This window comes from Adiantum capillus-veneris, chromosome 23, assembly GCF_014529385.1.
Source record: "Adiantum capillus-veneris isolate H3 chromosome 23, ASM1452938v2, whole genome shotgun sequence".
NCBI classification, from domain to species: domain Eukaryota; kingdom Viridiplantae; phylum Streptophyta; class Polypodiopsida; order Polypodiales; family Pteridaceae; genus Adiantum; species Adiantum capillus-veneris.
The window spans coordinates 144290163-144362251 of record NC_140953.1 but is presented as its reverse complement, the minus strand read 5'-3'; the positions used below and the strand labels follow the sequence as shown (position 1 = coordinate 144362251).

Below are 72089 nucleotides of genomic sequence, written 5' to 3'. Positions count from 1 at the left end.
CTCCAATAGGCATTTGTATTATGATTTCTCCCATCAAGAGAGACTTGTTACAATACAATATTTGTGTTCCTTGTGACCTAGGTGATGCAATGAAGATGGAAAGCTTCATGCATCACAAACATAACATAAACTTGAAGAAAGCTTTAACTATCCCAAGCCTTAGCCCCAAGACCTCAAACACCTTCGAAGGTGGAGAGAGATAGCAGGGAATGAGGGTAGGGAAGAGGAAGAAGAAACATTTCGTAGTAGAAAGAATTAGTTCCTCACTTATCATAACTCTTGTTGCTAGCATACATAATAGCATAGTAATGAAGAAGAAGGAGATGGCAAGCTTAAGCATTGAAGCATAGCTCTTGGTTGGATTTGCACTCCATATCCAAGAGTGTTGGTGTAGGCTCTCAACCTCTACTTGCTTGGAGAAGGAGAGGGAGCTCTTGCACTTTGCTTAGCACACAATGAGAGTGTTTGTGAGTGTGTGTGGGTGAGTATACCCCCTAAGCAACCCCCTAGCTTGCTTGGGTCGACCCCCCCCTTGTAGCTCATGCTTGAAGCTCATTGGACCCCTCTAGGCCTAGCCAATCACAAGCAGGAGGCATTACAAGCAGCAAGGGTAGCCTTGAGACAAGTGTCCCCCTTTCCCCTTTGAGAGAGAGGGATAGATAATTTCTAAATCATTTAATTAATTCTCCTAAATTATTATTGGACCCCTTGGGTGGCCAACCAATAGGTTTCAGGCACCCCATGAGGGCAACATGAGAAGGAACTTGACAAGTGTCCCTTTTGCTTTCTTTGTACCATGCATGCCTTGTGTGAGTGTGTGGGTGTTCTCTCTCATCCCCCCTCATGTAGGGCTCGCCCCCTCCTTGTAGGGATTGAATATTTGATTTTTTGACACCTCAAGCCCCTCATACATAGGTCCAGTTCCCACCACAAGCTTGGCCGTTAAGCACTTTAAGCTTGGGCTAGGTTCTCACCTTAAGTGCAACCCTGGCATCTCAAGCATGTCAAGCACCTCAAGCATCTCAATAATTAAGCACCTCAATCATGAAGCACCTCAAGCACCTTAGTCATCAAGCATGACAAGCAGGACAAGCACCTTGAGCTGGGTCGGGTTCCTGCGCCTCAAGCTCAGCCCTAGCTTACCTAAGGTCAAAGGCCTTTTACACACATTATTGGAGGTCTTCAATGAAGCTAACCCTAAGGTCTTATGATCCATTAGTTAGCCTTGCTCTTTGATAGACCATCTCTCATTCGGGCCCCTTTACCATTGGCCCTGTGTTGAGATAGATCTATAAGCACATGTCTATATCTTAACACTTGTTCCCGTTTATTCTCCCACATTAAGTGATCAATTTAATATGAGAAAATCATTTGGGTTGGTTATATATTAGATATTAGATATTAGATTTTATGACATTACCTCTCTCTTGAAATCATAGTCGTCCTCGACTATGAGGTAGAAGAGATAAAGCCTTAGTCATTAGTCAATTTTACTTAGCGGGTAGAGGATCCCTTTTTACCCTACGACATGTTTCCAAGATGGATGACTGATCCATTTGGTGCTTGGGAGACATAGCTTCCGCAAGCATGTCTGCTCTTTAGTCCATTTCATTCTCCGAAAGTAGAGTGACAAATTCTACTTGGTGTTTGAGAGACGTCATCATCACAAACATGATTCTAAGCATGCATACTAGTTAAATTCGTGCACAATTAAAAAGAGGACTAGTCCAATAAAACAAAAACATGAGTCATTTAAAAGAAATTTGTACATTTGCTTACTCTAATGTAGCATTGTAAGCATTGACAAGGTTCATACTATCCTTAAGTTGTATTCCTTGCATCCATCTAGCATCTTCAAAAGGATAATTTTTGAACTTAATAAGATACCGTCGGATAATCTTACCATGTCGTAGTACCTTGTCTTCATGCCAAAGAACAGCTTCGGGTTGTAGCACCTCTTCTTGGTCTTCAACTTCGGGAGGGTCTTCAATAATTGGTTCAGTTGGTGGCTCTCCTTTGTAGGGCTTAAGTAGGCTTACATGAAAGGCATTGTGTATGAGCCAATGGTTGGGCAACTTGAGTTGATAAGCCGTCTCATTGATGGGCTTCAAGATTTGAAAAGGACCATAGTATCTTTTTGCTAGTTTATCATAATACTTTTGATGGCCCGTAGGATTTTTGCCCGTCGTTTGCCTTAATCGAGCCTTAGGAAACTTGAGTAAGACCCAATCATTTTCTTTGAACATTAAGGCTCTTCTGTGCTTATCAGCAGCATCAGCTTTTTGCCTTTGTTGAGAGATGGATATAGCCTCCTTAATCTTTTGAAAAGATTCTTGTAGGTCACGGCTATACTCATCGGCGGCGAAGATCTTCCCATGTACTTTGAGTAGCAAGGGACTTTTAGGTCTTCCCTCAATGACCTCAAAAGGTGCTTTTCCCGTAGAAGTATGTACAGTATTATTGTAGACATACTCTACAAGAGGTAAGTACTTTTCCCATTGTGAGCGTTGATCTACTTCGGTAACATAAGTCTTGAGTAGATTGAGTATCGTAAGATTGGCTATCTCACTTTGGCCATCCGTTTGTGGGTGATAGGCTGAAGAGAAATTCAATCTTGTTCCTAGATTTTCAAAGAGACCTTTCCAGAAATTATTGGTCATTCTAGGATCTCTATCTGACACGATGGATGTGGGTAATCCATGGTGCTTGAAAATCTGAAATATGAAGAGAGTTGCCATTTGATGTGCCTTAATAGTCTTTTTAACAGGAATAAAATGTTCTTGCTTGCTAAACCTGTCAACTATTGTCCATATTCCTGTATTCCCATGGATAGACTTGGGTAATCCAAAGATGAAATCCATGGATATACTCTCCCATGGTGAATTTGGGATAGGCAATGCCTGTAGTAATCCAGGTTGCTTCCCTCTATCATACTTGGTCTTTTGGCATACTACACATTTTGAAACATACTCTTGTATGTCCACTTTCATGGTAGGCCAATAGAAGTACGTCTCTACTCCTCGGAGAGTAGGTTGAATACCTCTATGCCCCGCATATGGAGGAGCATGGGATTCATACATAACTTTCTCACGAAGAGAATGGGTAACACATAGCCTATTGCCGTGGAGAAGATAACCATCCTGCAAGGTGAATGGTTCCTCTTTCTTCCCCAAAGCAAGGGCTGACATTATGTCTCTAAAGTCAGGGTCAGTAGCATACTCATCTATCATAGAGGATAGATCATTGTGAGTAGCTATAGACACCGCATTAACTTTGGGTCATCGTGAAAGTGCATCGGCCACTTGATTGTGCTTACCAGCTATGTGAGCAATATGGAAATTAAATTGCGAAAGAAAATTTTCCCACCTCATTTGTTTGTCGGAAAGCTTGGTTTGCGTCATGAAATACTTGAGACTTTGGTGGTTGGTTCGTAGGATAAATGGAGTCCCCAATAGGTAGTGATTCCATGTGTCTAGGGCATGTAGAACAGCTAAAAGCTCTTTCTCATAAATGCCCAAGACTCGTTCATCAATATTGAGCCTTCGGCTCTCATATGCTATGGCATGCCCTTCTTGAAGAAAAATTGCTCCAAGGCAATCACCACAAGCATCACATTGGACCTCAAATGGCTTTGAGAGATCACGAAGCACGAGGACTGGTTGGGAAGTAAGCTTCTCTTTGAGCTTTTCAAAAGCATTTTGCTCCTTAGTAGTCCATACAAACTTAACGTTCTTCTTAGTTAAGTCATGTAGTGGTCCTGCTACTTGAGAGAATTTTGCTATGAAGCGTCTATAGTATGCGCACATACCAACAAAGCTTCTTAGCTCATGTAGATTTCTTGGGTTAGGCCATGCTTTTATTACCTCTAACTTTGATGGATCCATTCGGATACCATCTTTAGAGATAATATGACCTAGGTATTGAATCTCTTGAAGGAAGAATTCGCTTTTCTTTTGGTTGAGAAAAAGCTTGTTCTCCCTCAATGCTTGAAAAATCACTTGGAGATGTTGCTTATGTTCCTCCAAAGACTTGGAGTAGATGATGCTGTCATCAAAGAACACTCCAGTGAATTTGCGGTATGGTCTAAAATTTTCTCCATCAAACGATTGAACGTAGCTGGTGCATTAGTCAAGCCAAAAGGCATGACTAGATATTCATAAAGACCAAACGTTGTGCGAAACGCGGTCTTTAGGATATCTTCATCCACTATTCTTATTTGATGGTAGCACTTTTAAGGTCAATCCTACTGAAGTAGGTAGAGCCTTGTAGCTTATCAAATAGATCTTCTACTCGAGGCACGAGAAATCTGTTTTTGATAGTGATATGGTTTAGTGCTCGATAGTCCACACACATACAGTATGTACCATCTTTCTTTTGCACTAAAAGGACTGGAGAACAAAAGGGAGAGGAACTAGGCCTCACCATTTCTTTGTCTACAAATTCCTGTACTTGCCTCATGATCTCCTCTTGTTGAGCTTGTGAGACTCGATAAGGAGGCTTGTTAGGCGGTGAGCTTCCTGGAAGGAGCTCAATGCGATGGTCATCATCCCCTCGTTTTGGAGGTAAGTCCATAGGGATATCATCGATGAACACATATTGGAATCCTTTTAGAAAATTAGACAAGTCTAACTCTTCTTGATTCCTACCATTTACATTTGATGAAACATTAGTATCTTTTAGAGACTCTTTGACAAAAATCATGTACGCAGAAACTGAGCTCTTCATTGACTTATCAAAAGCAAGAGGATTTACAAGTGGGATAGTGCGACCGCGCTCACTAGCATCTATATGCATGTTCTTTCCCCTGTAGGTGAAGTAGATTCTCCTTTCAGGGAACTTCATGTTGGCATCCATGCGATCAAACCATGGTGCCCCTAGGATAACATCCTCATGTTGGAGAGGAGAGATGAAGAAGTCTTCTTTGTCGACATAGATTCGGACATGAAGCCTCAACTTCCCAATCAAAGGAGTAACGGAGGCTTGTTGTCCCTTGAAAGCTGCATCATCCACTACTATATCTCCCATCTCAAAAGCTCGAATGCCCAAGTTGGTGGCCAACTCCGTTGACATGAAGTTGAGAGTAGAGCCAGGGTCAAACAAGATGAAGGCATCATGCTCTCTTACCTTTCCCCAAGCATAGGAAAGTGATGATCCTTTGCAATGAGCATCCTCTTTTGGAGCTTCGATGGTGGAAGCCCTAGGACTCTCATTGCGAGTATTCTTCTTGGGGCAAGAACGATAGCCATGTCCTTGCTCCCCACACTTGAAACACTTATGGTCCTTGCGAAAATCCTCAAGCTCTTCAGGGGAGAGTTTGTTTTTACCTTTGTAAACTCCCTTCTCCTTGGTCCGATTGTTGTTGTTGTTGGAATTGACTTGGGAAGTATTTTGAACATTGGTTTTCCCCTTTGCATCATTTTTGTCTTTGTTTTCCATGGGCTTGACATTACGTCTAGCCCCTTGATGGAAATTGATGCGTGAATCTACCATGGTGTGATGGATTACTTCGCTAATAGTACCAAGCCGTTGAGAGTTGATGTATTCGGACATCTCTTCAGGTAATCCCGCACAGAATTGTTGCCTTTGCTCGGCAAAGTCTATCTTTTGAAAGACAGTAGCCTTGATATGTAAATCCCAAAACTTGTCTACATATTTGTGGATAGACTCATGGGAGAGGAGCTTCAAGCTGCGCCATTCAGTAAGCACTTTGTCCTTTGCATCGCTTGCAAGGAATTGCTTCATGATGGAAACTCGTAGAGTTTTTCATGTCTTTGGGGCTTCACCATGTCCACGAAGGCTAGCCCACCATTGACGAGCTGATTTTTGGAAGTGCATAGCTACATGGCGTAACTTAGAGGACTCTGTGAAGCCCTCATCTCCAAAGGCCGCATCAAATTGCTGGATGAAGGCCAACACTTTGTCGGTAGCATCGAAGGTGCTATCATAGGTGAGAAAAGAGATACTCTTTCCTCCCTCAATGAACTTCTTTAGCTTTTGTGACCTTCGCCATGCAGGAAATGATTTGCGATGTCCTCCCCTCTTGTATTCTCTAGGAGAATAACCATAACTTTCATCAGAAGAGGAGGAAGGTGAAGAAGAAGGAGAAGAGGGTGACCTCTTCCTAGCCCTTTTCTTCCTTTGTTTCCTCTCTTGCCTTTCAGAGTGATGAGGAGAAGGACTATATGTTGATATTTTCCTATTGGGAGGAGTGGGCGATCGTCTAGACCGCCGTCTTCATGGAGCCACATCTTCAGAGGAACTTAAACTTTCATTGCTTTCTTGCTCTTTGGATTCCTCCTCTCGAATGGGAGAGAGTCTTCTTTTGGGGGTCTCTTCAAGAGGCCTCCTAAGCTCTCTCTCCTCTTGGAGAGGAAGGGAAATTCCATAAGCACGAAGTTGTTGAGTAACTTCGGCTTGCAAAGCAGGGTTGCCCATAGCTTGCTGCAACCTAGTGACGAGATAATTCACAAACATGGGAGCATCATCATTAGCACCTTCATGTGCAAAACCAAAGCTATCAATGTTCATTCTACTCTCTTGATTATTGTCGGCCATGTTAACAAAATTTATGTATGTACTTAGTGTATGCTTTGGCAATTCAAAACCTTAGTTGCCACTCCTCTTAGCCTTTGAAAATTGGCCCTTAAGTATCTACACCCACGGCTCGAAGTGGTTAATTATAGAGAGTAGAGGAGTAGGTCTAACATAGCAGAGTTGCCGAGGGCTAGCTCCTTTCGGACTTCTTATGGCTCAATAATGGTAAAGCCGTAGGCAAGTCTAAAAAGACTCCATTATTAATTCCAAAGCTCCCGAGGTGTGCACCATCCCCCACATAATGGGCTCAACAAAACCGATAATAGATCCCTGTTCCACTTACCCTAATATAATTAACAACATCAACCATTTATAGGCTACTTCAGGACCTCTCTTCTTAAGCAAGAAAAGAGAAACCAAATGCTCTGATACCAATGTAATGTAATTGGCCTATTTAATTTGAGAGTAGCGGAAATTAATGAGAGTACTTTTGAGAAATGACTTTGTGAGCATAGCGGGTGAACATAATTAAAGATAGCAACATAATCATAGCAATAATTTAGAGAACATGACAACAATTGAGGACCGGACTTATGAGGAGCCAGTCCCCCCTCCAATAGGCATTTGTATTATGATTTCTCCCATCAAGAGAGACTTGTTACAATACAATCTTTGTGTTCCTTGTGACCTAGGTGATGCAATGAAGATGGAAAGCTTCATGCATCACAAACATAACATAAACTTGAAGAAAGCTTTAACTATCCCAAGCCTCAGCCCCAAGACCTCAAACACCTTCGAAGGTGGAGAGAGATAGCAGGGAATGAGGGTAGGGAAGAGGAAGAAGAAACATTTCGTAGTAGAAAGAATTAGTTCCTCACTTATCATAACTCTTGTTGCTAGCATACATAATAGCATAGTAATGAAGAAGAAGGAGATGGCAAGCTTAAGCATTGAAGCATAGCTCTTGGTTGGATTTGCACTCCATATCCAAGAGTGTTGGTGTAGGCTCTCAACCTCTACTTGCTTGGAGAAGGAGAGGGAGCTCTTGCACTTTGCTTCGCACACAATGAGAGTGTTTGTGAGTGTGTGTGGGTGAGTATACCCCCTAAGCAACCCCCTAGCTTGCTTGGGTCGACCCCCCCTTGTAGCTCATGCTTGAAGCTCATTGGACCCCTCTAGGCCTAGCCAATCACAAGCAGGAGGCATTACAAGCAGCAAGGGTAGCCTTGAGACAAGTGTCCCCCTTTCCCCTTTGAGAGAGAGGGATAGATAATTTCTAAATCATTTAATTAAATCTCCTAAATTATTATTGGACCCCTTGGGTGGCCAACCAATAGGTTTTAGGCACCCCATGAGGGCAACATGAGGAGGAACTTGACAAGTGTCCCTTTTGCTTTCTTTGTACCATGCATGCCTTGTGTGAGTGTGTGGGTGTTCTCTCTCATCCCCCCTCATGTAGGGCTCGCCCCCTCCTTGTAGGGATTGAATATTTGATTTTTTGACACCTCAAGCCCCTCATACATAGGTCCAGTTCCCACCACAAGCTTGGCCGTTAAGCACTTTAAGCTTGGGCTAGGTTCTCACCTTAAGTGCAACCCTAGCATCTCAAGCATGTCAAGCACCTCAAGCATCTCAATAATTAAGCACCTCAAGCACCTTAGTCATCAAGCATGACAAGCAGGACAAGCACCTCGAGCTGGGTCGGGTTCCCGCGCCTCAAGCTCAGCCCTAGCTTACCTAAGGTCAAAGGCCTTTTACACACATTATTGGAGGTCTTCAATGAAGCTAACCCTAAGGTCTTATGCTCCATTAGTTAGCCTTGCTCTTTGATAGACCATATATCATTTGGGCCCCTTTACCATTGGCCCCGTGTTGAGATAGATCTATAAGCACATGTGTATATCTTAACACTTGTTCCCGTTTATTCTCCCACATTAAGTGATCAATTTAATAAGAGAAAATCATTTGGGTTGGTTAGATATTAGATATTAGATTTTATGTGAGAGAGAGAGAGAGAGAGAGAGAGAGAGAGAGAGAGAGAGAGAGAGAGAGAGAGAGAGAGAGATCCTAGTTGAAAGCCCCTTAGCCTCCATCAATAGCACCACCTTAATCCTTGAGGCCATCGTAAGTAGCTTTGTCTTTGCCTCAACACCACTATTAGGTTGCAAATCTGAATGTGTGTAATGGTCTTGTCAACGATTACTTTTCATCAAGCACTATCAGCTCCGTGTATGGAGATGTCGCCAACAATCAGCTTGTCTTTGTTGCAATATTGAACACATAGACACTCGCCTTGTCGAAGTTGGTTTAGCCTATCCGCAACTACAAACCAAGCTATAATGTATTGTACTTCTCAAACCAAGCTCCAAGATCGTGGGCAAGGAGGTTGGAGTTGTTAGTTGGTCCTGGGAAGGCTAACTCATAGACGGGCTTCAGATGTGATATGTCTGTGTTGAGAGAGAGAGAGAGAGAGAGAGAGAGAGAGAGAGAGAGAGAGAGAGAGAGAGAGAGGAGAGAGAGAGAGAGAGAGAGAGAGAGAGAGAGCTACGCCTGACATGGTAAACATTGCCTCTTCTTTCATGCAACGAAGCAAGAGCCTGCCTCACCTCTCTCTCTCTCTCTCTCTCTATATATATATATATATATCATCGTCACCATCGGAATGTCACCCCAATTGCCTCACCCGCGGCGAGAGCCGTTTGCTTGGAGGGATACGACAAAGGACAACACGACTGGGAGAGTTGACATTCGTCATTCGTCATTTGTATTGCAATAACGGCTGGGGATGCAACATGTGCGCTTATTGCTGATGGGTAGTGAAGTTCATGACTCGATCAACAAGCCACCGGGACCCTTCGCATGTGCACTCCGTATCTGTGAACCGCTCGCCTGAAAAATGGTATAACCTTTCTATCACCCAAGTGTGGTAAATTGGTTATGCCATTCCCCTCTTGAATAGCAGGTCCTAAGTTCAACTCTCCTCTTTGTAGTTTCCTACGACGTTAAAATTCTTCTCTTCTTCTTCTCTCTCTCTCTCTCTCTCTCTCTCTCTCTCTCTCTCTATATATATATATATATATATATATCTAGGCTGCTGGACTCGGAACCTCTCTCTGCAGTGGCGATTTCAGAAGCGTGAAAGGCTCAGGTCACACACGATCGTCAATCATGGTCTGGCGCAAAGCTAAAACGTCTCTCTTTTTCTCTCTCTATTGTCCCCAATGCCCTCACTCTCTATCTATTGGAGCTGTCCGAGCTCTCTCTCTCTCTCTCTCTCTCTCTCTCTCTCTCTTCGCCACTGTTGTATGGTGTGTGCATTGAGCACAACCAGAAGCTCCCACGCTTCCATTCCTACTTCTTGTTGATGCTTCGGCTCCCCCTTCTTGCCGACACACCTTCTCAAAGTTGGAGACGGGATCGACTGCCACCTGGTAGCCTGAATCTTCTCCCCCATAATAGGATACATACATATATATATATATATATACATACATACATACATACATACATACATACATACATATATATATATATATATATATATATATATATATATATATATATATATATATATATATATATATATATATATTCTCTCTCTATAAATTTCTTACCTACAATCTCTCTCTCTCTCTCTCTCTCTCTCTCTCCCCCTACTTTTTACATTCTCTCTCTCTCTCTAGCTTTATATTTCCCTCCGTCTCTCTCTCTCTCTCTCTCTCTCTCTCTCTCTTTCTCTCAATCTCTCATTATCTACCCATTTCCTCTATCTACTAGCTTATCTCTATGTGTGTGCGTGTGTCACAGGCATGTGCGTGTCTACATATTTGCTAATATCTCTTTAGATATAGATGCCCTATAGTTCCCCCCCTCCCCCCTTGTAAAGTACTCGCGCTTGATGTGAATCATATTTTACATTGGGTAATGCCGGAGGGGATATTATGGGTCCTACCATTGTAAGAAGAGTGTCGTTAACTTGATTCAACTGCTATTACTCTCCGTCGTCTCAGTGTTGTCTTGACTTCCAAGTTCCTACCTTCTTTAACTCCTGTTTCATCACTCAACTCTCCTTGCTTCCCTCTTCTGTGTCGTTCCCCCTGAGGACTCGTGTCCGACTCTCTCTCTCTCTCTCTCTCTCTCTCTCTCTCACACACACACACACACACACACACACACACACACACACACACACACACACACACACACACACACATTTTACATTGGGTAATTTATGAGGTGATATCATGGGTCTTGCCCTTGTAAGAAGAGTGTTCAACTGGATCCAACTACTGTTAGTCTCCGTCGTGTTGACTTCCAAGTTTCTATCTCTTGTTCAGTGTTTGGGAAAAGTGTGCCTCAGCGCAACCTTGAGCCGGATGAAAAATCAAAGGGAAAATTACCAAATACCCCTTTAATTTGTGGAAATTCCCAAAATACCCCTCAAATTTAAAAAAGTTCCCAAAATACCCTGTATCTATTTTGGTTGGATTGTTCAAGATTTTATAATCTTTATTCCTTTTTGACAATTGTGATCCGTTTTTGAGTGCTCATCATGTATTTTATCACAAATTACCCAGCTAAAAAGGCAATTATGTCTAAAAATAATGAAGCAATTCATCTCCAAAGCCTACATAACCCACTCATTGTATGATAGACAATCAGTCTTCTTACAAAGAGCTACACAAAATTATATTTTGGAGAAATTTACTCTCACAACTAGGGTATTTTGGAAAATTTGAAGGGCATTTTGGGAATTTATGACAATATATTGGGGGTATTTTTGAAATTTCCACAGATTAGAGAGGTAGTTTGGTAAATTTTCCAAAATCAAAATAGTCGGTTGGAAGGATGCAAAGAAGGGAAAACCCGTTTGGAAAATTTAAGAAAATGCAGTTAAACGGGCCGAAATGCCGATTATTTTGAAAATTGGGGGGGGGGGGGATCACAAACATACAGAATTCCCTTTAGTGTCCCCACAAGCTCTTCTCACTTCCCTCTCCTATGTCATTCCTTGAAGACTCTCGCCTGACTCTCTCTATCTCTCTCTCACACACACAACTCAACTCACGTCGTCATACAACTCTCATTCTCTTTCTCTCTCTGCGTTCGCACTCAGTGCCTGAGCATGGAAAAGTTTCGCTCATTCTCTCTAAGACTCTCTCTCTCTCTCACTTCCAACTTGTGACGATCCGATTGCCCTACCTACCGCATGTAGGAAAACGGCTCACGACGCCTAGGATAGCCCCCGTTGATTTCCAGCCCGCGACGATCTGGCTCCCCTCCCCGTCAATTTTTGGCTCGAGATGTCGCTCAGTTTCCTTACTTACTGCCATGTGGCACCGCCTAATACTCCCCTCCATAATACCTACTAATGACCCCTACACTCGCTCTCCTACTATTTTATTCATTTGCTCATAAGATTCCTCTGAATCTCCTAAATCCAACCTTTGAACTCAACCTTGAGACGTCACCCTCTAGAAGGTAATGAGGAGTCGAACTCACGTAGATTCAACAACCTGGACCTGACAACTGCCATAACCAACCTACCGTCTACGCGGTGTTGCTTACCAAGCAACCCATACAGTAAAAATAAACTCCTACAGAGTGCAGCTCTTGCAGGTTTATCACTCCCTCTTACGCTCGCTCGACATGACGACAACCACCCTTGCAGCGCCTGCTTGCCTTGTGCGCGTTCCTCACTGTCGCTCGCGTTCCTTCCTCGTCAACCTTGCGTGACGCGTAATTGCCTGACCGCACCTTACGAGGAGTTACGACTCACGAGGAGAATCTTGCTCGATTCTCCTCTTTCTTTTTTCAAAAACAATCGTGGCACCTACCTCATTTCATTTTAAGTGAACAAGGTGAAACCAGCAGAACAATACCAAACTCATACAAAAAAAAAAAACAAGGTGGTTTCTCTTATACTGGTAGCTATTGGTACTTTTATTCATTTGTTCAGCAAATGCCCCCGAATCTCATCCAGGGGTCACAACCTTGGAACAGAGTTCCTCCACCCTCTAAAAGACAGAAGGGGAAATCGAACTCAGTCACGCAGGAAGCCAGCCCCACTGGTCTATGCCCGTAACCAGCAAACCAAGCACGCGATCTTGCCATACAAGGCAACCCCATCAATAATGGAAAAAGTTCTTAAATCTCTACGTGTCCTATTCGTCTGCCCCTTGCGTCGTCGATACCTGCTCATTCGTTCCTGCTTGCACGGCACACGACAAATTACTGTTATCTGCTCTCCCATCGTGGCTTTCCTCTGCTATCTGTGCCATGTGGGTGCTGCTCGAGGTGCTTCTAGGCTGCCTCGACATGGTATTTTGGGAGATTCTGCCCCCCCCCCCCCCCCCCCCCCCCCCCCCCCCCCCCCCCCCCCCCCCCCCCCCCAACACACCCACCCACCCACCCAAAATTACTCCCCTCCATAATAGAGTAAATAGATAGATGTGCGCACCCTTTGAGTGATTGGATTGGGGATAAGGACTGAGCCGATTCCCGAATCACGAATCCTGACCTTAATAAGAGAGCATGTAGCCTATGACTTTCTAAAGCGAGGCAACGCCACAAACTTCTTGCCACGCAGGCACTATATATAAAATCTTGTATTACGCGTCAGCCAACTGTGAGCCACGCACTGGCGGTGGGGGCCACGAGGCTTCCTTTCTTCACCACGAAACAAAAACGAGACCTTAAAGAAATGCGCAGTCCTCGGCTCTCGATCTCTCATTATCATCTGTAGCTGTGCACTGCAACTTCTTTCTGTCGAAGAAGAACACATCGTAGAATATGTAATCAACGCTATAACGAGAACTTAGAAGTTATGGGTGGTGTAGATGATACCAAGGTGCAGAGTATGACGGGTTTGGCTGATTTGCAGCTGGTCTAGCTACTTGTGCAGCTCCAGGAGCTCATTCCATGGGTGCAATATTGTCAGGGTGATCCAATAAGGCTCATCGATCATGTCTTCTCTGATGAGATCCGTGAGCTTGTCGCGTCTCAAATGTGCTATGGGGCTGAGCCCAGCCCTCCCACATTCTGAATGTAGGAGGCGCAGCTCCACCTTGGGCTTGAGGAATGGGACATCTACCATCCACAGCAATGCCAGTCATCCCTCCAGTCCCATACAGCTGGGCCTTTTTAATGAGTATGAGGTGTACAGAAGGTCTCTGTATGGTGGATTGGCCTACAAGGCTCTCCTGGTCGATGCTGCGGGCACGCTTATCGTCCCTTCAGAGCCTGCTGCCAAGGTTTACTTTCTTATAATCCTGTTTTATATTTCCATGTTTAGCTTGTGTATCTGACTAGCTATTGGTCCTTGCACATGGTTTTTTTTTCCATCTGCTTTCACAAATTCTGCTATTATACCATCAAGACATGGATGTGCACCATTCTGACCTCAGTATTTCCTGGGTCTTTTTCAGGCCGATTTTCATGTGCATATCTAGCTGCACTGGTGCTTACCCTATTTTTTGTATTTTCTTCTATGGATTGGTGTTTCGGCAACTATAAGGGCTTTTAGTACACAATACTCTGACCCATTTTGTTTAAACAGAAACATGGAATTCGTAATCTGTTTTTCCTGTTTGTGTCATCCTGATAAAGTATGTTGTTGCTCTCCTAGGTCTATCACGATGTGGGGATTAAATATGGTGTGCAATGGTCAGAGTCTGAGATCCTGAAGCGGTATCGCTGGGCATACGCACAGCCCTGGTCTCGTTCACGCTTGCGGTATAACCTTTAGTGCGTTAAATTTTTATTACTGTTGTGATGAATCTTTAACATCTATCTGTATGTATGTATGTATGTAGTGTAGCGCTGACTCCTCATTGTTTGGATTTTTTCTGCTTGGGACTGATTGTCCAGATTGCTGTACTAGGGAAAGGGCTGCTATTGGCAGGAGAATAAGTGGAAGGTTTTCTTGAATTGATGGTGGAGAAATTGTGTAGGCCATGCATTTTCACAAGAGCTATTGGATAAAGGAGAAGAGGGCAGTCTGAATGTTTGAAATACCTTGAAAAGACTGCTCACCTGTGGGTCCAGTGATTACTTGTGATGTGTAACTTGTGATGTGAAGGGAGGCTAGAGGGAATTCTGAGATAGGAAGAGAGAGAAGCCTTAGCCTCCCTTGCAGACCCCAATTGAGTTAAAGTTGACAAGTCGATCTCCAAAACGTTTCCGCCTCTTCATCCTCCCTGTCAGGTGTAAATACATGCCATTAGACTCGATATCATAGGCTTTGGGGCTTTGAAACTTCGAATAAATGCACCCTGTTCACTATCACCTATTTGAAGTAGTGGAACAGCGCAAAACCACAGCACTACATTCAAAGCACCTTTTGTTTTAGGATCTTCCTTTCAAGCTGAAACTAGTTGAATTATCAAATGTCGACTCAAAGAATTTGTCAACTCTTTTAAGTGTTTCAATTCATCCTTAATTATACAATCTAAAAGTTCACTCAATGATTGAGAAAAAGATCTTTTGGATGTTTGAAATACATTGACGTGATTGCACGTCTGTGGGACCTAAAGTATGTAGGTTAATGAAGAGAGGGAGAGGGCTCCGTGGCCTGGTGTGGATGGGGATGGGGTGAGAGGGTGTAATAGGTGGCTCTTTTCGGTTTTCTTTTTTTATGCCTGGGTGTGTGCACGTGTTTGTTGAAGGGATGGCAAACGGGATGGGGAAACACGGGTTTCACATTATAGGGCTTTAGCTGATGTTGACAAAGCTGTTGTTTGGTGCTTTAGAAATTGAGATGAATCTATATACTTTATAATCTATATCTATATCTATATCTATATCTATATCTATATCTATCTATATACCGTATAAAAAAGACAAGGGTAAAATCCCCATGTGGCTGCAAATGCTTGCGCCCTCTGCCTTGCCAGCCTACATGGCGCCTATATGGCAACAACTTGGTGCAACGATAGCAGTCTCTCGCCAACGCGGAGTACTCACCTTGGCCTGTGGGAGTGCACTAAGTTCAGAGGGCGAGACTCTTGATGTGCTGGCTGCCAGCTTGCAAAGGGCGACCCTTGCAGACGTATGGGCTGGCACGAGACAGTGGGGGGTTTTATTTAAACCCCGGCCCTCACCCCGGGTGCTCCTTCTAACCTGCTCCCTTGCTTGGAGAGTTACCGTTCCGCCTATACCCTCAGCTGCCTGCTGTTCTGCCTACACCCTCTTACCTGCTACTCCACTCTCTCCAAGGCATGTGTGCTCAAATGACAGGCTTTTTTGGGTTCCATAGTTGCTGCTGCGAATGTTTTTGGTGGGCGCCCACCATGATCAGCCTGTCCGCCCAAAATTGCATACCTGTGATGGGCTGCCATGAGAGCTTTTCTCAAAAATCTGCTAGAGTGATGGATTGCCCTTTGGTATAACAAGAAAGCCTCATGCAAATCGAAGGAGGATCCGAGGATAGCCATTGGTGAGGGCTGCAGAGCGGTGCAGAGAGGAACGCCCAAGAGGCCGTTGCTTGAATAATGTGCACTGTGCGTGTATGCAGCTCCGCCCAGGCCCCTTGCTGCCTGCTGTTTTGCCTACATCCTCCTACCTACGCACCTCACTCTCTCCAAGCCTCGAGCTCAACCGCCCTAGCCTACATACTCTCTCAGCGTCCTTCATGAGTCGCCCGTTGACGATCGAGCCTCCCCTTGACAGCCGGCCGCGCTCCACAAATCTCCTGCTGCACCATGCCTGCCACCATCTATGTCCTGTAGGTGCGTTGAGATTGTGGGGTAGGTAGAGACAGACAGGTCCATTGCCATGGCCCTAGAACATTAAGCATACCATGGAGGACACTTTTTACATTATGCTTGATCCTAAGAGGTAAAGCATGGTGATGACAAGAGGCTACAACGAGTCTATATACGCTCGATAGCTGAAGTTGATTACAATGATGGCTTGCTGCATATCCTGCATGCATAGGTGTAGTGTGTTGTTGTCACAAAGTGATGATGTGGCAAGACCATCTGGCAGAGAAATGGCCAAGTGGACAAGAGAACCTGAACGAACTTACTTGAAGAATTTATGAAGCACCGGCCGTGGGCCCCAAAACCCCAAAAGATAGAAGCTTGAACCCTGAAAGGGATTTTCATAAAATACGTTTCTATGCTGACGTGGCAGATTTTACGGATGCTGACGTGGTTGGGCTGTATGGAATTTCCGCGATTTGCGTTGCAGGTGCCACGTGGCAGGCCTTACGAATTTCCCCAAATTACGCTGGCTCCTTTTAGGAATCTCCAGTGAAGCTTTTGAGTGTGAGTGTTTTTGAATTGATTGCTTTTGGGGCTCTGCCTTCGGGCATCCTATGTATTGTTTATATGAGCCCTTGGGGCCTTACTATGCAAGGTATCTGGACATAGAATCTGAGAGTGGAGGTCCCTCGGGAGCAGTACTTTGCAATGATCAATGATAAAGAAATTTTGAAAGGGGTGCCAGACTTTGGGGCCAATACCTGTCACGAAGTGATGATGTATCTGCCCGGGAGCTGAGCTGCTGAAAACCCTAATTCTGCAAGCTCTAACCCTAAAACCTGCAAACCCTAAAATCTGCCAGAAATCCTAACCATAACCCTAACCCTAAAAACTGTCCTAAACCCTAACCCTAACCTTGGCTGAAAATCCAAAAATTGCGCTGGCATTTGCTTCTGCGTCAATTGCTTCTCCTACGCAACTTGAGAAGAGAGAGAGTTTGCTTTATTTTTAAAAACTCAAGTGAGTTTGATAAAGAGAAAAAAAAGAGTCTTTGCTTTTAGGCTTTTTGATCTGAAGCTTTTGGGGCTCTGCTTTTGGCAACCCTTGTAAACTTTAAATAAGCGGTTTGGGCACACACTCTGCAGAGCATCTGGACGCAGAGTCTGAGAGTGAAACCCTAACCGCTCTCTTGTATTTTGAACATAGTTTAATACACAAAGAAATACCGAAAGGGGCGCTAATCTTTGGGGCCAGTATCTCTAGGCACGGAACTCCGTCGGGCCAGTGCAAATCTATTGTGAACTATGAACTGTTTTGAAGTGGTTATTTGGTGTTGTCGTGATTGATTCTTGACTTGGAGTGTCTAAGTCCGCTACAGTGGTATCAGAGTACGGCTGATTTCTCTTCTACGGGAAATCCGATCCCCAATTTTTTTTCCGCGGCACCTTTGGCTTCATGCAAGGATCAATCGACTCCCTCTGCATCCAGAGATGTGGGCAGGGATCACAACGAAGATTCCGACAGAGAGTATGGCCCGCCTCGGCCTACTCAGGCGGAGCAACGAGAGATGAAGCGTCGTCAATTGATCGACGATGCAACAAAGATGATGCTCAGCTTTGCGAAGGACCCAAAATTGGCAAAATATATGAGCGAGACTTCTTTTCAGGAAGTGCACGAGCAGTGGCAGAAAACCACACCACCACCCCCAAAACTCGCTCTCAAGAAACCTTATGCTCACAAGACATATTTAGAGAAGGAATTAGAAGAGGTGGTTGATGCACGGATTGCTTAGCTTTTTGATGCACAGAACAAAGCTAAAAAGCACGGCAAAAAGCAGAAGAAAGGCACAGGCTTCCCGGGTTATTTGGGTCGTCAAGCGGCATTTGATAAAGCAAAGAAACAGAAGAAGCGTGTTCGATTTGAAAGAGTATCCAATTCTTCTTCTTCTTCTGACAGTTTTTCTAGCTCTTCAGATTCGAGCGAAGAATACAGAAAAGGCAAAAAGCGAAGCAAGAAACAATGCTTGGGAAAAGACAAGAAAAAGGCAAAGAAGACTAAGTCTCGCCCAGTGAGTGACAGTTCTACAGAGGACTTGTCTACAGACAGCTCAGCCTTAGATGACGGAAAATTTTATGCGAACAAGAAGAATTTTTATAAAGCCAACCAGTATGTCTTTATGGAAGATAAAAGCAAGAAAGTCCAAGAGTTTAAGGAAGGTGGACAGTCGATCAAATTTGACATTTTTTCAGGATACTCAAATGCTTCGAAGGTTTTGTCTTTTATACAACAGTTTGATATCGCTTCGCGGGAGGACGCTACTCAGAGCACTCCAAGATTCGGAGAGCTGCCCCTTACTTTAAGGGGAATGCTCGAACTTGGTGGTGCACGCTTCTTTTAAACAAGACTGTGCCAGTCAAATGGCTGGAATTTAAGAAGCTTTTTATTTCTTCTTGGTTGACGCAAGAGTATGAACACGATACGAGCTGCTTGGAACCATCTTCGGATGAATAAAAGAGGTACAATAAATGCTTACTGTGAGAGATTCTGGAGCTCTTTTCTACCCGCCTCTTCATTCAAGAAGATCTCGTTTAGAGAACAGATTGAACGGTTCACCTTTGGTCCACCTACAGAGATCGGAGATCACTGCTTGGAGCAGAAGTCAGCTTCTCTTTAGGAGTTGATGAGTCATGCCATTCGCTCTTGTAGCGTGACCTACCCCACCGATGAGGCAATGACACAACGAGCCGAACAAACTTATGAGAATGAAAGTAGAAAGAGAAAGAGCAACCCACAGAAAAAGGATGCACGACCCAAGCTTACTCCTCAAGAGGAAGCTCGCTTCATCAAGGAGGGGAAGTGCTTTGGATGTGGGGAACATGGACATATCTCTGCGAAGTGCCCTAAAAAGGCACAGAAAGAATAGATTGATAAGAATGACGACAGGACTGAAAGTACGAGCGCTGCTGAGGAACGTGGACGAAAAGGCAAGATAAAAAGCAGAACTGGTACCACATGGTCTGGGACGTGAATCGAATCAAATGAATGAAAGTACAAACTTTGCTCCTTTTAGGACAAAGTGGAGGAATAAGAAGCTCATTTGAAGGAGCCAAGGCCAACTTCTTTTCACTTGGAATTGGCGCCTCGATTTGGAACTACGCCCGATAGACTGAGGCCACAGGTGGAGGTAGTTCGAGTGGCACCTGGACGGGATGTTGCCATTACATCGAGCATTGGCAAACGTTGTTTGCAATGACAAGGGTGTTCAGGGCACGCGAGTGACGTTCTACTTTAAATCCCTTGGTTCCACAAGAACTACGCCGTGGTTGACTATCGGGCCAAGACAGCGACTTTGATTAATAAAGGGCTCAGAGTTTGTACTTGATGAACTTTAGTTTCTTTACTCATTCTTTTGGAAGAGAACTAAACGATGGATTAAGGTCAAATATGTTTTGACCTGAACAAAAGAACGCCAAGATTTTTCTCCACACTCATGTCGATTGCTTTTAGATGGCCTGGAGATCATACCATTGATTTGATACCTGGAAGCACACCACCGAACCGGCCACCTTACCGTGTGAGCCGAGCACAGAATGAAGAGATTATGAACCAAGTGAAAGACCTCTTGGAAAAGGGTCTGGTCCAGCCTAGTACTTTACCGTATTGCTCTCCGGTGTTGTTGGTTTTGAAGAAAGATGGATTTGGGAGAATGTGCATCGATTATAGAGCTCTCAACAAAATCACCATCAAGAACAGATTTCCGATTCCTAGGATTGATGATATACTCTACAGAATACAGATTCTCGTGCTTAGCAGGATTGATTTGAAGAGTAGATATCATCAGTTTAGAATCGCGCCGAGAGACGCCTACAAGACAGCTTTTCGGACGACTTTTGGGTTATTTGAGTTTTTGGTGATGCCTTTTGGCTTAACCAATGCTCTTGCGACATTTAACCAGATGATGGACAGGATTTTTCGAGAGTACAGGCTATTTGTTGGCACTTCCTTTGACGATATTATTGTTTTCTCCAAGATTGAGGCAGAACACAGAGATCATTTGCTTCAAGTCTTTTAGGCATTACGAGATCACACCAGGAGTGCAAATGGATCCGGCCATCCGTGATTGGCCCGATTTGAAGAATGTCCATGAAGTTAAAGCTTCTTGGGACTGTGTTCGTACTACATACGGTTCATTCGAAAGTTTGCAAAGGTTGCTTCTCCTTTGTATATCTTGACACAAAAAGGAGTCCCTTTCTCGTGGGGATCCATAGAGGTGACTGCCTTTCAGACATTGAAAGAGAAATTGCCTACGGGACCAGTTTTGACTTTGCTGAACTTACAGAAGGCACTTGTAGTATATTGTGATGCTTGTGGTCGTAGTCTGGGTGCGGTCTTAATGCAAGAAGGCCATGTCATTGCTTACGAGAGCCGATTGTTCTCAAGGCCGGAGATGACAGCAAAGATATATGAGAAAGAGCTTTTGGCGGTTATCCATGCTCTTACTCAGTGGCGGCATTACCTACTCGAAGCGGATTTTACTGTCTTTACAGACCATCAGAGTTTGCGCTACTTCTTGTCACAAAAGTAGCTTTCGGAAAAGCAGATGCGGTGAGCGAACATCTTGTCATAGTTCCACTCTCAGATTGTCCATGTGCAAGGACAGAAGAATGTGGTGGCAGGTGCTTTGTCTCGGAAGCCGCTACACATCATAGGAGCCTCGAAGATATGATCGACCAGTATGCCACAGATACAGATTTTGCTGACGTTTTTACACGGATACGGGATGGGGAGATAGTAGCGGGATATTCTATTTGGGATGGCTACTTGATGAGAAAAACCATGTTGTGCGTTACACAATGTCGAGGGAAAAGGTTATGACTGAATGCCACTGTCCACCTTTTACGGGTTACCGCGGCATTGCTACCACCGTGAAAGGGGTAGAGAGATATTTCTTTTGGCCGAGATTCAAAAAGGATGTGGAAGAGTTTGTGCGCAGTTGCTTAGTATGCTAGAAGGTCAAGTTTGACAGGCATAAAGCACAGGGATTGTTACAGGCTTTACCCATACCCACCCGCCCCTGGGAAAGTATTGCAATGGATTTTATTTTTGATCCCCCGAGAACACATAGTATGCTAGAAGGTCAAGTTTGACAGGCATAAAGCACAGGGATTGTTACAGCCTTTACCCATACCCACCCGCCCCTGGGAAAGTATTGCAATGGATTTTATTTTTGATCCCCCGAGAACACATAAGTGGCCACGATGGTATTTGGATTGTTATTGACAGATTTAGCAAACAGGCTCATTTCATTCTAGTGAACAAAACAGTCAAGCCGAATCACTTAGCGAGACTGTTTATGGCCCAGATTTTCAGATTACATGGCATGCCTGAGACGATTGTCTCCGATAGAGACCCTAGATTTACGAGTTTGTTTTGGAAGGCAATTTGGGAGAACATCGGCACGCGGTTGCAGTTCTCGCATCTCAAGGTGATGTGCTTGATGATGGGGAGCTTGATGAGCAACCCGAAGTGGAAGAAAACGAGGAGATCCTTGTTCTTGAACAGATTTTGGCACAGGATACAAAGAATAAAGGTAAAGTCTGAAGGCAGTTTTTGGTTAAGTTCAAGAACTATCCGACAGTGGATGTGAAGTGGATGGAGGAGGAGGACATAGCAGATACTCCTCAGATTGTGAACTTTACCTCGATGCTTTTGGTCTAGCATAGTCTACTCCAAATGGAACCGAGAATTCAGCTTGGCTGAAGATCTGGTGCAATAGGATGTACAAGAGGGAAGTTACTCCGGCGCTCCGCTCCTTTGTCAACAGATGCCTTTATTTTTGATACTAAAGTAACTGATGTCTCTTTGAGCTTCAGGGATACTGACAGCTGACAGTATTCTGTTGAATGACTTTATGAAATGGAATTCCTGATTATGATACTGATTTGTTCTTGACTTCTTTTAAGTGCTGGAACTGATAGATGAAATGATTGCAGCATTTTGGTCCGATTGATTGATCTCGAATAGACATGGTTGCAATAGGGGTTAGTCAATCGGACATCAATGAGGACCCGATTGGATCTAGATGCGATTGCTAGCTACATTGCCGATAAATCATGGTCTAAGATTCGAATGAATGTTGAATGTCTTGTGATGTCCTAGTGATGTCCTGTGATATCGTGTGATGTGACTATTGATTGGTACATGTGCTAGATATGTGTTCCTAGTACGTAGGTACTAACAGTCAGTGTCTGCTAAGACGGTTTATGGCCTCTGTCTGTTTTGCAAGCGTAATCGAGGGCGATTACAATGCTTTCAAGAGGGGGGTATGTCACAAAGTGATGACGTGTCTGCTCAGGAACTGAGGTGCTGAAAACCCTAATTCTGCAAACCCTAACCCTGAAACTTGCAAACCCTTAAAATTTGCCAGAAAGCTTATCCTAACCCTAACCCTAAAAATTGTCCTAAACCCTAACCCTAATCCTAGCAGTAGGTTGAAAATTCGAAAATTGCATTGACAGTTGAACCCTAACCCTAACCCTAACCCTAATTGCTCTCTTGTACTTTGAACATTGATTAATACATAAAGAAATATCGAAAGGGACGCCAGTCTTTAGGGCCAATATCTCTAGGCACGGAACTCCGCCGGGCCAGTTCAAATCTATTGTAAACTGTGAACTGCTTTGAAGTGGTTATTTGGTGCTGTCGTGATTGATTCTTGACTTGGAGTGTCCAAGTCCGTTACAATACCTCTTGGCACGAAACTACTCCGGGCCGTCTCTCTCTCTCTCTATATATTAAAGTTCAGTGATTTTGAAGTTTCTGTTTGTGTGCTGCCTTTGATTTCTCGCTTGGAGTGTTCTAGCCTGTTATTACAATTGTCAAGCCGGTGGTGTAGATGACGGCCTCTGGCTGACACACGAACATGTACTTGACATGAGCATCGCATCCGTAAGGTGTTGTGGACATGGGCGTCACATCAATGCTCAATGAGAATGGTTCTCTCTCTCTCACAGATTCTTGCCAACAGTTGCTCCTTCTATGACTCTTGTTTGTAATCTTTGCAATGCCATCTCTCCGGATTATAAGGGTTGCAAATAAATATCGGACAGACTGCCACCGTGGCAGTTTTCCCCTCCGAGCTCATGGTACCACTAGGTGTTCATCCAAAAGCAATGATGGATTACATTTTTAATTAAACAAAAGGTTTGATTGAATAGCGCCATTGCTAAGCGTTCAAACCAGGCACCTCACTGATTAGAGGCAGCGAGCCCAATCGCTAAAAATTGACATTCAATCAAATACATGTTTAAACATTTGTTCGATTCGCAAAAAAAAAGGTTTAGCATGCTCGGCAGTTAGCGCAACCAACGCAGTGGCAAGAGCGATATTTGACCTTGGCCTGGTATAAGTACACAACCTGTGTACGCGTGCTCACGTGTGTAGATATGTATCTTTGCGCATGACTAAGTGTTTCTCTCTGTTGTGCGTGTGTTATAGGGGATGAAGAGCTGTGTCCCTTTAGGGATGTTGCTTTTCTCTATTTATTTTGCCTCTCCATGTGAATGGTTAGGTGAGACATGTAACACCGCATCGATAAGAGCAAAGAGCATCGATAATGGAGGAAGAGAGTCTAGTGGAGAGGAGAGCATTTGTAAGACCACCAAGCCTGAAATTCTAAAGAGAGAGAGCACAGATGTGTGACACTCTATTCTATACTATTATAATGGGGAAAGGGATTCTGCCCCCCACGGACACTTGTGGACTACAGAGTCCTTCGACATGTATATCCTAGCGTTATATATATATATATATATATATATATATATATATATATATATATATATATATATATATATATATATATATATATATATATATATATATATATAGAGAGAGAGAGAGAGAGAGAGAGAGAGAGAGAGAGAGATGAAATGAAACGAAACGATATTTTAACGTCTTCAAAAGGCCAGAATGATCTATGAGACCAATTTGCTACAACTGGTGAATATGATATCATGTATCAATACAAAAAGAAGTGATACTAAATTGAATTTAAAAGTGCTACTAGTTGGAACTGTGTGGGGTATGTGATGATTGATACAATGGGTGCCCAAGCACAAGAGAAAGATACGATGGGTGATGAATTCATCCTCATTTGTACTCCGGATGTCGAGATAGTATGGCTCGAATCCTATGTTGTAGACTCCGTCGATGCTGTGAAGCTCCTCTCCTCAGTCGTGGGCGTCTCGATCTCCCTAGCTCCAATGCTCTGTCAATGAAAGTACCGCGGGGGTGAGTATGAGCTGAGCTTTGCAATGGTGGTTGCTCCTCTATCTTTCGGGTGTGTGGTGTGAAGAAATCGATAATCTATCTCTGGGATTGTCCCTCTGCAGATCTCCTTAGTAAACTATCTCTGTGTCTTGATAGCTCATGACTCTGGAGAAAGATCCGAAGCCTTCCTTGAATAGTCAATGGAAGGGACCCCATATCTTGTAATGCACTGTGCACTGACATATATAATGCATCTTCGCCTTTGGCTCTGTATGGCATATGTCACAAGACGGGCACCACGTGCCAATAGAAAAGAACAAACTTGAACAGACTTTTAGCACTTCAATAACAACTGAATTGAGAGAGAGACGACACGTGACACGAAGTGGCGGAATTCCACCCCAGAGAGTATTGGCTCCAAACCTTGGCGCCCCTTTCGGTATTTTTTTATATTGCATCAACATAGTACAAGCCGGTACTCCAAACTCTGTACCTTCTCTAGGAAGCATGCTAGAGAATGAGCCCTAGCCTCATATTCAAAGGCCCTAGGCCCCAAAAGCAGTTTTTCATGAAAAGCCTTTTAACTCAAAAGCTCCTGGTCCAAAGTGTTGAGTGCAGGGAGTGTGCGAGAGCAAGAGGAGATGGGCACACTCTGCAGGAAGAGGGATGCGTAGCAGATCGAAAGAGAGAGAGAGAGAAGGCTCAAGCGTAAGAAACCCACGATTGTCCATTTGTGAGGGTTCTTTGTTTTATTAAGTACACTTATTAGTTGGGCTGGACACTTAATAAAAATGTGTGTACTCACTTATAAGTGAGTTTTAAGTATAAGTATGTGTACACTATACAAGAGGGGGGCCACAGGGGGCCTTTACCCCCAACAACCTCCCACTTAAAGGCCCGATGTGGTACCTTTAAGCAACTCCCACTAAGCGTATGCAATGCTCATGTTGAGACTTTGCAAGACTCTTAGTGAGGACATCTGCAGGGTTGTCTTGTGTTTTGATCTTTCTCAGTGAGACAAGTCCATCATCCAAGACTTGTCGTATAAAGTGGTACCGCACATCTATGTGTTTGGTACGAGCATGAAACATGGCATTCTTAGCCAGGCATACAACACTCTGACTATCACAGGCAAGCACTGGAGCATTTGCAGGAAGACCAAAATCCCTGACCAACCTGCCAAGCCATATGGCTATCTTAGAAGCCTCTGTGGCTGAAATATATTCAGCCTCTGTAGTGCTCAGTGCCACAATCTTTTGCAACCTTGAACACCAAGAAATAGCACCTCCAGCAAGTGTGAATACATACCCACTGGTAGATTTCCTAGTGTCAAGATCACCTGCCATGTCCTAATCACTATAGCCCCGCAACGCAAGTGTACTCCCACCATAGCATATACATATGTCCTGTGTACCTTTCAAATATCTAAAGATGCATTTCACTGCCTCCCAATGTGGTTTGCCAGGGTTGGACATAAACCGGCTAACAACTCCCACTGCATGAGCAATGTCTGGACGTGTAGCAACCATGGCATACATCAAAGAACCACAGGCGGATGCATAAGGAATCCCTTTCATGACTTGTTTGGCAGCATCATCTTTTGGGCAATCAAGCTTGCTAAGCTTTGTGTGTGGCGGTAAAGGCACACCAAGAGGCTTAGCATCAGCCATATGAAAACGTTCAAGTACCTTCTTGATGTACTTGTCCTGTGAGAGAAACAACAATCGTTTCTTTCCATCTCGCTTAATGCGCATGCCCAAAATGTTTTCAGCTGCATCCAAATCCTTCATAGAAAAGGCTGAATTCAGCTCTTTCTTCAATGCATCTAATGTCTCTCTATGCTTTCCTGCAAGTAGCATATCATCCACATAAAGGACCAACACAATAAGGCTTCCATCCTTAGCCTTTTTAGTGTAAAGACAGTGATCTGCATGATTGGGTTTGAACCCATGGTTGAGCATAAAAGTATCAAACTTCTTGTACCACTGTCTAGGGGATTGTTTCAACCCATACAAGCTACGTTTCAATTTGCATACCAAATGCTCTTTCCCTGGAATGACAAAGCCCTCAGGCTGCTACATATACAGCTCCTCATCCAAGTATGTAAGAAAGCAGTGATCACATCCATTTGATCCAGCTCCAAATCCAAGATAGCACATAAAGCAAACAGCACACGGAGAGTGGACATCTTCACCACAGGTGAAAAAATCTCTTGGAAATCAATGCCTTCCTTCTGTGCATAACCCTTAGCAACTAGACGTGCTTTGTACTTGGGTTTGTCGTCAACACATTTGACCTTATAAACCCACTTGTTAGGAATAGCTTTCCTTCCTTTGGGCAAAGGCACAAGCTCCCATGTATTATTTGCATACAATGATTGCATCTCAGATTTCATAGCAAGCTCCCACTTACTCTTATCTTCACAGGACCGGGCCTCTTTGTATGTAAGAGGCTCTCCCTCATCCGTCAACAAGACACAATCCAAAGAGGGCTGAAACCTCCCTGGTTGTCTTCTTACACGTGTAGACCGCCTCACCCAATGATCTACATTAACCGGCAAGGGTTCTACATCATGCGGAACATTAACCCCATCAATTAGAGGCTGATTTTCAGCATTTATACCCTGCTGTAATTGATTTTTAGCATGCTGATTTTGACCCTCAGGCTGAATTTCAGCATCCCCTTGCTGTCCATTATCATCTGGCTCAATGATAACACGCTGACCCTCATGACCAACATTAGAATTTTCAGTAGAAAATGGCTGTGGAAGTGATTGATCATGCTGAAATTTCACCTTTTTCTTATCAAAGTCACTGGATGTGGCATTTTTTAGCAGCTTAGGTTCATTAAATACCACATCCCGGCTGCGAATTACCTTATGTGACCCCGGAATCCAAACTCTATATCCCATTTCACCTTCATCTCCATAACCCAAGAAGATGCCTTTCAAGGATTTCATATCGAGTTTGGTCCTCAAGTCAACATGCACATGTACATAGCATTCACAACCAAAGACTTCCAAGTGGTCATATGAAGCCGGTTTGCCAGACCAAACCTCTTCAGAGATACCACCATCAAGTGCACGATGTGGAGATCGGTTGCATATATGCACCGCGGTTTTAAGTGCCTCTCCCCAAAACAATTGCGAGAGATTAGCTGTAGACAGCATGCACCGAATCTTCTCACATAACGTGCGATTCATACGCTCAGCCACACCATTTGAAGATGGATTATAAGGGGAGTGAGCTCCCTTTTAATCCCATTCTCATCACAAAAAACATTAAAATCTTTAGAAACATACTCCCCCTCATTATCTGTACGTATGCATTCAAGTTTCAAACCCTTTTGAGTACAAACAAAGGCATAAAACTTTTTAAATGCATTTAAAACCTCACTCTTGTCCTTGAGCAAATAAACCCATAGCTTATGTGAACAATCATCAATGAAAGATACAAAGTAACGAGAACCACCATGAGTTTTTATTGGCATTGTGCATACATCAGAATGTACAAGATACTAGCCTTTTTAGAGGCTCCATGAGAGTAAGAAGCTTTTACATGCTTCCCAAGTACACAATCATCACAAAAATCAAGTTTAGAGCTTTTTACATCAATCCTACCAAGGGAGGAAAGAGTCTGTAGTCCCTTATGACTCGTATGTCCAAGACGCTTATGCCAAAGCTCCATGTGTGATTGCACTTCTGCAATTGCAACAGAACGACCAGGTAATGCCTTGCAATGCAGATAGTATAAAGTACCCTTCTTACTGCCTCTAGTCACAAGCATAGATCCCTTTTGGATCTTCCACATGCCACCACCAAATGTAGTGAAGAAGCCTCTGCTATCCAACTGCCCAACTGAAAGCAAACTCTTCTTGATACCAAGCACATATCTAACATCATGAAGAGTGAGTTCCTGGCCATTATCAAGTGCCAGGTGTATGGTGCCAACTCCCTCAATGTCACAAGCATAGTTATTGCCCAAATACACTTTCCAAGGTTTCCTGCAGTGTATGAGGCAAAACACTCCAAAGAGGGAGTTACATGAAAAGAGGCACCACTGTCAACAATCCAAGATTGTGACAGGCCATCACGAGTAGAAAGCAAAGCATCTATCACATCATGCTTAGTGATATGCATATCTTCAACAGTCATGACATGTGGATCTAAAGATGCAACATAAAGATCACTAGTGTCTTCATTTTCATCAATCTCTTTAATGACAACACTAGAGATCACATTTGCCTTTTCAGACTCACTTTCCTTAGGGATAGAGCTGTCCTCTTTGTCATTTTTCTTGCCTTTTGCATTCATTTGCTTCTTGCGCTCCTGCTCTTTCTTAAAATACCTGCAATCGGGCTTTTTATGCCCCTTTCTTCCGCATTGATAGCAAGTGATGTCTTGCTGTTTTTCCTTGCTGTTGTTGCGATTTCTTTGCTTATTTGCAACATTTTTCCTTTTTTCATTGCGTCCACGCGTGTTGTGGGTTGATCCACGTGCCACTCCCACTTGACTTGCGTCTAATCTCCTCATTGAGGATAGAACCACGCACACCATCATAGGTCAAGTTGGAGTTGTTACTCAAAGAAACAACCAATGCTTCCCAAGACTCTGGCAGTGTCATAAGTAGAAAGATAGCCTTGAGCTTATCATCCTCAAAAGCCTGCAAACTTGAATCACTCAACTGACTCAAGATCCCACCAAAGGCATTCAATTCAAGTGATTAGAGACAGATTTGGACTCATCAAGCTCTAAGCTTACAAGCTTCCTCATGAGATGGACCTGATTTACAGGAGTCGTATTCTCATAAGTTGCTTTAAGCTTATCCCACACAAAACCATAGCTGTGTCAAGTCCCTTTATATCAATAAGAATATCATCAGTCATAGTCATCTTGATGTAAGTAATGGCTTTCTTGTTAAGCTTAGTCCAATCTGCATCTGAGATACTCTCTGGCTTATTTGCAGACAATGCATCATTGCACTCTTTTAGGAAAAGAATGCCCTGTATGCGATCCTTCCACAAATCAAAACCTGTACCATCAAACCTACGGATCTCAAAGAGGCTCTTAGAGTCCGAGGATGACGAAGTGTCAGCCATAATGAGGCAAAACAAAACTGATAATTTTCAGCCAAGAAGTACAATCACCGTACCGCAAAAGCAAATGCAAATGTACATTGTAAAAGTGCTTGCAAGAGCAAATATAATGCTGTAATTTACTTCAAAAGTAAATTTTTTAGCAAGATGACATATTTAGCATGTCAAACTCAACGCATAGAACAACCTCACATCAAGTATACATCACCAAATGCATTTGCAATGACCCCAATGTTGTACATGCCACAATTTCACTGCATAAAGTACATTTGGCAATACACATAAGAGGTGAAAGTTGCTCAAATAATTGAATAAACACCTGTAGGCTCCATAGGTCTCAATCTCTCTGCTCAAATTGACCACAAATGTAAGTACATAAGTGAAATTTTGCCGAATTTTAAAAGCCCCAAATTCTCACTGCTCAATTCTCCACTGTAGCTTTGCCACATGCACGTGTAAGGAGTAAACTTGGTAGTTTTTGCTGAAATTAGCAAAAGCCCCAAGTTTTGTCGTGAATAATTGCTGAAATTTGACAAATTTCAGCAAAGTGGTAGAAAGCCCCAATTCCAAACGTGAAATTGAGTTCCCCAAAGTGCCCTGTGACAGCCCGTGAACTTGTTTTTGTTGTTTTTACACCTGAATATGCAGAAAATGGCCTGTTTTTAGCCAAAAACAGCCCAAAAGCACCTGTTTTGGACTTGTGATTCCCTGTTTTCAGCGTGTAAGCAATGGTAGGCGACGTACCGTACTTGGAGAAGAGAGAGAAAGCTATTGCGCTGCTGTTTCTAGAGAGAGAAAATCTGCGCAGGAGAGAGAAACTCCTTCCTACGCACGAGAGATTCGCCCAAGGCACGTAGCCTTGCTCTGATACTAGTTTGTTGAGTGCAAGGAGTGTGCGAGAGCAGGAGGAGATGGGCACGCACTGCAAGAAGAAGGATGCGCAGCAGATCGAAAGAGAGAGAGAGAAGGCTCAAGCGTAAGAAACCCACGATCGTCCATTTGTGAGGGTTCTTTTTTTTATTAAGTACACTTATAAGTTGTCCGGCCAAAGTGGCCGGACACTTAATAAAAATGTGTGTACTCACTTATAAGTGAGTTTTAAGTGTAAGTATGTGTACACTATACGAGAGGGGGGCCACAGGGGGCCTTTACCCCCAACAAAAAGCAATGCCAAAAAACTGCCAGCGTAATATACGGAAATCCGTACAACAGTAAACGCAAAATGCGAAAATCCGTACAGCCTGCCACGTCATCATGCTAGTGCAGTTTTCGAAAATCTGCCACGTCATCAGTTTGTGTGTGTGTGTGCGGATCCTGCTTTATTTTAATCCTTTATGTCACTTGGGGCCCCATCGGACAGGGTCCCCATAAATTAGTAGGACTTCTTCTTCTGTTACTTGTTCTTCTTAGGGTTTAGGCTCCTCGGCCGGTAGCTCCGTTCTTCAGCGGATCGACACGTCAGCAGTTTGTTACAGCATATGCGGCATATCATGTTAGTTGCTGGTATTCCTGTGAATCTTCCAGTGTCAAATCTCAAGGTGGTGTGAAGATGTCGTATCTGATCAATGGCACATCGTAAACCATGAAATAGATGTGTATCCATATAGCTGAATCGAATCACAAACCCATCCCCTGTGAGTTGGAGAAGATGCTCCCTATAGAAAGCTATCTTCTTGGCCAACTCCTGTGTCGGCTCTATCCATGTCCTCCTCGTGTCCAACTTGGTCAGGTCCTAACGAGTGAGTCTAGTAATCTCTCCCCTTGCGAGAGACAATGATGGTGCATCAAGGAAGTACTGGGAGGCAAGTTGTCTATGCTGAAGCCATGTACCATGAGGACATTTGTGCATACCATCATGATGTGTCCCCTTGTAAAGCTAATTGTCTGGAGGACTCAAGGGCCAATGTGGCATATCCGTCTCTGGTAGTATCCCACATCTGTGCACAAAGGAGATTGATCTGGTAAGCGCCCCTATCTCCATAGGGGGGGCTGCTAACTCCGCTCTAATAACCTCGGAGGCCTTGGCTCTAATTAGTCGAGAGATCATGTCACAACTCACAAGACGAGCACCACGTGCCAATAGAAAAGAACAGATTGAAAAGACTTTTAGCACTTCAATAACAACCGAAGCTGAAAGAGAGAGCACACACGACACGAAGTGGCGGAATTCCACTCCAAAGAGTATTGGCCCCAAGCCTTGGCGCCCCTTTCGGGATTTCTTTATATTACTCGAACTCAGTACAATGGCGGTGCTCGCGTTCTGCACCTTCTCATTGAAGCATGCCAGAGAATGAGCCCTTTGCACATATTTAAAGGCCCTTGGCCTATGAAAAGTAGTTTACATGAAAAGCCTTCAAACTCAAAAGCAACTGGCTCAAAAGTTGCCAGCCCAAAGCCTGAAATCCGTACAGCTCTGCCACGTCATTAGTTGGTTATGCTGTCTTTTGTGTGTGTGAGGTCCAACTTTATTTTAATGCCTTTATGTCACTTGGGCCCCATCGGACGGGGTACCATAAGTTGGTGGGAACTTCTTCTGCCTCTTCTTCTTTTACTGCGTTTGCTTCTTCACTTAGGGTTGATGCCCCTCGGCCGAGATCTGCAGGTTGGCTCTGTTCTTCAATGGCTTGACCATCAACAGTTTGGGACCGATCATAGATACCAAGGGCCTCGCCATACTTCTTCACCCATCCTAACCCACAGAGGGTCCCCAAACTTGAACCTCTAGAGCATAGATGAAGCTACCAAGATAGCAATGAGTCAGAGCTTTGTTCGGGGTTCTTGGAAGTGAGCCGAACACATCTTCTTTAATGCTCCCAAGGCCGCATACGTTCTGGTCAATTTAGCGTCTGCTCCTCTATTCAAAGAAAACTTTGGCCCAAGGTAAGTGTATGCATCTGTGTACTCCACAGTCTCCTAACCATAAGTGAATGTAGGTGCTTATCTGTTGATCCACTACGGTGTGGTGTTAAACACCATAACCTTGGTTTTACCAAGTGTCACAAACTGATGACGTGGCAGAGATCGTACGGACTGGTGGCGTGGCAGCTGAGGTGGCAGGCCGTACGAAGGTCCGCATAATGCACTGACAGGCTGTTGACGTGGCTGTACGTAATCTCGCTTTTTGCGTTGACTGTTGACGTGGCTGAACTGTACAGAATTCCACAAGTTGCGTTGACTGCTTTTTGCTGGCAGATTTTTGACGAAGTGATTTTGGGGTTAATGCTTTTGAGTTACTTGCTTTTGGGGCTCTGTTTTTGGCATCTTGTCACGTGACACATCCAACCCTATGTGTCGGTGGACAAGCTACAGCATATTCAGGGTTCAGTCAGTCAAGTCAGTCTAGATTTAGAAGTGATCTGGATCTTTTGTGAGTCTATTTGTAGACCGTGCTTGCCCAGTCACTTAGTGTAGATGCATATCCTCTGGTTGCACACAACATGATCATAAGCATTCCCATCAGAATCCATCAGAATCCATCAGAATCCTTCAGGGGAATTTTTTAGTGCATTTAGCTTATTTTTCCTATTTTTGACATTTTCACTTATTATTTTTAAGTGACTTTTGTTGGAAAGTAGGTAGGGCAAATTGAGTAAGTTTCTATATAAGCAAACTTGGACTAGCACTAAATGGCAAAAGAGGCAACAGGAGCCAAGCTCAGTAGGCAACTTCTCAACAAGACCCCTTGGTGGACTTTCCTCCAAGCAAGACTCAGTCGTTTTTTCTCCATAAAGCACCATCGCCTAGCCCTGCATCAGCCTGGCGTTTTTGCAATCAGCTAGCGTTTTCGGAAAGCTACAACCCTAGCGTTTTTGATATCCCAGCGTTCGCAGATTTCAGCCTTTGCAGTCTTCAGCGTGGCGATTTCAGCAGGGAAAGAGTAGCAAATTCAACCTGGAAAGACCATCAGTTTTCAGCCTAAAGAAACCTCAGTTTTCAGCCCTAAACCTGCAGGTTTTCAGCGTCAAAGACCTACAGAAACAGTCCCAGAATCAGCGTTTTTGGACTAGTCACATCGCAGATTTCAGCCCATAGCGTTTTTGGATAGCAGATAAAAGATTGCAGATTTCAGCCCTTAGGTCGGTTTCGTCATCACCGTTGTCATCGCCGACATAGCCTAGAATTGCATCAATCTCATGCATACAGTTTGTACGAGTTTGTGCAATCATAAGTAGACCTCTCTCGCCGATGAGAGTGGAGCCTTCGGAGGAGGGTTTTACAACGTCTCTGGTGTCGTATCTCTCTTCTCTCTCTATCTCTCAGTCTCATACTCTTGCTCGCTTAGTGTCCATTCACTTTGTTTGTAATCATAGCATTCTCTCATTAAGAACGGAAGGCTCTCCCTTCCATAAGAACAAAAAGGAACCTTGAGGACAGTTTCGGAGGACTCATCTTGAGCAAAGTTCAAACATTCATTCCGTTGCACCTAACATTGGTATCAGAGCTTTGGCAGTGTTCTGTATCACTCAAGGAAATAACCACAATAATTTTTTTTTGCTTGTTGAGGTTGCACGAACCCAAGTTCACTTGGGCGCGTTGATTCCTAATCGTGTTTTTTGAAGAGTGACAGGAATCCCAGGAAAGAAGTGCTTGTCTAGCCTCCCCTTGTGCCTCTTTTCACTCATAGAGAGCGGACCGTGCACTTAGCGGCCGGCCAATCGACGTGAGGTAGGGAAAAAGCAACCTTGGTGTGAGCACAAGGCCGCCAAGGGGTGCGCCCGCGAAAAAGAGTAGAACTCGGGTGAAGAGAAGATCCTTTTCCAACACAGATTGCAAGCAAAAGAAAACGTCAAGAACCTCAAGACCCTCAAGAACCTCAAGAGCCTCAAGAACGCAAGAACCCAAGACCCTCAAGAACCTAAGTTCCTTGTGAACTTAAGAACCAAAGATCATAGTGCATGGTCATCACCCGAAGCGGAATGGATACTTCGCATACAGGTGATGAGCATGAGAGAGGCGAAGGAGAATTTTCCCCACAAGGAGGCTTTTCTGACCCTCCCCCTTCCCATCTACGTCAAAGGTTGCACTAACCTCTATAGAGAAGTTGGACCAGATGTTTATGGAAAGGAAGTTAAGAACGCGAAGCAAGACGTGCAGAAAGAATGGTAGAAATGGAACGCAGACATGCAGAAAGAAGAGCAGAAAGAAAAACAGAAATGGAGCGTAAACACCAAAAAAGAATGGCAGCCGCCTTCAAAGACAAGAGCGACCCAACACATGAAAGAGTTCTTGCGACTCTTCAAGTTCAGGCACAGTTGCAAGAGATTCGTGAAAAGGAGACTCTCTCAGTCTCTTCTTCTCCAAAGCAAGACACACATGATTGGCATGATGATTAGAATGATAATGATGAGCATGATGATTTGGATGCCAATGACAAGCATGATGATTTGATAATCAAGATGTGATTTCTCACAAGCATGATGAGTAGCATGAAAAATCCAAAAAGGGGTTTAGAAAATTACAAAAAATAAAAATGTTTTTGAGTTTGAGGCTTTTCATTGTAACCGCTTTTCAAGCCAAGGGCCTATAAATATGTGCAGAGGGCTCAGTCTCTGGCATTGTACTGAGTTCAAGTAATATAAAGAAATATCAAAAGAGACACCAAGGTTTGGGGCCAATACTCTCTAGGGTGGAATTCCGCCCCTCTCTCTCTCTCTCTCTCTCTCTCTCTCTCACTTTCACTCACAGTTTAGTTGCTGTTGAAGTGCTAAAAGTCAGTCCGTTCTTTTCTATTGGCACGTGGTGCCTGTCTTGTGACATTAGAGATCAACACAATATCATCAAGATATAACAACAATGGTATCCATGTCCCTGCCAGCTCGGCACCTTTGTTACCCTTTGTCGATGTAATCAGAAACCTCATCTATATATATACCAAATAGAGCAGGAGACAATGGACAGCCTTGTTTCACTCCAATAGTGGAGTGAACCTAATCAAATGTTTCCGTTGGAGTGCGTACATGTCCCACCACTGATCTGTATAGAGCCATGATCCCCCAGATCAACTGGATGGGCACTCCCATATCTTGTAGTCTGCGCATCAATCTGGCTCTGGGCACCATGTCAAATGCTTTGCGGAATCCCACAAAGCTACAATAAATCCGTTTCCCATGTGTCCTACCCTCCTCAATGATGGCTCTGAATGTCATTGTCACGTGACACATCCAACCCTATGTGTCCATGGACAAGCTACAACATGATCAGGGTTCAATCAGTCCAATCAAGTCTAGATTAGCAGTGATCTGGCACTTTTGTGAGTCTATTCGTAGACCGTGCATGCCCAGTCACTTGGCATAGATGCATATCCTTTGGTTGCACACAGCATGATCATCAGTATTCCCTTCAGAATCCATTAGAATCAGTTAGGGGAATTTTCCAGTGCATTTAGCCTATTTTTCCTATTTTTGGTATTTTTCACTTATATTTTTAAGTGACTTTCCAACAAAAGTAGGTAGGGCAATTTTGCTAAGTTAATATATAAGCAAACCCAAGTTAGCACTTTCTGGCAAAAGAGGCAGCAGTTGCTTCCCGCTCAATAGGCACCTTCTCAGCAGGAACCCCCATCAACACCCTTGGCGTTTTTGGTCTCTATCCTCGCCACAGATACCCCAGCGTTTTCCAGTTTGCATCATCGCCATCATCATCAGATGCATAGCGTTTTTGGATTTCAACAGCAGTTCCCAGACAGCCTAGCATTTTTGCTAGCAATAGCAAATATGCTAGCGTTTTGGTTTTCAGCCCATTCCGCAGCAGAGGAACAGCGTTTTCAGCCTTCTTGGACAGTAGCAGATTCAGCCCTAGTTGGTTGTAGAAGACCCCCTTTTCAGCCCATAAAAACGCAGCCAAAACAGCCATTTTCAGCCACCGAAACAGCACCGAAATTCAGCAGATAGAAGACCACAGATTTCAGCCCTAAAGTCGTCGTCGTCATCGGCATAGTCCCGAGTTGCATCAGTCCCTTGCATACGCATTGTACCACTTTGTGCAATCATAAGTAGACCACTCTCGCCGACGAGAGTGGGGCCTTCGGAGGAGGGTTTTACAAGGTCTTTGGTGTCGTATCTCTCTTCTCTCTCTATCTCTCAGTCTCATACACTTGCACGCTTATTGTCCATTCACTTTCTTTGTGATCATAGCACTTTCCATTAAGAACGGAAGGCTCCCCCTTCCATAAGAACTAAAAGGAATCCTTGAGCACAGTTCGGAGCACTCATGTTGAGCAAAGCGCAAACATCCATTCTGCTGCACCTAACATTGGTATCAGAGCTTTGGCAGTGTTCTGTATCACTCAAGGAAAGAACCACAAGAACCACAATAATTTTTTTGCTTGTTGAGGTCGCACGACTTGGGCGTGTCGATTGCTAATCGTGTTTTGTTGAAGAGTGACAGGAATCCCAAGAAAGAAGGGCTTGTCCAGCCTCCCCTTGTGTTTGTTTTCACTCATTGAGAGCGGACCGTGCACTTAGCGGCCGGCCAATCGACGTGAAGTGGGAAAAAGCAACCTTGGTGTGATTGCAAGGCCGCCAAGGAATGGGCCCGCGGAAAGGAGTAGAACTCGGGTGAAGAGAAGATCCTTCTCAAACGCATTTTGCAAGCGAAAGAAAACGTCAAGAACCGCAGGAACCCAAGTTTCTCGTGAACTTAAGAACCCAAGACCCCCAAGAACCCAAGTTTCTCGTGAACTTAAGAACCCAAGACCCAAAGAATCCACAAGAACCCACGACTTCAGAATGATCATCACTCGAAGCGGAATGGATACTTCGCTTGGAGGTGATGAGCATGAGAGAGGGGAAGAAGAATTTTCCCCACCAGGAGGTTTTTCTGACCCTTCCCCGTCTACGTCAAGGATTGCACTAACTCCTATGGAGGCTTTCGAGCTATTGTTTTTGAAACAGAATTTAGAACGCGAAGCAAGAGATGCAGAAAGAATGACAGAAATGAAACGCAGACACGCAGAAGACAAAGCAGAAAGAGAAGCCGAAAGAAAGGCAAGACAAGAACGGCGCGACCAACACATGCAAGAGTTTTTGTGACTCTGGTCTCCCGTGCAGACACAGATGTAAGAGATTTCGGAAAAGGAGACTCTCTTAGTCTCTTCTTCTCCAAAGCATGATATGTCACAAAGTGATGACGTGGCGGACAACAGAAACTCTAATTTCTGCCAGAAACCCTAATTTCCGGAAATCGCGGAGGCTGAAATTTAAATTTTTTTTTTTGGAAAATGATGAGCGACGCAAATTTCGCTTTTTCTCTACTTAAACGAGAAAGAGAGAGAGAATGCTTTTGCTTTCATGTTTTGACTCTCTGTGAGAGAGAGAGCAATTGCTTTTGATTTGAAGCTTTTGGGGCTCTGCTTTTGGGCATCCCTTGTAATCTTTAAATTAGTGGTGAGGGCCTCACTTCTCAGGGCATCGGGACGCAGAGTCTGAGAGTGAAACCCTAACCGCTCTTTTGTACTTTGATGATTGATTAATATAAAAAGAAATACCGAAAGGGGCGCCAGTCTTTGGGGCCAATATCTCTAGGCACGGAACTCCGCCGGGCCCGTGCAAATCTATTGTGATCTGTGAATTGTTTTGAAGTGGTTATTTGGTGCTGTCGCGGTTGATTCTTGACTTGGAGTGTCCAAGGCCATTTTGGCAATTCATAGTTGAGAAGGCCACTGGCTGCAGTGACAGCAGAAACCCTAAAATACCTACAAACCCTAATTTTTGCCAGAAACCCTAGTTTCCGGAAATCGCGGAGGCTGTTTTTTTTTTTTTTTTAAGAATTTTTTTTTTGGAAAATGATGAGTGACGCAAATTTCGCTTTTTCTCTACTTAAATGAGAAAGAGAGAGAGAATGCTTTTGCTTTCATGTTTTGACTCTCTATGAGAGAGAGAGAGTAATTGCTTTTGATTTGAAGCTTTTGGGGCTCTACTTTTGGGCATCCCTTGTAACCTTTAAATTACTGGTGAGAGCCTCACTTCTCAGGGCATCTGGACGCAGAGTCTGAGAGTGAAACCCTAACCGCTCTTTTGTACTTTGATGATTGATTAATATAAAAAGAAATACCAAAAGGGGCGCCAGTCTTTGGAGCCAATATCTCTAGGCACGGAACTCCGCCGGGCCAGTGCAAATCTATTGTGATCTGTGAATTGTTTTGAAGTGGTTATTTGGTGCTGTCGCGGTTGATTCTTGACTTGGAGTGTCCAAGTCTGTTACATGATATACAGGATTTGCATGATTGTGTGAAGCCTGATGATGATTTGATTGACAATGACTTGCATGATGTTTTGATTGACAATGATAAGCACAATGATTTGGATGACAAAGATAAGCATGATGATTTGAATGATATTGCTAAGCATGATGATTTGGATGCCAATGACAAGCATGATGATTTGCATGATCAAGATGTGATTTCTCACGAGCATGATGATTTGCATGATCAAGATGTGATTTCTCACAAGCATGATGAGTTGCATGAAAATGATGTGATTGTTCACAAGGATGATGTGTTAGTGGATGCTTTTTCTAGCGAAGCTAACCTCGTTGTAGATTCGATCAATCACGAAGAATCGATCTTGGCTTTCGAGTAAGGTCTAAAGAACCCCCTCAAGAAGAATCGATCTTGGCTCTCGAGCTTAGGTCTAAAGAATCCTCACAGGAAGTATTATGTGTTCGCATGATTGATACGCACGCATTGTTCGAGTGTTTCATTCGTGACCGTTTCCTGTATTTTAGTCAGCGTCTTTATGTGATCCCTTTTCCTAGGCATGACATATTGTATGTTGAGCACGTTTCTCTCATGGATGAGCATGAATGTATGCGGATTTCTCATGGAAAGCTAAAAAGTATGCATTCAAGGACGTCACATTCCATGTCTCTTCCTTGGCATGACACACTTGTAGAAAGAGCATATAAAAGTATGAGCACCAAGCATTGGGCATTTCCGTTGTGAATTGTCACATTTGATTGCTCTAGATTCTAAGAGAGAGATTCGATCTCGTTGTTTGCGTGTGTGTGGTGAACGGTTTAGCACTCCGTCTATTGGTTCATCCACATTGCATGCACAGTCTTAAGCGAAGACATGATTTTTTCCACTCACTTTACATGGAATAGGTATGTTCATGGTTTTGTGTTGGAAGTGGTTTCAGGATTTTTCAGCCATGGAGATTCTTGAAGACGAAAGAAGCAGGTCTCTAGACGAAGTTGAAGCAAGGAAGGAGATTCAAAAGATTTTATGTCGCTTTTGGCGCGGCCCAAAGAAGCAAGCGTTGCAGACCTTTATGAAGTTCAAGTACCGCACGACCCACACATCAGAGTGGGCCGACGCAGAGTCCCTTCTAGGATTCCGGATGCTATTAGCGATCTCCCTCGACGCCATACAGTTCGGTACCAATACCTCACTTTGAAAACGAGGGGATGTCACGTGACACATCCAACTCTATGTGTCCGTGGACAAGCTACAACATGATCAGGGTTTAGTCAGTCCAGTCAAGTCTAGATTAGCAGTGATCTGACACTTTTGTGAGTCTATTCGTGGACCGTGCATACCCAGTCACTTGGCATAGATGTATATTCTCTGGTTGCACACAGCATGATCATCAGTATTCCCTCCAGAATCCATTAGAATCAGTTAGGGGAATTTTCTAGTGCATTTAGCCTATTTTTCCTATTTTTGGTATTTTTCACTTATTATTTTCAAGTGACTTTCTAACAAAAGTAGGTAGGGCAATTTTGTTAAGTTAATATATAAGCAAACCCAAGTTAGCACTTTTTGGCAGAAGAGGGAGCAGGAGCTTCCTGCTCAACAGACATCTTCTCAACAGGAACCCCTATCAGCACGCTTGGCGTTTTTGGTCTCCATCCTCGCCACAGATACCCCAGAGTTTTCCATTTTGCATCATCGCCATCATCACCAGACGCATAGCGTTTTTGGATTTCAGCAGCAGTTCCGAGACAGCCTAGCGTTTTTGCTAGCGATAGCAAATCTGCCAGCGTTTTGGTTTTCAGCCCATTCCGCAGCAAAAGAACAGCGTTTTCAGCCTTCTTGGACAGTAGCAGATTCAGCCCTAGTTGGTTGCAGAAGACCCCCATTTTCAGCCCATAAAAACGCAGCCAAAACAGTCATTTCAGCCACCGAAACAGCCCCGAAATTCTGCAGATAGAAGACCACAGATTTCAGCCCTAAAGTCGTCGTCGTCATCACCGTCGTCGTCATCGGCATAGTCCCGAGTTGCATCAGTCCATTGCATACGCATTGTACCACTTTGTGCAATCATAAGTAGACCACTTTTGCCGACGAGAGTGGGGCCTTCGGAGGAGGATTTTACAACGTCTCTGGTGTCGTATCTCTCTTCTCTCTCTATCTCTCAGTCTCGTACACTTGCACGCACATTGTCCATTCACTTTGTTTGTGATCGTAGCACTTTCCATTAAGAACGGAAGGCTCCCCCTTCCATAAGAACTAAAAGGAACCCTTGAGCACAGTTCGGAGCACTCATCTTGAGCAAAGTGCAAACATTCATTCTGCTGCACCTAACAGTAATAATATGGTTAAGAGTAGAGAAGCCTCTCCCAAAACCGGCCTGTCCTGTTGCCCGTACGCCCTCACTCTCTGCCCAGCTGCTCAAGGATAGATGCATACAACCGTGCCACTGTGGCCCCTATCATAATAGTACGGTAGTTCAAGCAGCGAAGTTGAGATCATATATTGTCAAGTTTGGTTCTTTGCTCTTCGTAGGTTTGTAGTAGTATTCATTTTTCGATTTCGTATTTAGCTTACCTGAGGACTTAAGAATGTGTTTCGTAAGAAGTTGTTGTGTAAAGTTTGATTTCTAGGATTAAGTTTTTAAGATGTCTTATCCTTTTTTTTTTTTGCTTAAAGTTGAGTACTTGTTTTAAGCCAAATACGTTGCGTCAACTTATTTTACACATGCCTTTTCTAAAAACATTTTTAAGTTAAGAATGTTTTGTTTTTTCTAGTGTTGTTTCGTAGCAAACAAAGTGATTTAGTTTGTTTGTTTGTTTGTTTTTGTTTTTCTTTTCTTTTCTTGTGTCCCTTGTTTTTATAGTTTTATGAGTGCTTTATTCCCTCTTATAATTCGTGAGTTCAGACTATTCTGAACTTATGAAGGTATATATAGTTGCCAGGCTCTGTAGGATCACGTGCCTTGAAGATAGGCACAATAGTAGATAGTCTCCCAAGTCTCAGGTAGACCTTCACACATGACACGATTGAATAGAACTACAAGAACTTGTGCCAGCATATTTCGCTTATGTATAAAGTGCTCTGCTACTAGACCATCATGATCATATGCCCTTCTGGTCCTCATCCTGCCAATGGCCGTCTTTATCATCTCAGTGGTAAAGAAGGTACTCGTAGATGGGCATGGCTCAAGAGGATTTGGAATGGGTGTCTCTCCAAGGACCGTATATAGGGATGCTGTATACGGACCACACATTAGGAGAAGGGAGGGGAGTGCTCATGAAAGAGACACAATGCCTTTCCTCAGTCTCCTACCCAACAACAATTGGTATAAGTCTTGCTCCATTTGAGCTAGGATTGCTTGCTTCTATCGTCTCTCTTACGCTCCTCGACACACCAACTGTTGTGAGGCACGGTCCCAGAACGGCATCCCTGATCAGGCTGAGTCTGTGGGTATGCCTTTGCTGCTGCATCATGCAATGTCTTAGTGAGTAAAGTGGTGATCTCCTCCAGAGAGTCCTGACCTGGCTGCTGTACATAGACGATCATAGATCTCCTCTATATAAACAAGGTTAGTCTCTGGTGTAAATGTATAGCAGGTATGTGTTCTCCCTCCTAACTCGTGGGCCCTCCTGACTCGCGGGCTGTACTGTATTGAAAGGAGTTGGAAAGTGTCAAGAGAGCATGATCCACTGCTACACCCATTGTTCTTGGTCCTACTCTGAAATCTTGAATGCAGAAGATGAAGCTCACTGTGCTGGCCCCATGCCTGTGTGGAAAGCATGTGAAACCGACCGCTCTAGGATAACGTAGTAGGCCATTAAGTAACGCCAGACCATGTGTAGCTGCCATCTCCGTGAGATGTCTCCCGTACTCTGTTTTGCTTTTTGTCCTGTGAATGCCTATCAAGGCCCAAACCTTCTACATCCATCTCTCTAAGCATCTCCTCTGAAGTGTCATAGAAGAGTGTCTTAGCATTGCTTGTCTGGGCGTTGAAGTTCCCTAGGAGGATAATGTCACCTTGGAAAACTCCTTCCATATGTCATTGTCTAGGATAGAGAAAGGTGAATCGTCTCTAGGCCCAGCATAGACTGATGTACTTGGGGGAAAGTAGCATATGTCAATGCATATAAATCGGCCTGTGTCAGCCCTCAGCCTCACCCACATGTATCTAGCATGAGAGGCGGCCGGCCGTACTGGTGTTCCATAAAATAGAATCCCTGGATTGTCAAGCAATCACCTCTGGCCCTTTCTTCATATGTGCGCATTTCCGTGAGCACAAAGCTTTACTTGTGCACATTTTCACTTCTAAACTTGTGTGAAGTAAGCTCTTGTGCAAGCACAAGGGAAGGGTGCAAGTTTGTCACTTGCTTTGAAGTTGTAAAAATGCAGGGTAGCCCTTTCTATATCCCCCGGTGTTTGGGTAGAGTCAATGTTATAGAATTTAGATATGCGTTGTTGGTTTTTCTTTTGTATAGGGACCACCTACCTTTCCATATGCCCCGAGAAGTTATGGTAGCCTAGCGCCCTTCAGACTCAAGGAAAGCAATGCTCCCTAGGCAAGATGCTTAACTTTAGGTTAGAATGTCATCCGTCTTGTTCCTAGCAACCAGAATGCCATCCTGGTTATGGGCTATGTCAGCTGTGTCAAGCAAGTTATGCATCCTGCCTCAGCTTTTGAACGTTGAACGACACATAACTCTGATTGGGGTCGGTACACGCCTATGGTTGAGTTCAGCAAGAAAGGCTCCCTTTGAGATTGTTGAGGGTGGCAACAAGGTTTCACTTATCGTGTGTACTATATAAAACAAGATTTGTCAGGCAGATCATTTGGTTGATGGTTTGATTACATCCTTTGCCAAAGTGAGAGTCTTTGCAAGTGTCTTATCAGAGGCATAAGAAGGCACCTGACATGCATTTTGGGGATTTGCAGGTGACTGGGTCTTTAGAAGGCTAGATTGAGAAAGATGAGGGGGAAGGAGCAGCTCTATTTAAAGCCTCAGTATGAGATATTATGGTGTCCTCTAGTGTCCTTTCCCCGTGATAACTGCTACCACATGGTGCTCTGCTGTCACCTTCGTTCATTACGGCTGCTGATGTGTCACAAATTTAGGAGCTGTACATCTGCAGCGTTTCAGGCTGCTGATTTGGCAGTGATCTGAGCTCTACAATGGAGATTACTGTCCCTCGACGGTGTAGGGAGGACCATTCCCTGCAGCATGTGTGACCACATACCACATGACGACCGGCGGAGGCCGGGAGTCGCGGTGGGAGCTTCTATTATGGGGGAATTGTTCTTGAAGGGCCATGACGGTGGTAATGCGTCATGGGGAGGGGGACTGGCTACACGAGAAGGGGACTGTCAGATGTTGCGAATCCGCTGGAGTTTCTGTGTGCTGAGCTCTCAGAAGGAAGTGGTGAACACCTCAGCAGGAATCATCGGCGAAGACTTGTGGTTTCACAGCTTATCCTTCAAAATCCAGTACCAAGGTTCATTCTGGGGGCAGCAGGAGAGCTCATTCAACTTTTCAAGCCGCTAAGACTTGCCTAGCCATGATCGGGCAAGGTGCATGGCAGTCCGCTGAGCTGTTGCAAGTCCTGTAGCTGCAGCAATATATTCCGTTAGATAATGGAGGCAAGGTACTTGGAAAGTGGTTTGAAGGTACTTGTAGAGTGCAGGAATTATTGGTCTTTGAGTGCCAAGTATTGGGGGGGGGGTGTCCTTGGCGAATTCTGGAGAGGAAGAGCGTGCTTGTGAGGACAAGAAAAGAGAGACAGTGGACAGAGTGTGCAAACTTGGGAAATAGGGAACACATCAAGTATTACATGGCACCTTCTGTCTGTGTGTGCTACATGCATATTTCCCAGTCTATGGTAATACAGCTGGTGGTCGCTATGCTGAGCTCATGTGGACTGTTGTCGTGACACCATTGGTCGCATAGGCTGGGTGGACATGGCTCAGCTGTATAGAGGGGTGCTATTTCACTCTCTTTACTCGATTGTGAGTAATATTCATTTGGCATTGGTTTATAGCATGTCAAGAGGTACTGAGCTGACAGTACTCTACCTAGGATTATCTGCACACGTACATAATTGTTGCAACTCTGTTAACGCTTCAGACTTTTGGTCATGAGAAACCTTTTGTTTATTGATTGAATTTTTGAGATGAGTGCATCAGACATCTGGATGAGTCTTTTGAAACATTGGACCAGGATGTGATGGCTAGTAGATACATTTCAGTCTAGTGTAAAATTTTGGGCAATGATGTTGAATTCAATGTGAATTGTTGAATGTCGAAGGTTTCAAACCCCATGGCGTGTATGCCATGTGTACGTACTGTCTATTATAGCATGTCTGGATGGTGTCAATGTTTATTAATCTTTTGTGCTATGTTGGTTTTGACTGATGTATTTGGGGGTAATTACTCCACTGTGTCACAAAGAGAGTACGTGCACCCATTGTACAGATGCGGAGAGATCGTGGGTTAAATGCTGATATGGCAGACTGTAGTAGGTAGATCATTACTTATTATGGATCATACGACTGCTGAAGAGGCAAATTGTAGGGAACAAATGAGGTGCAACAGGCGTATGCATGCCAATGTGGCAGCCAGCCATATATTTGCTTTTCATGACTTATTTACGTGGGCTACAGTTGCGAAGTGGCGTTTGCAACAAGTTGTAATAGAAGGTGCTTTTGGGGTTGCTTTTAGCAACAAGGAGCTACAAATATGTGGCCAGCATGTATGTGCATTGAGGTTCATCGAGTGGGCTCACAAAGCGATTGTGGACAATTTTGCTCAATGATGCAATGAACGTCTTGGCAGGGGCTTCTGAGAGAGGAACTCTGCCCATTTCTTAGAAGCACTCTGCCCCTCTGGTATCTTGTGAGGGTTCTCTTTTCAGTTGTTCCAATATTTGTCTTTTTTGAATTGAGTTTTGTTTATTACACGCTTTTGTTTCTGGTAGCAATCAGTTCAAAACACAATTCAAATTTTCTTGGAGAGCCTTAAACAAATGCCAGGGTCTTGGTGAATCTGGTCTCAAGGCGAGTGAGCTCCATTCTTCCAAAAAAGCAGGCCACCCATGCAATTTTTGACTTTTCAGTGCAATTGTCACTTGTTAATCAAACTGCTGTAAGCACTGTAAACAAGGACGATTTTAAACTCTAGAGGTGTCAAACTTTGACAGTGGATCCGCTTGAATCGTTTAGAAGTGGAAGCTGCCTGTTGAGGGTAATAAGGTAGAATACTACATGAAAGGAAATGTCCTTCCATATTGATTGAAACTAGGTAAGGTGATTGCTGGCGTCCTATATGAAATCAAGGATTGATATACTTCATTAGCCTATCGGCTATGGTTAGGGATATCCTGCCATATGAGGCAGGCAAGCTGGAGTATGGTACGGATGAAAACTCGGCTGAAGAATCAAGTTTTTTTTGGATACAAACAATGTGCATTGGAATTGGGAGCATGTAAGTATGTCATATCAGGTGAAATATTGTGCATACTTGTCTCATACTTGTCTAGCGTGTGCCTACAGTTAGCAAACAATGAATCTTGAGATCCATCCATTTGATAAGTACTGCCCAACTGAATATTTGAAGTGAAACTAAACAGTAGAGTGAAGAAGGATACAAAGGAAAATGGTGGAGTGGGAGAAATATTGTGCATACTTGTCTCATACTTGTCTAGCGTGTGCCTACAGTTAGCAAACAATGAATCTTGAGATCCATCCATTTGATAAGTACTGCCCAACTGAATATTTGAAGTGAAACTAAACAGTAGAGTGAAGAAGGATACAAAGGAAAATGGTGGAGTGGGATACAATGATCATTAAATGGCAGCCCTGAATCGCTGCTGTTAGTGCCTTGGTTGAGGATTTCTAGTTTACTTGATGTTGCAGGTACAAAATCACGAGTTGTGTGTGCACGCTTGTTTTGCCTCGGAATCTGGCAATAGTTACCCTTAAAGTCCATCAAAAACAGATTGAGATCAGAATTAAACTGATGGGGCGTTCAGTTGACAGAGTTTTGGTTTTAGACAGGCAACTTCTGGGATTGTCTTTCATTTGAAAGACCTTAGAAATTTCTCAAGAAGAAGGTTCCCACAGAAAGGCGGGAAACTGGGAGAGGGCAGACCGGCTTCTAGTTGTTTTGTGCCCTAACTTCTCTGTTGGTGTGAATATGTTTGTGCAGATATGAAAATGACGCAAGGCCATTTTGGCAGTTCATAGTTGAGAAGGCCACTGGCTGCAGTGATCCTGCGTATTTGGAGGAGCTCTATCACTACTACACCACTGCAGAGGTTTTACTTGCTTTGTATCTAGTAGCGTCCACACAGAACCATTTTTTTTTTTGCTGCCCCCCAATCCCCCCCCCCCCCCCCCCCCCCCCCCCGCGCCCCAAAAAAAAAAAAAAAAAAAAAAAACTAGAAGTGGTCAACATATGCTGTGTTTATGAGTGTACACACACAACATATAGGATGCTTAAACATTCCGGAGATAACCACCCGGGTGTCTTGTTTGGCCGACCCTTCTCTCACATTTCAATGGCTACATGGGCAAAGTCTCTCTCCGCTGCTTGTTCTTGAAGAGTCTTGCTCTGCTCACAGGCCTGGAGAATTGCGGACCCAGATGCTGGCAGAATATTTGAAGCTTTAAGGCTGTCAGGTGTGAAAGTGGCAGTGGTATCCAACTTTGATACTCGGCTGAGGCCTCTTATGAGCGCCCTACACTGTTATGATTGGTTTGATGCCATGGCAATATCAGCGGAGGTATGTGTATCGTCGTACGCTCGTATTGTTTCCTGCAAGATATCTTGAACTAAACTATTATGATTTGGATGTAGGTTGGGGCAGAGAAGCCCAATCCAGCCATATTCTCTGCAGCTTGTGAACTGTTGGGGGTCCAAGAGCAGGATGCTGTGCATGTGGGCGATGACCGACGTAATGACATTTGGGGAGCTAGAGATGCTGGATGTGATGCTTGGCTGTGGGGTGAAGATGTAACATCCTTTGAACAGGTGTGTCACCTGTTGACTTTCTAGGATTTGTCCAATGCCATCATGGACTCGCTATATACTGCAGATTAAGTTGTTACAAGATAGATTAGTGCGAATGCCTGTGCGTGGCATTCTGTTTACAGTAGTGTTCCATTCATATTTGAACTTCCTGTGCAAGCAGCCTCTGTGGGTGCTTTCATCTACTCTTTTTCTCTTGATTTATTGCTTTGGACGTCTGATAAAAGCGCTTATGTTTGCAGGTTGCTAAGAAAATTGGAGTTGAAGTGGCTGTTTCGTAGAGGTGCTGGTTCAAAGGAACACCCTTCCTCTCCCTCTCCCTCTTGTACACATTTTTAGGAGATGTAAGATAGTTTTAGGTGAAGGATCCGGGTAACTGTGTGCAATCCTTCCCAGCAAAGAGGTGATAATCAGCAAAGAATGTGTTCATCATTATGTACCTTTGTAGGCATCATCTGTCCAAAGAATATTTAAATCTAAATGCTCTCTCTCTCTCTCTCTCTCTCTCTCTCTCTCTCTCTCTCTCTCTCTCTCTCTCTCTCTCTCAAGTGTGTAGATTGGTTATGCCATTTCCCTCTTGAATAACAGGTCTTGAGTTCAACTCTTTAAGGTCTCTCGGGATAGTTTCCTACGTTCTTCTTCTTCTTCTCTCTCTCTCTCTCTCTCTCTCTCTCTCTCTCTAGAGCGACGCTCCACATGACGGTGCAAGACTTATGGGACCACACTCAAAGTAGCAAGTAGCTGCCTGGAACTGCAATGGATCTATGCTTCTTGATGTGGGAGCTTTTGAGGATAGTTTTACTGGAAGAGACATCATCTTTTACTCAGAAACACACCAGGCCCTTGGGCAATCCATGCCACACATCAGTGGATACAGGTGTGAGACAGTCTACAGACAGGAGACACACTCAGAGCACAGAGGGCGGGGCTTGGGGGGAGTGGCAGTGTTATTTAGAGAGGATCTGCAGCCACTGATACACACAGCCCGCAGGGACGAGCAAGCTAGGTACATGTGGGTGAGATTAAAAGCAGAGACAGGCAGATACCTCTATCTAGCTATTTGCTACTTTCCCCCGAGTACATCAGTTTATGCATCACCCAGAGGACAGTCCCCTTTCTCGACCCGGGGCGACCTCTGGAGGAGCTAACTACTATACTGACACAGACATTACATGAGGCAGCAGTAGAAGCATACCCACACACCAAGCCTGAGCCGAGCCGCCGATCAGGGAGCATGCCTCAGAACAGCTGGTACGATGAGGAGTGCCGCCAGACTAGAGCCAGACTTCAGAGGGAGGTGCTGTTGGGGGACGTCACTCACAGACAGTCACAGATTGACTTCCGACGCCTGGTGCGGCGGAAAAAAAGGGGGTTTTTTGGCTCGACTCGAGCGGGATCTATGTCAGCTATTCTTGAGTCAGGACTCGCGTGAGGCGTGGCGGCTCTTTCATGAGCAGTCCTCTAGAGGTCGCCCCGGGTCCTCAGTGCATTGGGCGCACACTGGCACGGTTGTATGCATCCATTCTTGAGCAACAACTGAGTAGATGGGCAGAGGGAGGGAATACGTGCAACTGGGCAGGCATACGGCCAGGAGACTGTGGAGTACACAGACGCTTACACTTACCTTGGAGTGGTTTTTAGCGGACCTGCATTCTCACTCAGAAGAGCAGCTGAGACCAGACTTACTAGAGCCCACGCAGCATTGGGTAGATTGGAGAGGATGTGTTCGCAGGTTCAGTTTCAAGAGCCCCGGACGAAGCTCTGGCTCTTTGACACCTTGGTGGCTTCAGCACTACTCTATGGAACGGAGATATGGGGACCTTCACTGGATCACCACGGGAGGCAGGGTCGCACAGACGGATGGGGGAACCTGGAGAAACCTCTCGTCTCTATGATCTCGCGGCTCATTAGAGCCAAGACATCAGTACCACGAGCCATTATCCAAGCAGAGCTAGCGGCCCCCCCACTAGTGGTGGAGGCGCTCACAAGATCAGTCTCCTTCATAAACCTCACATGGGAACTTCCTAGAAACAGATATGCTTGCATAGCACTTGAATCCTCTCGACAGTTAGCCATACAAGGAGATACAACATGCTGGTATGGGGAGATGACATCATGGTTTCAGGGACATGGGTTCAACATAGACAGGCTGCCACCATTCCATTACTCATTGGATGCACCATCTCTCACTCTTACACAGTCAGAGATCACCAAGCTCATCCGTCAAGACCTGACCCAGCTAGACACCAGGAGGACATGGATACAACAAGCACAAGAATTGGGCACGAAGATGGTTTTCTACAGAGACCACCTTCTCCAGCTAACGGAAGATGGTTTTGTGACGAGACCCAGATACATGGATACCCACTTGTCTCGTGGGATACGATGTGCTATTGGCCAGTTACGCACATCCTCTCACCAGTTGTGGATTGAAACTGGGAGATACAGCGGAGTACCAGCAGAGGACAGGACATGCCCCTTGTGTAACATGGAACCTGAGACAGAGCTACACTATACATGCCGCTGCCCCGTCTACTACGAGATACGAGGCCGCTTCCATTGCTTGTTCAGAGAGGGTTTTGGACCACTCTCAAGAGTCATGGGATACGAAGATCAAAGATGTCTGGGTCTGTTCTTGCTCGAGCTGCACAGACACAGAGATAGCCTGATGAATGGCGAGGCTAGCTTGTCTCAAAGACGGATCACAGACTTCTTCAGAGCAGACACGGGACAGCCGCAAGAGCCACTCCCATAGCAGAGCTCCCCCTCGTCTCACACCAGAGGCACACTGATTGACCGAGTGATTGAACTGGGGAAATCCAGGCGCCCGCGATTGCGAAGAACTACACAGCATCGATGGAGGCTACGACAGAAAAATCGGAGCATGCTGGCCAGGCATGCACGACGCCCGGTTAGACTGCTAACCATGGAGGAAATTGATGAGATTCGCCAACGACCGATGCTAGATCTCTTGTGATTCAGCTATCCCAACAAGCCGCCCATTTTTGGCTTAGTTTTTTGCTTGGCTCACATCGACCAACTTAGGACCCCATAGTATATATCTTTGTTTTGTACTATTGTTAGGTTATTTTGTTACTCTGACTTTGTATCAGATCCACCACTTTGTAACTTTCGGGTCTCATAGGTCACTATGGCCTTTTGAAGACGTTAATATAACATTTCATTTCATTTCATTTCATCTCTCTCTCTCTCTCTCTCTCTCTCTCTCTCTCTCTCTCTCTCTCTCTCTCTCTCTCTCTCTCTCGCGGGGTTAGCTGGGGTAAAGAGATGATCAATGATCATCATTTCCAAGGTGAGGGTAGTATATTTTCTCTCTCTCTCTCTCTTGCATGCAGGTTTGGCTGGAGTAAAGAGATTATCAATGATCATCATTTCCAAAGTGAGGGTAATATATTGCCGATCATTTTCCGCTTTTGGCAGGGGAACTCTCTCTCTCTCTCTCTCTCTCTCTCTCTTTGCATGCTGTGTTTTTAGGTTTTGTTTACGCAGCTAAACAGGCTAATGTCATTCATTCTTTTACATGTTTGCATATGCAATTTCTGTTTTTTTCTGCCTGTAGGTTTGCATGGTCTCCTTCTTTGTGTGTGTGTCGACGGGCTCGCACACAATTGAATGCTCCACATTATCCCTTGGTGCAAATTATTACAGATGATGGCTCTAATGAAGATCTTTTATAGACACCCTTTGCCCATCAAGCGACATCGTGTAAAACCCCCGCCAAGCCCAGCAAGATACAATATGCTGAGGCTTCTAACAAAGGTTGGTCTTGTATGAATTTATCTATGCTAGCCTTCTCTCACCTATCATATAGCTGCCCAGTGGTGTGTCTTGGAAGTGAGAATTCCCATATTGAACAGCTTCTGTGTCAAGGTGGACGATAGTTACAGGGATTATGGTGTAGGGAAAGGGCCTCTAGTGTCATTTTCTCGTAATAACTGCGACCACATGGCGACCGGTGGAAGCCGGGAGCCATGGTGGGAGCAGTTATTACGGGGGGAAGGACACTAGAGGCCCTTTCCCGGCCATCAAGAGTCCAGGGGAGCGGGGCTAGACTTAGTCCCAATGTGCATCAATTTTTTCCACATGCTGGTGTGTTGGGTTCAGACTAGCTGACAGGTCTGAGAATCCACGCGCTGAGGTGTCGTGCGTCTGACACAGATCTGCGCTCGCCCGAATATCCAGCTTACGACATCTATCTTATTAATAGCCCTGGTGGTTCTCATGCCTTCGGTGAATGCTGCACCAGATCAGTGCAGGCGTAGTACTGTGGCAAATTGTTCTGTTGATGTACTGTCGGGTTCTGACTAGCTGGTAGCTGAGCTGCCGTGCGTCCCAACACACCACCTGGATTATGTCTCAGTGCAGACTGTCCGATCAATTCCCAATGCTGATGTGTCAGCAGCTCATAACATTCCGTGTGCTGGTGTGGAGCTCACTCATTGCTTGTGCTGAGGTGTCAGCGATTCAACAGCTGCAGCCTAACTTTCCCGCCAGTAATGCAGAGTAGATGGACGGCTATGATTGCGTGCCCCGCGACCCTGGACCTTGACGGTTGGAACATGTTTGAGAAGATTATTCCATGGCAGTGGTCATAAAGCAACAATGTCTATCAACCTTCACCTAGAGTCACGCCAGTAGTGACTAGGTGCATTTGAAGACTGTCAAGTCAATATGTTTGGAGGACATAAATCTGCTACATGTACATGTGTACCAGGAAGCTTCTACAAACGATGTAGTTGGTGTGTATTTTGCAATGGGTTTTGTATACAAGAAAGGTTACAACAAAGTAAATTCTTTAGAGCAACAAGTGGCCTGGGATGTTTATGGAGAGGCAATGATGATGATGGTTCAAAATAAGGACAAATGGGAAAAGAAGCCGAAGAGATGGTTAATTGTAATTGGTCCATTGAATTTGAATCCAAATTGAGTGTGAAATATGTTTCTACGCTGCACTCTACTACACTACTCTCTATTGTTGATTGTCGATAGTACACTTGGATAGTGTGGAGGCAACAAAAACTTGTTTGGTCCTTGGAAGATAATATCTATGCAGGTTACAATCAGAAACCCACTTTTAGATGATCACACAGTCATCATAGGTTAAACTATGACCACAAGGCAATTACAACCAATGCGACAACCAAGTGATACTCAAATGCAACCAAGCTTGTAAAGATGGTATGCAAAACGCAGGTACGATCTTAGAATCATCAAACAATAGCTAGTCTCAGAATTGATACTCAGCTTTATCCTTTATTGTAGCGAGTCAAATTTGGTGTTTAAGGTATCCTACGGATGAAGAATGTAAAGTTTTACCTACTGCTACCTTGATGGTTCGTCAAATGAGAGCTTAGATCATACGATTTGGCGATTTAGCACCATGACGGTTTGTCAAATGGGTGCTTAAATCATACTTGTTGGGTGAAGGCTTACACCTAGCAACACGTAACAATGCTTGGAATCAAAGTGTCATATGATGATGAAATGAGTAGGTCAAGCCCATAGATACACAACTCAGTAGTGCAATCAACAAAACCTCATCTCCTTAAAGCTTGAAATTGAGGCTAAAAGCAATGACCTTTATACTTGGACAAAGTTTGGGGTTTGGTCCTTTGTGGCATATTCTACATTTGGGCATGCATTTTCAGACACACAGGAGCAAGGAGCCGTGGTTAAGTGGGAACTTTCTGCTAATGAAGGCCAAGTGCTAACAACATGAAGGGGTTGCCATGTACGATGGCAGCAAGGAGGTCAACCCATGAGCCATGAGAAAAGAGGGCGAGCTGGATGTTTGTTTGTGTGTGTGTGTGTTGGTGTGCTCTTGGGTGGTCGTTCTCTTGCGTCAGTTTTTAGTCTTCAAGGATGTGTAGGGATTCTTGTTCACAAAGATGTACAGAGCTTGGTATTTGGCTGATTTCTTAGTGTGAAGTTTCTGTTCATATCTTTGGGTAAGTGTACAAAGTTGCATAGTTCTTTTTCCGAGTGTGTATTTTGTGTGTATATAAAAGACACTGTCCTTAGTTTGAATACATTCCACTGCATGTCGGATTTTGCCACACCTTCCAACTCCTCTTACAAGTGCTGGAAATAGATGGTTGTAGAGTCTTTGCAAATGGGAGAAATTCGGGCTTGTTTATTGGTGGATGATTTTCAAGATGCACGGAATGCATGGGAAGGTTAGAAACCACTTCTAAGATGCTCATTCCAGTTCAAGCTCTCATGGACCCAAAAGCGCAATATACACTCAATTTGGTTATCTTGTTTTTCCACGCACCCTTGATGACATTATTGTTGACTTAGGTGAACCTCTTATTGGGAAACGCCTATTCAAGCTCAAATGAGGTAAATTTGTGAATTCATGCTTTTGGTGTGAGACATTTGGACACACACATGAATGTCTTGAACCTAATTTCCAACCTCCTCCTTCAGGTGTTCCTCAGCTTGGCCTTTCCAATGAGAAAGAGGTCTCTAAACCTGGGTCCCTCTATTGGGGCCTCTACCTTGCCTCATGCTCCATCTCTGGATAAAGGCAAAGTCAAATATGCTAGCTCCCCAAGCACTCCGAGTAAGGGAAAGCTTCCAGTCGCAGATGAAACTAGAAACAAGGGAAAGAATGTGGATTTGGGGGAGGGATGTCCTTGGGTGAACCCCAAGAAGACCATTTACTTATGCTCTCAGCTTTCTTCCCATGATTATGTACCTCCTATTGTGGAATTTGCGTTGCAAAAATTGCTTCCTTGTAATGGTAATTGCACACTTGCAAAAGCATGGAGCAAGGTGGTACATTCTTACAGAGATGCAGTGGACATTTGGACACACGCATGAACGTCTTGAACCTAATTTCCAACCTCCTCCTTCAGTTGTTCCTCATCTTACTCTTTCCAATGAGAAAGAGGTCTCTAAAACCTACATCAACCTCTATTGGGGCCTCTACCGAGCCTCATGCTCCATCTCTGGATAAAGGCAAAGTCAAATTCGCTAGCTCCAAGCACTCCCAGTAAGGGAAAGCTTTCAATCGCAGATGAAACGAAAAAGAAGGGAAAGAATGTGGATTTGGGGGAGGGATCTCCTTGGGTGAACCCCAAGAAGACCATTTACTTATGCTCTTAGCTTTCTTCCCATAAATTTGTACCTCTATAATGAAATCTGCGTTTAAAAATTGTTCCTTGTAATGGTAATTGCACACTTGCAAAAGCATGGAACAAGGTGGTACATTCTTACAGAGATGTAGTGATTCATGGGCTTCTTCATCACCTGCATGCCTTACTTCATTTGATGATGTGGGCATGTAGGATGCTGTAGCCGAGGCACGGTTTGTTGATGTTGATGTGCCATGGGAAACCATTTCGGCTATCAGTTCCTAGGAGCACTCACAAGAAGTCAAGAACAAATCAGTATCATAATCAGGAATTCCATTTCATAAAGTCATCCAGCAGAATACTGTCAGCTCTCAGTATCCCTGAAGCTCAAAGAGACATCAGTGACTTTAGTATCAAAATCGAGGCATCTGTTGACAAAGGAGTGGAGTAACTCCCCTCTTGTGCATCCCACTGCACCAGATCTTCGGCCAAGTTGAATTCTTGGTTCCATTTGGAGTAGACTATGCTAAACCAAAAGCATCACGCTAAGGAGGCACGACAAACCCCACCATCTTCATCACTTGCATGCTTTACTTCCTTTGATGATGTGGGCATGTAGGATGCTATAGCTGAGCAATAGCTTGTTGATGTTGATGTGCCCATGGGAAACTACACACGCTAAGGAGGCATGACAAACCCCACCACTAATGGTGAGCCCAAAGGTAAGGAAACTGTAACTTCCACAGCCATTCTAAGAAATTTTCATTTTTGAAGGACAAGAAACTACTTTTTAGAAAAATGATCAAGGGGCTTAAGCTTATTTAAGAAGACTTTGAGAGAGCAAAGAAAGAAAACCTATGTTTCACCTGTTTGTCTCTTAGCCACCCTGCATGGAACTCTGCCCTAAGAACAAGAAGATAGGGGATGGTGATAAAGAAAAAAACCTTGACAAGGGCAAAAGGGATAAGTAAATCCATGTCATTCAAACCCTCTTTTGACCTTGGTAAGGAAAAGTATAAATCGATAGAGATTTGCATGATGATGAAATTACTCACATTTATAATTTGTCAGCTAATATGTGGAGTTCCATTGTTGGACCATATGATTTGGTGAGGATACATGGATTTGTTAAAGGGAAAAGAGTGAGAGTTATGATTGATGACTATGCCACTCATAACTTTATAAGTTAACCAAGATGGCTAGGTTTATTTCTACCATGTTAGACGTTAAGGCTCATTTATTGGAAAAAGTTATTTGTTGAACATCTATACTGACTTTATGGTCTACCTGTAGACATTGTTTTTTATCGGGGTAGAAGATTTAATAGCCACTTTTGGATAGTCGTTTTTGCTAGACTTGAGACCAAGCTTAGCATGAGTACAACTGATCATCCACAAACAGATGGTTAGACTAAAAGGGTTAACCAAATCCTAGAAGATATTCTAAGGCATTTGCAAGTAAAAAGAAACCTAATTGGGAAGATTACGTACCTATACTAAAATTTTCATATAACAGTGACAAGTGGAATCCACCCATTTTTTAATGTAAGTAGGATTAAGAAGAGACTAAGAGATTTTGATAATTTGGTCCCAGATGATCAAATTATGGTCAAATTATGGAACTCATAGATACTTGGCCCCTTTCTCATGAGCTTGAGAAATACTAGACACTTGAGGAAAGAGAATGAAACATGCAATTTATAAAGAGTGTATAGTCAAATGAATAAGCACGCTCCAAAAAACATTCTCCAACTTTAGGATTACTCCTTCCAATGAAATTTTTGAGGACGAAAAATTTTCTTAAGGGAGAAGGAATGTGACACATTCTATAGCTGGGCATGCATGGCCAGTGACATATTGGAGCAAGGGGTTGTGGTTAACCAACAACTTCCTTTTTTTGAAAATTAAAGGGTCAAGCTATTGATTAATGAAGGCCAAGTGTTGATAGCATAAAAGAGTTTCTGCCATGCACGATGGTAGCCCACGAGCCATGAGAAAAGGGGCCGAGGTGGATGTTCTATGTGTGTGTGTGTGTGTGTGTGTGTGTGTGTGATGGCTCACGATCCAAAAGCTAATATGTGAAGCAAGGGGTTGTGGTTAACCAAGAACATCCTTTAAAAAAAAAAATTAAAGGGTCAAGCTATTGATTAATGAAGGCCAAGTGTTGATAGCACAAAAGAGTTTCTGCCACGCACGATGGTGGCGAGGAGGAGGGTAGCCCACGAGCCATGAGAAAAGGGGCCGAGGTGGATGTTCTATCTCTCTCTGTGTGTGTGTGTGTGTGTGTGTGTGTGTGTGTGTGTGTGTGTGTGAAGGCTCACGATCCAAAAGCTCTACATGTTAGAGTCTCGTTAACCTACTCGTTACATCCTTTGTCCAAAACAACTCACAGGTTGCTAAGTGTCGGTAAATATAACAATTACTAAATGGAAGCTTATAGCCCTGACTCAATGATACTGGCTCATGTATATATCTGTAGAATAAAAAATTACAAAGCGAGACGACAAACTTAAGTGGTTGACATAATATAAAAATGGAAAAACTAAAAAGGTAGTGTTCCATGAACTTTGAGTAGCAACTTTTGTTACTTAGTAGCTAACAATCCCCACCTCCTAGCTTGTATTGTCCTTTGATATGACGAGCATGGTGCTAGGTAATGTGTTGGAGCTATGGTCTCTAGTTTTTAAGTATTTTGAGCCTTGTTGATATTTGATTCGCATCTCTTTATCTCTCTCTGACATAAATTTCATAGATATGCCATTCTTGTGCTCCATCGCTAAATTATCCACAAACCTGGCCCTTAGGTTTTGGAGTACAGGCCAACCACTCCTGTCCTCCCAAGTAAAGAAACCTATATATAATGTCTCTTTGAATGTCTGCATGTAGTAAGAGGGTAAAAACATCAATTTGGTTTATATTCCATAGAGGATCTCATCGTTGAATTGACTTGACAAGTCATAACAGAGACCCTTGTTGCCATTAGGAAGGAAATGGGCTTTAAGAAAGCTTCTTTATTTTCCATGGGATTTAAAGTGGGATTATGGAATGGGCAAATGTGTGGATGTCATGTGGATTGAATTGGTGGGTCTGGCATGACCTAAACATGAGTAGTCCAATTTGTAAGCTCAAAGGAGATGGAAAATGAATCTTTAGTAGTATAATGAAAAAATCTCTTATAAAATTTAAAAACTATTATTTTCAAATAAAGTCACGGTAAAAACCAATCTTTTCTCTCTCTAGTGGCTGCAGGATTCTCCCCCTACTAAAAGGGGATCCCTCCAAAAACGTGTTGGTCATTCCCTCCCTCCCTCTCTTTTATTGTATCGTCTCTATCCTCTCTCCACTCCACCTTGCAAGTTGCATCTCCTTCTTCAATACCACTTTTACCTCTCAAAAGGCTCTTGTAGCAGTAAAAGTTTGAAATCCCCGTTCCCTCTTCAAGCTTGCTGTATTCCCCTCAATGGTAGCCATCACCTTATTGAAGCTCTCTATTTCTCTATGAACTTCACTTTACAGCTCTCCCTAAAGATACAGATCTATACTGTTTTCTACTCCTAGAGCTTCTTTCTTGAGTGGATTTACTTTCCTCAAGAACTTTTGCTCTTTGTTCTCCCTTTATCTCTTGAATGATATTCCCTCAAAATACAACCTCTTTCTTATGTATCAAAGCACTGTTTGGCAAGATCATTAAGCTTTTTTGGGTGCTTTGTTAAATAAGAAACGTCATATCTCCTATCCGCTCATAATTATGCTTATCATGTTATTACTGAGCCAACTTGCATGTGGAGATTCATAGCGATGACATTGACTGTATTTGTACACCTTCTAACCTTGATCGTTATGCAACTGAGAACATGAGTGTGCATGGAACTAATCATAAATTTCTTTGTGAAGATGGTGTGACTTCTTTCCATGGCATACTCAAGTGCTCGATGACTTGGGAGTATTATTGACTCAATTTCTTGCAGCAATGTACAATACGATAGTGTTCGTTGGGTTATTGTCGACTTCAACTGATTTATATGGATGACAATGTAGTCACGTTCAAGAGGTGCACATAAGGTCTGAAAGAGACACAACTTTTCAAGCACACCACTAGAAGGGAAGAAACAAGAAAACTCAAAACGGTAAGTAGTTAGCAAAGGTGTAGCATTTGTATATAGCTTCTCAATTGAAGCTAAGAACAACATCAACTCAATCGAGGTTTCCTCCAAATTGTATGTCCCCTTCTGTATAAAAACTTAATATTGTCTATTTTTTGCTTTCACCTTATAGGTTGCTTCAAATGTGTGCATGATATATGTTGTTTGTTCATTCTTGCAGATATTTTCCATCTGATTTTGTAGAGCAAGAGCCGGTGGAATCCTTCACAAGGATCTTTGAAGCCATCCATGTGGAACTTAACAAATTGCTATATGCTGATTGTCTATTCTCTGAGCTTCCCTCACATGACATCTTTTTTATAGCCATATTTATATTTTGCTTATGCAAACTGGGTTTGACAATCTATTTTCCATTCACTCACCAAGCGTAAAGAGTTTGGAATGGCCTACACCACAGGACACATTGATAGCATTAACCCAAAGGAGAATGGAGGTGGATTTGCATGCAGTCATGAAGTGCACCTATGGGCTACACAAAGCAATGATAACATGATTTATGGCTCCATGTGTTTGTGTATATCTTTGAACTACAAAGTGTCTATAGGACACCAACAATGTGGATTTACAAACGGGATGGTGCAATGAACGACTTCCTTGTAGCTGGATGGGAAACCAAAGTGGTTAACTACAAGAGAGATATAATCAAATACTACATAATTGGAGAGAAATTGATGTTATAGATACCAATAAATAAAAGCTTGTCAATTGTCTTTCCCTACAAAAGGTGGAAGCAAGCAAATGATGGGAGTATGGGAGGCACTTGACTCTGATGTTGCTGCTCAAAAAATCATAGACCTTCAAATATGCTTCCATGATGATGCAATGCACAAGATCTTTGTGCATAATGACTGACACCTCACCATCTTTGTGAATATCTCAATATGAGATATAAATTGTCCAAATCGTACGTCTTTGTTGTCAATGACAGAGTTATTTGGTTAAAAAAGGAAAACGCTTTCTTTGTACGGACATTGCCTTCCCATAATGTATTACTGTAAAAGCTTGTAACTGACATGAATTTTACTTTTATTAATAAATATGGTGTTTTGTATTTCATGTTTGTACATATTTGTTAATTTCCAAGTTTTTCTGAAACATTTTATTTTCTAATAAGTTTTCAATATTCAACTTGATTGATTGCGAATGTCAACCAGTTTAAATAGTGTTTTGTGTTGTTTTTTTGTGAGAATTTTATTAATTTATACTTTTTAGTGATGTTTTGGGATTATTAAAAGGTTTTTTAACGTGACTTTGTGTACATAAATCACCTTGTAAGATTTTAAAGTTCATTTCTCACTTTCATGAACCTCTATCTCTAAGCTCTCTTGCCATTTTTCTCCCATATGGACCCATGGCAACATCATGTGATGTACTCTTTGCACAACTAAATTAGATTGGCTTTGCAGATCGAGCACATGGCCTAGTGAGTGGTTTAAGGGTTTAATTAGCATGCAGACCACAACCAACTTGCATGTAGAGGCCTTCCAAATCTTTCTCGATTACATGGAGGAGCATATGACCGAATATAAAATTGTGTTTGAAGGGTCCGACACGGTGTGGATGAGTGTGGATTTTCTCAAACACATCTATGAAGCCAACAATACCTTACTTTTGCATTTTGAGATTCATCAAAGGGCTTACCGAATGAAACTATAGGACATAGTATAAGGATGACCTCATAAACTTGGGTATGGGATACATAGGCACTCAACTCATAGCTTGGGACATGGTTTTTTCTTTGCTTGTGCTTGAAGGCATGGAAAAAGAAAAATCAAAAGAAAAGGCTAGAAAAGGGACCCTATAAACACTGTGAGGAGGTTAACGAATAGATGGAAGCATCCATTACACTCTTTCTCATACAAGAGGCCAACTTCATCATGGAGGAAGATTGGATGAGAGAGGCAACTAAAGTATTGGAGGAAGTCCCCGACTTTCAATCACAAAATATATTTCGTTTAGAATTTTCTCCTATACATGTAATATGGAGATTGTAAGTTAAGCTTCAAACTGGTTTAATCATTTTTTTGACAAATGATTGGATAATAATTAGCATAGATGAGCATAATAGGATAATTGAATCATGTTTAAAGAAGGGAGCTATAGGTCTAAATTATTGAGAAAGCAACATTCATGCATGATTTTGGTTAATTATATTTATGCACAAGAAAGAGACATTTATGTATGAGTTCGATTCTTCTTTAAATATAAATTTGATTGATTTTTAGGGAGATATTAAATGCATGATTTTGGTTGATTAGAAAAAGACATTTGAGCATGGATTTGATTAATTAGAAAGAGGCATTTAAGCATAATTTTGGTTATTTAGAAAGAGGTAATTATGTAAAAATGAAAAGAGGAATTTGAATCATTTTGATTAATTAAAAAGAATCATTCAATGTAATGATTCCATTAATTAAAAGGAGAAATCTAGGTGTGATTCTTAATTAATTAGAAAGAGGCATAAGTATAATAATATGGTGGGAAAAGTCATCACAACAAACCTTGGCCATGTGAAAAAGGAAAGAAATATTTAACCATGGGTAACAATGGAAACAAAATGATTCATTAAAGAAACTAGGTAAGATAATCAAATATCACAACAGTTGGAATACCTTTTGGAGAGTTGCCCTCTTCGTCGGTTTATACCAATCCATTTATTGATTGATCGATTGTGGGAAGGTAAAAAGGGAATCATGTAATCAAAAGAGTGAGGTTAACCATTGGGTTACAAGATTACAAAGATTTGTGATCCTCAGTAAAAAGCATAGCGTACGCTCACTCAAACTTAGGGGACTGCAATGATGACCGTGCCTTGAATACTCAAGGAGAAAGGCATCACTAACTATGAACCAAGGTTTGCCTTATTGTTGGAAAGCCTCATATAGGCATAAGGCATACAATTATGGTTGCTAGATTAATGATTGAAAATTGACTCGTAGGTCAATCATAAGTACTTTAATCCCAATCTCATGTCAGTCATTGGAGAACGAATTGAAGGTGAGATAGTTTGTCTATTTGTAAACCATACTCTGATGTCTACGACTTCTTGTTTGTCTCCTAGGTTCACTAGAACGAGGTTGATTCTGAAATTATGACAAAGGAATTCTCACTTTCTCCTGTGAGCTAACCTTCCTTAAGGAATCTTGTGATTGTTTTTCTACTTACTCTATATATTATATATACATACTGGTAGGTTCTTATTTGTATTAGCGAAATCTTTGTAGATACCTAAATCCTATTGCTCAAAGAGGCGCTCTTAAACCCCCCCCAATAGCACATCCCAAAAGCAGTGATCGGCCACGGGCCCCGAGGGATTCACTATTAGTGATGGGGGGATGTCACCTGCATGCATCAAAATTAGAGAAACCCCCCTATGTACGGTATCTTACATGCTAACCTACCCCCCTACATATGCACAAGACACAGACGTTCTCGCAATGAGCCATCCCCCCTCATACGGATTTCGTACGGGATGTAATGACCCACTATTTTATGTATACTATTAACATAACAATTTTAGAAGCACATGCTTTTGCAAAAACACATGTTGAACTGCAAATGAAGAGAAGTGTACATTGTAGTGTGTTTCATTTGAAATAGATGTTAAGAGAAAAAACCATAAAAAGCAACAAATATAATGAATACTAAATTAAAATAAACCAATCATTTCAATGTAATATGTCAAAAAACGAATAGCATTTGCCTTGTAAACTAATACAAATCTCAATCTCAAAACATATAATACTAGCCACCTACTTAGTAAGCTTCCCACATGGGATTTAAGACGCACATATGAAACGGATTGTTCTCTCAATAACAAATAATGCATACTCTTAAACAACCATGAAAAACTTCACTCATCAAATCAAAACACATTACAAAACAACTCATGAAAAGATTAATCTTTTTGAACAAAAACAATTATATGTGATATCAATGCACGTCTATGCTTAAGCAAAATGCAATTTAAAAAAGCACCATCTATATTTAATTTTGACTTTGTACGTAAAGTATAAATCTTAAAAATTTCACCAGAGCCTCCTTTGTACGGAGACCTCTTTCTAAAAAAAAAATCAGTACACCCTTTTCTTGGGCTCTGACATGGGATTTTCATCACATAATTTCTTTTTCCAAATAAATTGTCCACCTCATCTTGGGCTCCCACGTGGGATTTAAGGATTATCTTACACATTAAAATCAAACACATTTTCAATAGAGTCAAAGTAATCTAACTTCAAAGTGGTATTATGACCTACATATCATAGGCAATAGGAAACCTTCAATCACATAGTCTAATCACACGATTACCAAAAGGCCATGTCCACATGGATAGGCAATCATGTACAAACAAACACAAAATGAAAACATAAAAGTAGCCTACCAAATTAACTTAAGAACCCTCAAAACCAAACTACATTCCAAGTGCTAATATGTCATGCTTCTCATCCTGCACAATCAACAAAATGAGATGTCCATGTCATATGGATCCCTCTCTTCCCATAACAAAACCAAGTGTGTTTGTTTGCCTTGTCCCTTTATTGAGGTTAATCACAATCTCCTTGATGGCCATACCCGAGTCTGCTTATCTATAAAGACAAGCCCCATTCATAAACAAGAATACTTGCAAACAACTACATAATTTGTAACTCCCTTCGTAGCTTTTTATCTAACACATATTGTGTATCTATATCTTTGGCACGCTTACTCTTCTCTCTTCCTGCACGCCAAGCCTTGAGCTTTATCAACTGAACACCTTCGGAAAGAGCTTCATATAAATCATAGGGGCACTTTTCCATGTTACCAATGATACTATACGCAGACTGGCGAGCTTTGTCTTTGCTTATAACAAAGGTTTCCTTGAAGACCGCACTTACAATTGTTTTTTCAAGCATTTTGTCCATGAGCGTCTCACTTTGCACAATACGTTTTACCTGCTTCTCCGGAAATTCACTAATCACCTTGCAAAGAGTTGACCTTAGAGATTGAAGAAATGCCTTTTTCTTACCCTCTGCCATAATGACTATATAGATATCCTATTAAAAAAAAGAAGCATTCAAGTCAAACTACATATATATAGATATTTTCGATTCTATTTCAAACTATTACATCAAAGCTCCTGCATTAACCTAATGTGACACATTGGTATACCATATTTCACTTTGAAAGCTAAAAGAACTGAAGGTGAAAATCAATAGCTCAAGATGGCACACCCGGTCAAGTCATATGACCATGTGACAAATTGAGACTATATTTGTAATTATATACAAATAAAGACATTGTGTATGTGTGACACATAGACCCAAGGTATGCTAGACGTGTCTTGGCAAGAAACTATAGCTCAAGATAACACACCCAATCAAGCCATATGACTATGTGGGAAATTGAGACTATAGAATTTGTAACTACATGGAAAAAAAACTAACAGTTTTAAAAACTTAAACGCTTTTTATTGTAAAAAGAGGCACAGCTACACATTTGGTAAGAATGGATAGCTCAAGAGACCCGGTCAAGCCATATGCATAGATAGAAGAACTGAAGGTAAAAATCGATAGCTCAAGATGGCACACCCAGTCAAGCCATATGACCATGTGACAAATTGAGACTATAGAATTTGTAACCACATGGAAAATAAACTAACAGTCTTAAAAACTTTAACGCTTTTTATCGTAAAAAGAGGCACAACTACACATTTGGTAAGAATGGATAGCTCAAGAGACCCGGTCAAGCCATATGCATAGGTAGAAGAACTGAAGGTAAAAATCGATAGCTCAAGATGGCACACCCGGTCAAGCCATATGACCATGTGACAAATTGAGGCTATATGATTTGTAACTACATGGAAAAAAAACTAACAGTCTTAAAAACTTTAACGCTTTTTATCGTAAAAAGAGGCACAACTACATATTTGGTAAGAATGGATAGCTCAAGAGACCCGGTCAAGCCATATGCATAGGTAGAAGAACTGAAGGTAAAAATCGATAGCTCAAGATGGCACACCCGGTCAAGCCATATGACCGTGTGACAAATCGAGACTATAGAATTTGTAACTACATGGAAAAAAAAATAATAGTCTTAAAAACTTTAACGCTTTTTATCGTAAAAAGAGGCACAACTACACATATGGTAAGAATGGATAGCTCAAGAGACCCAGTCAAGCCATATGCATGGGTAGAAGAACTGAAGGTAAAAATCGATAGCTCAAGATGGCACACCCGGTCAAGCCATATGACCATGTGACAAATTGAGACTATAGAATCTATAACTACATGGAAAAAAACTAATAGTCTTAAAACGCTTTTTATCGTAAAAAGAGGCAGAACTCTAAAACCTAAAAAACAACTGCAAATTATCTCATGACGTTGGACTATACCTAATTTTAAAGGACCTAACAATTATGAAAAATGACCTACAAAATTTATAATAAAAAAATGCACTATAGGACTGTTTTTGTATATGTACGGCTATAACGACATGGGCACCATGCTTGTCCGCAAATAAAAAATTGCTCACTTGCTACAATACTCTATACACCATGCAAGGCAGGGGAAGGCCACATTGACTATAGTCCTACACCATGCAATGTAGGGGAAGGATCGGCAAGGACCTGTGATCCCATGGCTGCAAGCATTTGCAACCATGTAGATCATAGGTCCTGCCTTTGGCAAGCTCATTTGCACGGGCTACCTTGATCGCGGGGACTTTGTGCATTGGCTACCTTATAGCTTTCCTCACCTAGCCATGAGAAGCCCCGATATCTTAAATTGTCAAGAGTTGCTCCGTCGTTTGTTTAGTGTTTTCACTATCGATCTTCATTGTATGCTGGCTTACAATATTGGATGCAATGATATTTTAGCAATAACTTCTATTATTTTCTTGTTGTCCTCTTTTACTCATTTTTTATCTATTTTCACATGAGGTCGAGAGAGAGCTCAGAGGCGCACTCGGATTGCCCTTAGGTCGAGGCCGCCTGCTTCCACCATTCTTCTATTTTTGCCATGAAATCAGGCCTGCCAATTTTTTGTCCTCATTTTACTCAAAGCTGAAAGGAAGGCCATAACTATTCTGAAAACGTCCTGCTTTTGATTCCTTTGCTTTACCATATAATTAGCTTATAGCAATACAATTGTCTTACCCATTCCCTACACTCCATATAAAGCAATACTTCAATCGTAGCAAGAAAAAAAAGTTTCCTACGTCCCCACTAATAATCAATACTTCAATCATAATGACTAAGAATGGCCAGGTAGGAGGTGCATCTCAAATAAAGGGGTCATAATCAGTCTACATATGTAACTATCTCATTAAGCATTCACAAAATTAGAATTCAGGTAGGATCTTTGGACCATTTATTTAGTGAATGAAAAAGATAGAGAAACAGAGGATCTAACAGTGGGGAGCTAGATTGCAGCATTTCTGCTACACACAAAAGAGTAGGAGAGTCTCAACACTGTCTTCTCCTCATAAATGCACTCACAAGTGTGATAATCCAAGTGGCTTGAAAGTTTTGGAAAACTAGTATAAGCTTTGTATAAGCCCAGGTGTTAGCTGTCGCAAACAAAACTGTTGATGTCACCCCATTGGGGAGATAGCTTTGAGCACGCATCCTGACTCATAGTAGCCATAAAGTTTCAAAACGTTTCATGTGAGATGAGTTTCATAAGTTTCGAAACACTTTCGCTTGATCAAGAAACACCACCTCAGAAGTTTCATCACCAATCATGAGTGAAAATCCATAAAAATGCATGTGCAAAGTTTATTCATATAACGGCTTGCCGTAGAGGTTACTTACCAAAGACAAGGAGAGAGTCCAGAATCCACCGTGAGTCAAAGACGCAAGCAGTGTATAAGTCCATGTGACATAGAGACTAGTACGAAATGTTACCTTCGAATCGTTTCGAGAGAAGTTTCAAATGCACAAAACGTTCTACAAGTTTCTTCATCTATGATCCTGACTCCTGGGAGCCAATACAATTGTTGCAAGTAGTCTTGTGAATTATATTGTGGTTGCAGCTAAGTAATGAACTTCTTTAGGTTGCTCGGGGCTCACATTGAGAAGAAAATCCTCAAAAACTCTCCTCAGAGCTTGTAAAGTACCTCAAATGAAAGTGGGATATCTGAAAGTTTATAACATGATTCAACAGGGGGACACATTTAATATTACAATGGTTATTGTCAAGTCTTTGGTAGAGAAGCATCAGCAAAATCTTCTTACGAATACTTTTATTGTTTTGTAGGGAAGATACTTCTTCATTGGCCTTCCTCATCATTGTTATTTGGAAGGATAAGAGGTAACTGAGCATATATGTGGGCATCTAGATATCCAAGGCAACACCCAATTAAACAAAAAAATAGCATCACTCTGATAATAGAGGGATAGACTAGATGTGGCGAGAGGCCTGAGATAGACATTGCTTAAAATGTGAAAGACCCTGCAAGCCTTGGCTGAGTTCAAATACAAAATTTCTTCCGTGGATGTCTATAATAGTTCGGCCACTCACTGCCTTAGAACAAGCACTTCAACTCAACAACAAAACTGATCTCAGCATGTGTGATACTTCGCAGATTGATTTAAAGTAGAGCTACAAACACCTCGTTAAATGCCTCTTCACACAAAGATGAACCACTCAATGGCAATTGACAAGACAGGGTGCAAAGCTCACAAGCACGCACATCGAGTCAAAGGTCCAATGCTGGTCTGAACACATACATTCATTCCAGTAATGAATACTCTATTCAAAGAAATCTGGTCCATTGCCGATAAGAACACATAGAGTCGTTCCAGAAATGAACACCCCTTTCGTAACAACCTCCAGCACCTATCTCCTTACAAGATTCAGCAAATATTTTTGTCATGATAATCAAGGCACAACTCAGTCGTTAGAGTAGCGATAGAAGTTAAGCTAGCTACATGCATTGGGCGATAATTGAGCTGTACTAAATGCACTTTTAACTTCATGAACAAACCACGTTGGAATCCTCAAACCAAAGGTGAACATACATTTGACAGCTATCATCAATAATTTGCAAGTAACATACAGTAAGAGTTGAATATTTTCTTACTTGGGAGTTCGGAAAGGGCCTTGTGGCTATAGTCTCGCACCATCCAAGCAAGAAGAAGATTGAGAAGAAAAAGAAAGGCATAAATGTAGCGGACCAGCATCCTGTTCACTGGATCACATGAACGCCCTGCGCATGTTTCTGACATGCAATCAGCACATGCTTCAGATATACGCTCTTGTGAAATCCATATCATTTCACTGTCTTCAACAGGTCTTGTGGTAGCATTGGCTGCTGGTTGCTCTATAGTCGGCATTGTGTTGATACAAAGCATCTCAATGTGAGCCTGCTGGGTGGTGAAAGGACATTCATATCAGCAGGCAGACGCTAAGGGTAATGTTTTTTTCTTTGTGTGGCTTATTGAAAGGTTTGCATTTGACTCTGTCTGCTTTGCTTAGAAAGGATAACCGAGCTTTGAGATTCTCCTGTTGAGGTCTTGATATGGGAGATAGCGGCTCCCCCTTATCACCCATTCATGTGGCTCCGAATTTGGCCCTCCTGCTCTTCTCATCTAACTAGTGGCCCCTGCAGCCTGCGAGCTCGCCCCTTCTTTGTGGCCCATTTCGCGGCGTGCTTCGGGGCTTGTGCTTGATTCCATAAGAAGATGTCTATGAATAATCTGGAAACGCCTCCTCTTAGGTTATTATTGTTGACGTAGAAGCCCACCATGGACACCATCCTCGCATACTCAGAAGGGATTTCCCCTGTCAATGGCGATGAGCTATGGCGACCAGATTTCCCGCTTGATTAAAAGGGATGTGTGCAAGGAGGGGTCCGTCACATGTAGGCTGGGAGTGTTCGAAAAAAGTGTGCCTCAGATTAGCCTTGAGCCGGTTGCAAAATCAAAGTAGCCGGTTGAGGGGAGGGCAAGAAGCAGAAAATTTTGCTTAAAATACATGAAAAATAGTGCAATTTTGCAAAAATACTGGCTAGTATTGTAAAATTTCCGGTTCTGATTTGTCTTGGAGGGATTTTTGTATGTTTGTGAAAATGATTTTTTTCGAACACTACATTATGTAGGGCACACGGCTAGAAAAATGCATTTTCCTAACTAAAGAAAATAAGGACAAACTTGAAATTCTCCCGGTTTATAGGTCAAAATTTGAAGCTTTTGCCGGTAATTACACTAGAACTTGTGAAAATTTCCAAGTTTTCTTCAAGGCAAGCTCAAAATCTAACCGAGATTTCAGGATTTCAGGATTTCAGCCGGTTAAAATACATTGGACCCCGGTTTTTTTCAAGCACTGGTAGGGCAGGTCGGCTGTCACCCTTTTGGCACATGAAAGGCTGGTTGGTGCCTTTCTTCAATAGATGTAAAGCACACTTTTGAGCAAGGTAGAGGTCTTCAAAGATGAAGACAAATTTGTGTGTGTGTGTGTGTGTGTGTGTGTGAGTGAGAGAGAGAGAGAGAGAGAGAGAGAGAGAGAGAGAGAGAGAGAGAGAGAGAGAGAGAGAGAGAGAGAGAGAGAGAGAGAGAGAGAGAGAGAGAGATTTAACAGAGTAAGAGAGAGAGATTGAGGCAACCTTGATGTGCATAGTTTGCCAAGAGAGGCAAGGTCAAACATGAGCCTATAATATTGTTGTTATTTGCTGGATTGATGAGAACTTTGAAGGCTTGGACAATATTTTTCTAATATGGTAATGGGATCTTATCACAAAAGGAACCATTACTAGACTATCTATTGTTTCATGGAATGGTGTCATCAAACTGAAGGTAATAATTTGTTCCAACCGGTAGAGAAGGTAATTTAAGCGTTACCTATAGAAGAGCTAAATAGCTAAAGTTGTATCGGACACCCTTTGAGCACTATAGTAGTCCAAGTATTTGGTGTAGTTCATACATAAGGGTACATTGTTGCCATCATGTTGCCATGAAAGGTGGTGAAACAAATATAGAGTGAAATTCTATGTTCTCACGATATGTCATTTCTACATTTGAACTAAGCATAATAGATACCAACTTGAACATTCTCTCTCTCTCTCTCTCTCTCTCTCTCTCTCTCTCTCTCTCTCTCTCTCTCTCTCTCTCTCTCTCTCTCTCTCTCTCTCTCTCATAACAGGTCTTGAGTTCAACTCTCCTCGTTGGCTAGGTATCTTGGGATAGTTTCCTACGACGTTAAAACTCTTCTTCTTCCTCTCTCTCTCTCTCTCTCTCTCTCTCTCTCTCTCTCTCTCTAGCCAATGTGTGGCAGGACAGAGAGGAATTAGGATGTATTCTTGTTCTTCAATGATTGACATTTTGTTGATGAGTACACTTATGTGTTATCTTTGTGGACATAATCGCCTGTTTTGTGAGGTAATATGTGACAAATTACATGCTAACCACTCAAAAATGCATCTCTTGTCAAAAAGGAATGAAAATTAGAAAAGTTTGATCAATCCGACCAAAATAGATACATGGGTACTTTGGAAATTTTAAAAATTTGAAGGGTATTTTGGGAATTTCGACAAATTAGAGGGGTTTGAGCTTGGCTTTAAGAAAATGAGGAAATTCACATAAGTTTTAATGTAATTACCAACAAAAGCTTCTAATTTTGACCAAAAAAACGAGAGAATTTCAAGTTTTCCCTTACTTTCACCACGCCCTGAAAGTATTCATCGATGAATGAAGAGAGAGAGAGAGAGAGAGAGAGAGAGAGAGAGAGAGAGAGAGAGAGAGAGAGAGAGAGAGAGAGAGAGAGAGAGAGAGAGAGAGAGAGAGAGAGGATTACTAATGTATTTAAGGTGGCTCAGGTAGTTGAATGTAGCCCCAATGTAGCCCCCCTCCTCCCCCCCCCCCCCCCCCCCCGCATCCCCTCCCTTATGTGTACGGTATGAGTATGAAATAATGAGGGGCTATCCCTATTGTATACGCTTATGTATAAAATCTAAAAACCCCCTATTGTACACTCACGTGGTACCGTACGAAAAAACACAGTGAATCCCTTGGGCCACGGGCAGGACAATCGAGGACCTTGGGTGCAACTTCCCTAGCCACTACACTCTCTTATAATGATGGTAATGGAGTTGTATTTTATAAAACAAAAAAAGAACACTCCAATCCCTCCTTCTCTTGCCGCCATCGCCATCCCCTGCTCACTCTTGCTGCGACTCGTTTCGACTCCAACCCCTCCTGCCGCCATCGCCACCCCTGCTCTTAGTCCAACGCTCCTACTCATGCTGCACCTAGCTTCATTCTTCCCTCCTTCCATCGCATCCCAACGTGCAATCTCAAAGGATCTCGCAAGATTTGTATCAATAGGATTTTTTTAGAATCATTAGCACATGCATAAATGAATAAAATATTACTTTTTGAGGGAAATGAAATGGGAATCTCGAACTTAGAAAAGTAGATTTTTAAAGGGGATTTAAAAATGAACTTAAGTATGAGATGGAGTAGCTCCTCGACATAATCAAGGATACATGGAAGGGAACTCTTTTACTTGTTTGCGGCTATGGTGATCATAGAGCCAACTTTGTTTGGATAATTGTTGCATGCCGATAGTCTAGTGGAAACTATGCCGATCGCTACATGGGGCAGGATAGGAAGTCTTCCCATAGATTGCTGCATGAGACAATGGAAGACTTAATTAATTCTTGTTCTGCATGAAGCAGTGGAGTGGGATTGATACGCACATCACCAAATGAGGTAGTGTGGTTAGTAGTAATTGTGCATGAGAAAAGTAAAGGAGAGGAGTTGAATGATGAAGGTGGATGAAGAAAGAAGTTTGGGGTGGGAAATGTAATTTATTAAGTTTTTTTTTAATTAGAAAAAAAAGAATGATATTTGAGGAGACTAAGCACTCAGGAGCTACTCAACCCATCGCACATGGATGATGGAACCTTGTACTTGTACTAATTCTAAACAAACTTAAAGTACGGATCAGTCTTTTCCAAACCTATGCACAAATTAGCTGCTCAGGCATTTGAGGGGATCATTCCTAACCAAGCCCCACCGATAGTCAAGCATTTTGGTTGA

At 42.9% G+C, this 72089-nt stretch overlaps 2 protein-coding genes across 3 annotated transcripts; both read left to right on the top strand.

Annotated features, from left to right (window-relative positions):
- Positions 1-13227: 13227 nt before the first annotated feature.
- Positions 13228-48293, top strand: LOC147428748 (uncharacterized). The gene is made up of 6 exons (XM_086497754.1): positions 13228-13787; positions 14162-14268; positions 46991-47099; positions 47406-47567; positions 47642-47815; positions 48055-48293. The coding sequence occupies exons 1-6, from the start codon at positions 13500-13502 to the stop codon at positions 48091-48093; spliced, it is 879 nt and encodes a 292-aa protein (XP_086353880.1). The 5' UTR covers positions 13228-13499; the 3' UTR covers positions 48094-48293.
- Positions 48294-48436: 143 nt separating this feature from the next.
- On the top strand, positions 48437-56067 carry LOC147428747 (uncharacterized). 2 transcript variants are annotated; one of them, XM_086497753.1, is made up of 3 exons: positions 48437-54009; positions 54134-54175; positions 54263-56067. In XM_086497753.1, the coding sequence occupies exon 1, from the start codon at positions 49533-49535 to the stop codon at positions 50565-50567; it is 1035 nt and encodes a 344-aa protein (XP_086353879.1). In that variant the 5' UTR covers positions 48437-49532; the 3' UTR covers positions 50568-54009; positions 54134-54175; positions 54263-56067. The 2 variants fall into 2 exon arrangements, with proteins under 2 accessions (XP_086353879.1, XP_086353878.1); XM_086497752.1 differs by having other exon boundaries at positions 48437-54175.
- Positions 56068-72089: the final 16022 nt, after the last annotated feature.

Excerpts from the sequence above, each read along its gene's own strand:
- LOC147428747 (XM_086497753.1), top strand. The coding sequence starts at position 49,533 with ATGTGTTCGCAGGTTCAGTTTCAAGAGCCCCGGACGAAGCTCTGGCTC.
- LOC147428748 (XM_086497754.1), top strand. The coding sequence starts at position 13,500 with ATGTCTTCTCTGATGAGATCCGTGAGCTTGTCGCGTCTCAAATGTGCT. Across the intron at positions 13,788-14,161 it reads CTTCAGAGCCTGCTGCCAAG|GTCTATCACGATGTGGGGAT; the intron begins GTTTACTTTCTT and ends TTGCTCTCCTAG. Across the intron at positions 14,269-46,990 it reads TGGTCTCGTTCACGCTTGCG|ATATGAAAATGACGCAAGGC; the intron begins GTATAACCTTTA and ends ATGTTTGTGCAG.